The sequence below is a fragment of the Ranitomeya imitator genome, chromosome 2 (genome assembly GCF_032444005.1).
Source record: "Ranitomeya imitator isolate aRanImi1 chromosome 2, aRanImi1.pri, whole genome shotgun sequence".
Lineage (NCBI taxonomy): Eukaryota > Metazoa > Chordata > Amphibia > Anura > Dendrobatidae > Ranitomeya > Ranitomeya imitator.
Genome location: NC_091283.1, coordinates 365,119,941 through 365,181,324, shown reverse-complemented (window position 1 = coordinate 365,181,324; position 61,384 = coordinate 365,119,941). Strand labels below are relative to the sequence as shown.

General features: G+C 44.7%; 1 protein-coding gene across 1 annotated transcript; it reads right to left on the bottom strand.

Moving 5' to 3' along the window:
- Positions 1-20,868: 20,868 nt before the first annotated feature.
- On the bottom strand, positions 20,869-43,981 carry LOC138663889 (oocyte zinc finger protein XlCOF8.4-like). Its single transcript, XM_069750259.1, has 6 exons — positions 40,916-43,981; positions 40,607-40,786; positions 40,401-40,524; positions 40,220-40,317; positions 39,931-40,021; positions 20,869-21,856 (listed from the first exon to the last, which is right to left on the bottom strand). Exons 1-6 carry the CDS (start codon positions 41,006-41,008, stop codon positions 20,907-20,909), a joined length of 1,536 nt encoding a protein of 511 aa, XP_069606360.1. The 5' UTR covers positions 41,009-43,981; the 3' UTR covers positions 20,869-20,906.
- Between the last annotated feature and the right edge of the window lie 17,403 nt (positions 43,982-61,384).

Genomic DNA, 61,384 nt, shown 5'->3' with positions numbered 1-61,384 from the left:
TGGCGGTACTGCCTGAGAGTAAACCTGAGCCTATGCAGTGCGACAGGACTATGACTAAAGTAGAACGGCAAGAACACAGACGTCTGAACAGACTGTGTTTCTATTGTGGTGATTCTACTCATGCTATTTCTAATTGTCCTAAACGCACTAGGCGGTTCGATAGCTCTGCCGTTATTGGTACTGTACAGTCCAAATTCCTTTTGTCCATTACCTTAATGTGCTCTTTGTCATCGTATTCTGTCATGGCGTTTGTGGATTCAGGCGCTGCCCTGAATCTGATGGATTTGGATTATGCTAAACGTTGTGGATTTTTCTTGGAGCCTTTGCGGTGTCCTATTCCGTTGAGAGGAATTGATGCTACACCTTTGGCCAAGAATAAGCCTCAGTACTGGGCCCAGCTGACCATGTGCATGGCTCCTGCACATCAGGAAGTTATTCGCTTTCTGGTACTGCATAATTTGCATGATGTGGTCGTGTTGGGGTTGCCATGGCTACAAACCCATAATCCAGTATTGGATTGGAACTCTATGTCGGTAACCAGCTGGGGTTGTCAGGGAGTACATGGTGATGTTCCATTTTTGTCTATTTCGTCATCCATTCCTTCTGACATCCCAGAGTTCTTGTCGGACTTTCAGGATGTATTTGAAGAGTCCAAGTCTGATGCCCTACCTCCGCATAGGAATTGTGATTGTGCTATCGATTTGATTCCTGGTAGTAAATTCCCTAAGGGTCGTTTATTTAATTTGTCCGTACCTGAACACACCGCTATGCGCAGTTATGTGAAGGAGTCCCTGGAGAAGGGACATATTCGCCCATCGTCGTCACCATTGGGAGCAGGGTTCTTTTTTGTAGCCAAGAAGGATGGTTCGCTAAGACCGTGTATTGATTACCGCCTTCTTAATAAGATCACTGTTAAGTTTCAGTATCCCTTGCCATTGATTTCTGACTTGTTTGCTCGGATTAAGGGGGCTAGTTGGTTTACTAAGATTGATCTTCGTGGTGCGTATAATCTGGTGAGAATCAGGCAGGGAGATGAATGGAAAACGGCATTTAATACGCCCGAGGGTCATTTTGAGTATCTGGTGATGCCGTTCGGACTTGCCAATGCTCCATCTGTTTTTCAGTCTTTTATGCATGACATTTTCCGTGAGTATCTGGATAAATTCTTGATTGTTTACTTGGATGACATTTTGATCTTCTCAGATGATTGGGAGTCTCATGTGAAGCAAGTCAGAATGGTTTTCCAGGTACTGCGTGCTAATTCCTTGTTCGTGAAGGGATCAAAGTGTCTCTTCGGTGTGCAGAAAGTTTCATTTTTGGGGTTCATCTTTTCCCCTTCTACTATCGAGATGGATCCGGTTAAGGTTCAGGCCATCCAGGAATCTTTGGTACCAGGGAGTTGGTTGCTAGATCCTTCTGGTGGCCATCTCTGTCACGGGATGTGCGTGCTTTTGTGCAGTCCTGTGGAATTTGTGCTAGGGCTAAGCCCTGCTGTTCACCTGCCAGTGGGTTGCTTTTGCCCTTGCCGGTCCCGAAGAGGCCTTGGACACATATTTCGATGGATTTCATTTCTGACCTTCCCGTTTCTCAAAAAATGTCGGTCATTTGGGTGGTCTGTGATCGCTTTTCTAAAATGGTCCATCTGGTGCCCTTGGTTAAATTGCCTTCCTCCTCTGATTTGGTGCCTTTGTTCTTCCAGCATGTGGTTCGTTTACATGGCATTCCTGAGAATATTGTTTCTGACAGAGGTTCCCAGTTTGTCTCGAGGTTCTGGCGAGCCTTTTGTGGTAGGATGGGCATTGACCTATCTTTCTCCTCGGCCTTCCATCCTCAGACTAATGGCCAGACCGAACGAACCAATCAGACCTTGGAAACATATCTGAGATGTTTTGTTTCCGCTGACCAGGATGATTGGGTGTCATTTTTGCCGTTGGCTGAGTTCGCCCTTAATAATCGGGCCAGCTCGGCTACCTTGGTCTCTCCATTTTTCTGCAATTCTGGGTTCCATCCTCGTTTCTCTTCAGGACAGGTTGAGTCTTCGGACTGTCCTGGTGTGGATTCTGTGGTGGACAGGTTGCAGCAGATCTGGACTCAGGTAGTGGACAATTTGACCTTGTCCCAGGAGAAGGCTCAGCTTTTCGCTAATCGCAGACGCCGTGTGGGACCCCGACTTCGTGTTGGGGATTTGGTTTGGTTATCTTCTCGTCATATTCCTATGAAGGTTTCCTCTCCTAAATTTAAACCTCGTTTTATTGGTCCGTATAGGATTTCTGAGATTCTCAATCCGGTGTCTTTTCGTCTGACCCTCCCAGACTCCTTTTCCATACATAATGTATTCCATAGGTCGTTGTTGAGGAGATACGTGGCACCTATGGTTCCATCTGTGGAGCCTCCTGCCCCTGTTTTGGTGGAGGGGGAATTGGAGTATATTGTGGAGAAGATTTTGGATTCTCGTGTCTCTAGACGGAAACTCCAGTATCTGGTCAAATGGAAGGGTTATGCTCAGGAAGATAATTCCTGGGTTTTTGCCTCTGATGTCCATGCCCCAGATCTTGTTCGTGCCTTTCATGTGGCTCATCCTGGTCGGCCTGGGGGTTCTGGTGAGGGTTCGGTGACCCCTCCTCAAGGGGGGGGTACTGTTGTGAATTCTGTGGCTGAGTTCACTTCTGTGGTCACAAGTGGTATTGCAGTCTCTGGGCTTCCTCCCTCAGGTGTTTTGGTGAGCTCGTTGGCTGCCTTGCTATTTAGCTCCACCTGAGTCTGTCTTCCTTGCTCCTTGTCAATGTTCCAGTGTTGGATCTGAGCTACTGCATCTTTCCTTGGGCCTGCTGCTCTGCTAGATAAGTGCTTCTAGTTTGTTTTCTGTTTTTTTTCTGTCCAGCTTGCTATTGTCTTTTGCTGGAAGCTCTGAGAAGCAGAGGGGTGCACCGCCGTGCTGTTAGTTCGGCACGGTGGGTCTTTTTGCCCCTTTGCGTGGTTTTCGTTTTAGGGTTTTTTGTAGACTACATAGTTCTCTTTGCTATCCTCGCTCTGTCTAGAATATCGGGCCTCACTTTGCTGAATCTATTTCATTCCTACGTTTGTCTTTTCATCTTGCTAACAGTCATTATATGTGGGGGGCTGCCTATTCCTTTGGGGTATTTCTCTGAGGTAAGTCAGGCTTGTATTTCTATCTTCAGGCTAGTCAGCTCCTCAGGCAGTGCCGAGTTGCATAGGTAGTGATAGGCGCAATCCACTGCTGCTTATAGTTGTGTGAGGATAGATCAGGTACTGCAGTCTACAGAGATTCCACGTCTCAGAGCTCGTCCTATTGTTTTTGGTTATTGCCAGATCTCTGTATGTGCGCTGATTACTGCACGCTGTGTTGCCTGATTGCCAGCCATAACAGAGGGCATCATAACATGCTTCATTCATCTTTCCTTCAACTTTGACTAAGTTTACTGTGCCTATGTAGCTCACACATCCCCAAAACATCAGCAATCCACCTCCATGCTTTACACTAGGAATGGTGTTCCTTTCATCATAGTCCTTGTTGACCTCTCGCCAACTGTAACGTGTATGGTTGTGGCCAAAAAGTTAAATTTCGGTCTCATCACTCCAAATTACCTTGTTCCAGAAGTTTTGAGGCTGGTCTCTGTGCTGTTTTGCATATTGTAAGCGAGATACTTTATGGCATTTGCACAGTAATGGCTTTCTTCTAGCAACTCAGCCATGCAGCCCATTTTTTTTCAAGTGTCTCCTTATTGTGCATCTTGAAACAGCCACACCACTAGTTTTCAGAGAGTCCTGTATTCCAGCTGATGTTATTTGTGGGCTGGACTGTGAAGTTGGAGTAGTGGAGTCGGAGCCCATTTTCGTGGAGTCGGTATCAAATGGACCGACTCCAATAATATATAATATATTGGGTACAGTAATTCAATGCAGTTTGTGGGGAATATTTTTTTCATAAGAATTTTGGAAAGTTATGAAATGTCTATTCCTGATCTAAGGTCTAGACTTTTAGCTGAGCTTAATCTGTGCTGCAGTTTATGTTCATGATAAGTAGTGAAGCTCCTCCTCTACAGATAAGGGAAAAAAATAACAAACACACAGGGAAAGAAAGCTTACATTCATCTCAGAAGTTCTGAAGTAAACAGGAAAGCAGGAATAAGGAAGGCAAGTACTTCTTAAAGCATATCTAAACTTTTAATAAACTGTGCATAAATCAATAGTCCAGTATATGTTATCTCTGTATGCTTGATGTTTTAGTTTGTTTTTCCATTCAGCTCATGTTTGGAGAAATTAGATGCTCTGATTACTTTTATACACTATACATAGAATATAAGGGGAAAAACTGTTTTCTAACATCTCAAATTTGGAAATACAGTAACAGGATCGATGAGGACATACACTGGGGAAAAAAAGTATTTAGTCAGCGACCAATTGTGCAAGTTCTCCCACTTAAAAAAGAAGATAGAGGCTTGTAATTGACATCATAAGTAACCCACAACTATGAGAGTCAAAATGAGAAAACAAATCCAGAAAATCACCTTGTCTGATTTGGCAAGATTTATTTTGCAAATTATGGTGGAAAATAAGTATTTGGTCATTAACAAAATTTCATCTCAATATTTTGTTATATATCCTTTGTTGGCAATGACAGTGGTCAAAATATTTCTGCATGTCTTCACAAGGTTGGCACACACTGTTGGTGGTATGTTCGCCCATTTCTCCATGCAGATCTCCTCTAGAGCAGTGATGTTTTTGGCCTGTCGCTGGGCAACACAGACTTTCAACTCCCTCCAAAGGTTTTCTATGGAGTTGAGATATGGAGACTGGCTAAGCTACTCCAAGACCTTCATATGCTTCTTACAAAGCCACTCCTTAATTTCCCTGGTGGTGTGCTTGGGGTCATGATCATGCTGAAAGATCCATCTATGTTTCATCTTCAATGTTCTTACTGATGGAAGGAGGTTTGCACTCAAAATCTCACGATACATGGCCCCATTCATTCATGTACATGGATCAATCATCCATGTCCCTTTGCAGAGAAACAGCCCCAAAGCACGATGTTTCCACCCCCATGCTTCACAGTAGGTATGGTGTTCTTTGGATGCAACTCAGCATTCTGTCGCCTCCAAACATGATGAGTTTTGTTTCTACAAAACAGTTCTACTTTGGTTTCATCAGATCATATGACATTCTCCCAAAACTCTTCTGGATAATCCAAATGCTCCCTAGCAAACTTAAAATGGGCCCAGACATGAACTGGCTTAAGCAGGGGGACCCGTCTGGCACTGCAGGATCTGACTCCTTGGTGGTGTAGTGTGTTACTGATGGTAGCCTTTGTCACGGTGGTCTCAGCTCTATGCAGGTCATTCACTAGGTCCCTCCGTGTGGTTCTGGGATTTTTGCTCACCATTCTTGTGATCATTTTGACCCCACGGGGTGAGATCTTGCATGGTGCCCCAGATCGAGGGAAATTATCAGTGGTATTGTATGTCTTCCATTTTCTTATTTTGGCTCCCAGAGTTGATTTCACCAAGCTGCTGGCCTACTGAAGATTGTCTTCCCAGCCTGGTGCAGAGCTACAATTTTGTTTCTGACAGCTATTTGGTCTTCACCATAGTGGAGTTTGGAGTGTGAATGTTTGAGGTTGTGGACAGGTGTCTTTTATACTGATAACAAGTTCAAACAGGTGCCATTCCTATAAGTAATGAGTGGAGGACAGAGGAGTCTCTTAAAAAATAAGTTACAGGTCTGTGAGACTAGGAAACCTTGCATGTTTTTAGGTGACCAAATACTTATTTTCCAACATATTTTGCAAATTAAATCTTGTCAAATCTGACAAGGTGATATTCTGGATTTGTTTTCTCATTTTGACTCTCATAGTTGTGGTCTAGTCCCGCTGGAGCCACGCTGCCCAGTGTAAAAATCCATTTGGATTCAGGTCTAGACATCTGTTTGAGATAATCATCACCCCTCCAGTTTCGTGGGACTTTTTGGATCCTGAAAAGATAGGTATCTTTACATGATTTGTTGTGGTGCTGGCTACAGTGGTGGGATAAAAGCTGTCCCTAGTAGCCTTTAGAGGTGTTAGTATAATGTACTTTTATTCTCTTACATAGGTTTCTTTTTGTGCTGCCCACATATATTTTATTAAATGGACATTGTATGACATATGTTACCCCCTGGCATGTGGCATGACATTGCATTCTGTTCTACCTGTGTTGGTAAATGTGCCTTGTGTATTCTTTCCCACTGGCTTTATGCTGCAATTCTGTATGGTATCTGTTTGACTTTTGAAATAAGTCCGTTGCTTAGTTGTTGGGGCTAACAAACTCCCCAAAGTTTGGGCTTTCCAATAGATAAATTTTGGTTGTGGGCATAGGTAATCCCCTATGATTTTATCCTGTTTTAGGATGAGCCAGTGTTTTTGAATAATTCTTTTAAAATTTCCATAGTTGTTGTGGAATTGGGTTATGAATGGTAATTGGCCAATCTGCAAAATTATAGTGGAGGGTGCATTTGTTTTTTTTGTTGTTACGTAGCAGACGGGTCCTAGAGATAGATTCAACTTCTTTTAAGCACTTTTCCAATTTTTCTTCATCATATCCTTTGTCCTTTAACTATTGTTTGACCACTTTTTTTTTTTTACAGAAGACATCCATATCAATGTCTGTACAGTTGCATTGAATGTGCATAAATAGATCCTTAGGGATGTTTGTTAACCGGGCTGAGAGATGACAGCTGTGTACATGAATGTAACTGTTTGAGTCTACCTCCTTATAGTAACACATTGTTGCCGGTGGGTTCTGCTTGACATTGGTTCTGCTATGTGTGGAGGTGAACTTCAAGCCAAACTCTTACTGATTTATGTCTTTCAAAAATTGAGATAGTTTGTATTCTGAGCTATTTCAAATGAAAAGAATATCATCAATCAACCAGCGCTGTAGTTTTAGTCCATTTCGTAAACTGCCTTGCACAAATATATTTGACTCCTCCTACTTCCCTACATATAAGTTTGCATAGCTGCGGGCAAATCGGATTGCTATTGTCGAACCCCACTTTTGTATATGGAATTGCTTTTCATATATGAAGAAGTTGTGGTTGAGGATGAATTTAAAGGGACTCTGTCACCTGAATTTGGCGGGACTGGTTTTGGGTCATATGGGCGGAGTTTTCGGGTGTTTGATTCACCCTTTCCTTACCCGCTGGCTGCATGCTGGCTGCAATATTGGATTGAAGTTCATTCTCTGTCCTCCATAGTACACGCCTGCGCAAGGCAAGATTACCTTGTGCAGGCGTGTACTATGGAGGACAGAGAATGAACTTCAATCCAATATTGCAGCCAGCATGCAGCCAGCGGGTAAGGAAAGGGTGAATCAAACACCTGAAAACTCCGCCCATATGACCCAAAACCAGTCCCGCCAAATTCAGGTGACAGGTTCCCTTTAATGCTTTCCACTATGAAGTGTATTTGGATATCATTATATATTTCTTTGAGTGAGGAAATGGGTGACTGCCTCACATCCTTTATCGTGCTTATTCATTGCATGGAGTGACTTAATAACCAAGGTTCCCAAAATATAGTGAATTTTCCAGGCAGTTGTTTCCAAGATATCTAACCCCTTAACGTCCAATGACGGACATAGTCCGTCAGTGGACGCCTCCCCGTTTGGTTGGGGCTCCGGTGGTGGACCCACACCTTTTTCAGCACAAGGCGGTTGATCTGATCAGCTGACATGTGCCCCTAACAGCCGCGGGTGGAATCGCGATCTACCCGCAGCTGTTAACATGTTAAATGCCGCTGTCAAACTCTGACAGCGGTATTTAACATACGCGCAGGAAGCGCGTCATTAACTCCTCCCATTGGCGCCCATGTCACATGACCGCGGGTCGCCGATGAGTTGGCATGACAACCCGGGGTAAGCAGGAGACCCCTGGGGTTGTCATAGCCGAATAGCTGTGAGCGCCGCCTAGCAGTGAGCATATCTGCTACATAAAGCAGGGCTGCAGCCCTGTGCGATCTGACAACTGTAGCTTGTAGTCTCCCATTGAGACTATTGAAGTAAAAAAAAAATGTTTTTAAGAATATAAAAAAATGCAAAATATAAACGTTCAAATCACCCCCTTTCGCCCCATTCAAAATATAGTAAAATAAATTCAAATATACCCATATTTGGTATCGCCGCGTTCAGAATCGCCCGATCAATATATAAAAAGAATTAATCGGTAAACGGAGTAGCAAGAAAAAAAAATCTAAACTCCAGAATTACGTTTTTTTTTATAGCTGTAACATTGCAATAAAATGCAATAACTGGGGACCAAAAGATCGTATACAAACCAAATTGGTATCAATAAAAACATCAGATTGTTTTGCAAAAAATAAGCCCTCACCCGGCCCCATATCCCAGAAAACGGAGACGCTACAGGTCTAAGAAATTGGCTTTTTTTTTTTTTACAAACTTTGGAATTTTTTTTCAGCACTTAAATAAAAAAGAACCTATGCATGTTTGGTGTCTGTGATCTCATAATTATCAGGAGAATCATAAAGGCAGGTCAGTTTTAGCATTTAATGAACATGGCAAGAACAAATTTAAAAAAACCATTGTGGAACTGCACTTTTTTTGCAATTTCACCGCATTTGCAATTTTTTCCCCTGTTTTCCAGTACATGATATGGCAAAAGCAATGGTGTTGTTCAAAAGTATAACTTGTCCCGCAAAAAAACAAGCGCTCACATGGCCATATTAATGGAAAAATTAAAAAGTTATGGCCGTGGGAAGAAGGGGAGCAAAAAATGGAAACGCAAAAATGAAAATACCCCTGGTCGTTAAGGGGTTATTATATGGCCCGTGTCTTTTATATATGTTGGTAGGGCTGTAATGCATCACTGTAGATGTTTATCTACATATTGCGAAATATTCGTTTTTTGTTTTACCCAGCAGTTATTATAATCTATACGGTGTGGGATTTTGTACTCACTGTACTGCAATTTAAGGTAGTCACGGGAGGCAGTTTCGTGAAAACGTCCAGGCAGGTTTATTAAGACTGCATAAATTTCTTAGGGAACCAGACAAAAGAACAGCCTTTTCGGGCACAAAGTAAAAAGTTCATACAATATTGCGCGTCTGCCTTACTCAGGATAGTGTACGGTTCTTTAGGCTTAGCACAGACCAACACACATGAGATCCAAATATTTCCAGACCCTTATACTGAAAGAGATACTCGGTCTCCATTTTATCTGCCAAACCACGCCCCTGCGGTGGGGATATGTGAGCAGTCATTCCCATCCATCTCTTTTGCTTGTAAAACCTGGCCCTGGAATGGCCTAATAACTCTCTCAGCACTACATGTGCTGGAGTGTGCATGCCGAGCTCACATCACCGAAGCTACAAACCTCGATGATACATATCTCCCCTCAAGGACCTGTCTGGCAGCAATCTTACAACAGACTTGATCATTCAACCAGTGTACATTATTTAGCCTTTATTGTTTTACATGTGAACTACTTTGAAAACACTGTTTTGTGGATACAACCCATTTATTATTAAATAATTTGCACCTTACTTTATTTTGTGTTCACCTAGCATATACTAGACTCCTTTCTAAGGATTTCCCATTAGACTCAACAATTGTTTTCTGTTTGTATATGTGGTATTGCATACATTGTCCTACTATACAGTTTATATTTAATCGCCTTAAAGGGCACACTAGACAGTACACTATACACACAATGGTTATACATATACAATGGTCCAATATGCAAATACAGGTGACGTACAAAAGATAAAAGCAGATGATACAAAACTCAGTTACCAGCTTGATGTTCAGCCGTTGGATACTAGCAACGACATGGGAGGTGAGGGGTCCAGCCATTTTCAGTTTCTTCCCCCGGGGATGGTCCTAGTTTCCCTCTCACTTTCTCTGGCAGCTCAAACTCCAAAAACCAATGATGGATAACTTCTCTATGGAAGGTCATAAGGCGGCAGATTTGGCACCATCAGATCCGGCCGAGTCCCCGTTACCCTTAGAGACCAAACACGGTTTCGCTACCTGGCATTTACTAGCTGTTCTATGTATCTCCCCTACCCCTGGGTGCTAGAACGGGTCAAGACCCCGGCTGGAATGCGGCCTGTTCCTGTGACCTCGAAAATGCAAGCGGTATACAGCTACGATAAGTCAACAACTCCTTATGAAAAGATAGCTCCCATCCAGCTGGGAGAATTCTTTCATCAGTTAATTACCATATATACTCGAGTATAAGCAGAGAATTTCAGCCCATTTCTTTAGGCTGAAATTGCCCCTCTCGGCTTATATTCTAGTCATTTCCAGGGGTCGGCAGGGGAGGGGGAGTGGCAGCTGTCTAATAATACTCACCTGCTCCTGGCGTGGTCCCTGCATGTCCCTGGTTCTCAGGCCGCCGGCAGCTTCTTCCAGCGTTGAGCAGTCACATGGTACCGCTCATTACAGTAATGAATATGGACCCGACTCCACTCCCATAGGGGTGGAGCCACATATTCATTACTGTAATGAGTGGTACAATGTGACTGCTCAACATAGGAAGAAGCTGCCGGAGAACCAGGGACATGCAGGAACCGCGCCAGGAGCAGGTGAGTATAACGGGGGAATTGTGGGATATTCACCTGTCCGCATCCCATCGCCGCTCCGTCTTCAGCGTTCTCTGCAGTGACGTTCAGATCAGAGAGCTCGATGACGCGATTAGTGTGTGCGCCGCCCTCTGCCTGAACAGTCAGTACAGAAGACGCAGCGGCGTCCCGCGGTGGAACGGGGAAAGGTGACTATAGCAAGTGTCGGGGGCCTGAGCGACGAGAGGAGAGTATGTGATTTTTATTTTTTTTTCATCGCAGCAACAGCATATGGGGCAAATGTCTCTATGGAGCATCTTATAGGGCCATAATCAGCATGTGTGCAGCATTATGTGAGGCAAATATCTCTATGGAGCATCTTATGGGGCCATAATCAGCATTTGTGGAGCATTATATGGGGCAAATGTCTCTATGGAGCATCTTATGGAGCCATAATCAGCATGTGTGCAGCATTATATGGGGCAAATGTGTCTATTCAGCATCTTATGGGGCCATAATCAGCATTTGTGGAGCATTATATGGGGCAAATATTTCTACAGAGCATCTTATGGGGCCATAATCAGCATTTGTGCAGCATTATATGGGGCAAATGTCTGTATGGAGCATCTTATGGGGTCATAATCAACATTTGTGAACCATTATATGGGGCAAATATCTCTATGGAGCATCTTATGGGGCCATAATCAGCATGTGTCGCAGCATTATACGGGGAAAATGTGTCTATGGAGCATCTTATGGGGCCATAATCAGCATGTGTGCAGCATTATATGGGGCAAATATCTCTATGGAGCATCTTATGGGGCCATAATCAGCATTTGTGCAGCATTATATGGGGCAAATGTCTGTATTGAGCATCTTATGGAGTCATAATCAACATTTGTGCAGCATTATATGGGGCATATTTTAATATGGAGAATCTTATAGGGCCCATCATGAAGTGTATGGAGCATTATATGGGGCTCCTGATTCAATATGGATATTCAAAAACACTTAAACTACTGATGTCTAAATTAATTTTACTTTTATTGGTGCCTATTTTTATTTTTGAAATTTATTGGTAGCTGCTGCATTTTCCACTCCAGGCTTATACTCGAGTCATTAAGTTTTCCCAGTTTTTGGTGGCAAAATTTTGCGGTCTCGGCTTATACTCGGGTCGGCTTATACTTGAGTATATACGGTAGCTTTACACTCTCAACAGTGATCCATCCTGCCAGGAATGGCTATCTCAGTTATCTGCTGGAGGCGTGCATTTAGCTCAGCCACCTACAGAGAATGGTTTCCTGTCTCAGCTTCACATTTTGTAAAAGGACTACAATTTTGAACCGGATATGATAGTTGATCAGTAAGAAAGTATAGAACCCATATTCTTCACAATAGTGAAAGATCTACCATACTTATCACGGAAAGTGTATTTAACCCCTTTACCCCCAAGGGTGGTTTGCACGTTAATGACCAGGCGAATTTTTACAATTCTGACCACTGTCCCTTTATGAGGTTGTAACTCTGGAATGCTTCAACGGATCCCGGTGATTCTGACATTGTTTTCTCGTGACATATTGTACTTCATGATAGTGGTAAAATTTCTTTGATATTACCTGCGTTTATTTGTGAAAAAAATGGAAATTTGGCAAAAATTTTGAAAATTTCGCAATTTTCCAACTTTGACTTTTTATACCCTTAAATCACAGAGATATGTGGAGCGCCCCCAGACGCAGGGCCGCGGGGTACTCGGTACCGGGTCTGTCTATCTCGGTTCTAGGGATGTCACGGTGGTCCAACCCGGTCCGTGGCCCTGCTAAGGGACGTCCAATTAAAGGTGTAGGTCACAGTAAATAACGAGGACACAGGGTTGCAGTCTCTTTACCTTTTACTGTAGACTTCGGCATCCATAATCCAGAGCACTGCTAACAGGGCTGGCTGAGACCGGCCGGTCCGAAGGCACATCCAGAGTTCCCTTTGCAGGTGGAAATCAGTAGCCTTGCTACCAGCGCCTGTGTGTTGTAGTACCTCCCTGCTGAGCACCACGGGATAGTCCTCACAACTCCGTTATCTGTTTCTGATGTCCTATCTCCGTTCCTCAGATGATATGGATAGGACGCACCCGTATGACGGGGTAGGCCTGGAGTTAGTTTATAGGGACCCTAGAGACGCCCCTCTCCCACAACTTGCCTCCGTTGTCTTCGTAGGTGTAAAGGGTGGACAGCCAACTTGGAATTGGCGGCCCCTGCCGCTATCTGGAGCAATGCGTGTAGTCAGTACTCCCTCGGTGTTCCAGCCACCGGCTACGCGCCTCAGAAGGATGTTGCCACGATCTTAGGGCAGGACTCCTCCTGGTTATATCTCCTAGTGCTGTGATCTCCTTTCTCACTTCTCCACAATATACTTCGCTTCTTGTCCTTTCTTAGGAGACTGCCGCTATGAAGTGCAGGCGCAGCTCTGTAACGATCTTTCTGTGCTAGACCGCTGTCAGGATCCCACAACTGACAGGTCCTCCCTGGAACTCTCCCAGGCTGCTTTCTAACTTCCTATCCAACCCCCAGTTTTACCAGAGTGTGAGGAGTGGCCTAATAGATAGAACCGCTCCCCCTGGTGGCCAGAGTGTGAAGTGTAGTGTGTGACTGTGATACCTGGTCAGGTGAACTCTTAGTACAATCAGACGTACCATCATTCCCCCTGGTGGAGGGGTGACAATACTGCACGACCAGGACTCTGGGGCGCTGCACTCCCCCCCCCCCCCCCCGTTAAATCCAGTACTCCCGGACAACAATACATGTCAGTAAAAGACATACAAAATTTTGAAATGCTGTAAAGTAAATATAACAGTGCTTCCCTTTATGGGAGGTGAGGACACTTTGAACGTTACAAACAGAAACAGATATATATTGTGAACAATAATTTAACTTTTCCTTTAAGGGCGTATACTGAACCCACTAAAGGCATGCCATCAAACTTTAAAGCAAAAGCTCTTATTGTCAAACCAGTAGAGGGTACCTTTAACAAGGCGCAAACTATATACAGCACCAGTTTGTGAATCATTCACCGTCCATGATTCGGTCTTGAGAACAAAAAGTAGAAACTTGAACCAATAGGGATCCCGGGTAAACAAAGGGATCCCTTTTGAAGGTTTTGGAGCAATTCACTGTCCATTACTCCATTGTCCATTTTAAATCTGTAAGGAACACATATATACAAACATTTTTGCAGCACCTGTTAATATTTCCAAGCTTTGTAGCGAATTGGGGTTTGATTCTTGGTGCTACGTGGAGACCTCCGCAGTGCAGGGGTTGCTAGTGACCTAACAGGGCCCGCTGTGCTTGCTACCACTGGTGTAGTGCACTGTCTTCTAGCTACACTTCTAGTGAGTCTGGGTAGCACTGGTATGCTGGAGTTCTCACGACTGCTGCTAATTATGGGCATGGCAGGTTCACCGATAGCAGAGGGGGGGGGGCAACCGGTTCATCTGTTGGCCTGGTATCCTCTGGTGGAATCTGCTGTGGTCGAGGCTCCGGATGATCCTGCATCACATTTGATTCCGGCGGATTCAGCTGACGAAACGTTACAACAGGTACCACGATGGCCTGATTTATTTGAGTCCATGACTGGGGAAAATCGTCAAGGACAGTGTGTATCATCTTCCCCTCTTCTATGGGTGAAGATGTCCCTGGATCTGTTTCCCTATCACTCAACTTCTCGGCATATTTTGAGGTGGTCCCTGGATATTGCTGTTGAAGTTTCTCCCCCATCTTTACTGATGAGACAGACCTTCGTATTATCAAAATCGGATGGCAGGATGGTATATGGTTCCACTTCCCATTGGTCATCAAGCTTGTGTAATCTCCTTGGGCCTCCAACTCTACCCGACCCACTTTAATGGTGACCTCTTTATACCCCACTTGTGGCAATAGCTGACCATTGCTGGCTATTATGGCGAAATCATCATCGGGGCCTCGAGTGAGGTCGGTGTCCTCCCAATAACGTTTATAAAGGATGTAGGGCATAGTTGTCACCTGAGAACCGGTGTCCAACGAAGCGTTCATGGGGATACCTTCGATCACAATGGGGAGAACTGGTCGTCCTCCAATGTATTTGGCTCTCCAATTTTGCGGGCCTGATCGTCCTACTCTTGGGGGTTGGCCCCTTGCCCCAGGGGTTGCTCGTTTAAATGACAGTACCTTGCAACATGGCCCACCTGGTTACAGCGGCGGCAGATGGGTCGTCCATCCTGATGAAAGCGATCGTCTCTGGTCGGTGGGATCTTCCTCTGTCGTCGCCAGGGAACATCCTCCGGTCTGGAAGCCAGCTGGATCTTCTCCTTGGGGGCCTCCTGTAGGGACTGGATGGACCGGGCTAAGGCAGCAACGCTCTTGGTCAGCTCCTGCATCTGGAGGCGTAGTCCTGCAGGGGAGTCGTCTTCTAGGATCTGGGCATCGGCCTCGGCAGAAACTAGCGCATCAGATGCCACCTCCTGGTGGTACGTGAGAGCTTGACGCCTGGGAAGTACTGCACGGCTGGGCTGTCTGTTGTGAACTCTGTTGTCGAGCTCCCTCCTGTGGTTGTGAATGGTACTTCGGTGAGTTCTGTCCGTGGGTTCCCTCTGGTGGCTGTGAGTGGAGCTGCTGCTTCTGAGGTTCCTTACACAGGTGACGTGGTTTATCCTTTGGTTGGCTGCTCTATTTAATTCCACTTAGATCGTTACTCCATGCCAGCTGTCAATGTTTCTGCATTGGTTCAGTTCGCTCTTGGATCTTTCTGGTGACCTGTCTACTCCAGCAGAAGCTAAGTTCCTGATAGTATCTAATTCGTTCATTGTTTTCTTGTCCAGCTGGATATCATGATTTTGTCTTGCTAGCTGGAAGCTCTGGGATGCAGAGTGGCATCTCCGCACCGTTAGTCGGTGCGGAGGTCTTTTTTGCACACTCTGCGTGGTCTTTTGTAGTTTTTTTGTGCTGATTGCAATGTTACCTGTCCTATCCTCTGTCTATTTAGTAAGTCTGGCCTCCCTTTGCTGAAACCTGTTTCATTTCTGCGTTTGTGACTTTCATCTTTACTCACAGTCAATATATGTGGGGGGCTGCCTGTTCCTTTGGGGAATTTCTCTGAGGCAAGATAGGCTTTATTTTCTTTCTCTAGGGCTATCTAGCTCTTAGGCTGTGACGAGGCGCCTAGGGAGCGTCAGGAGCGCTCCACGGCTATTTCTAGTGTGTGTGATAGGATTAGGGATTGCGGTCAGCAGAGCTCCCACATCCCAGAGCTTGTCCTGTGTGAGTTTTAACTATCAGGTCATTCCGGTGCTCCTAACCACCAGGTCATAACAGCTGTCGCTCCTGGAGCATCTGGATGGCTTTGTCTTTAAACTGCGCGAAGGTCAGGATTCTGCATGACCATGAGGTGTAATTGGGCCCTTTGGTGACTGCACAGGAGCCCCTCGATGAACCGCTCTTTTAAGAGTTTATCCTCATCTTGCATGCTGTTTGGGTCATTCTGCTTAATGGCCCGCAATGCCTCCTGGAGATTAAGGGCATAGTCCCGTAAGCTGTCCTGTGACCTCTGCTTGCACCCATAGAACGTCAATTTAATTTCTGTGGCGGTGCGGGTGTAAAAAGTGGTTTTAAGCTTTGCAAAGACCTGCTCCGCAGTTCTCTTATCCGCAGCGGGCCAGGTCTTCACTTCCCTCAGAGCCGCTACAAATAGTTGGCCCATTATCATGTGAACTTTCTGAGGCTCTGTCAGGGGATAAAACTCAAGCAGGCTGCAGATCCCGTCTCTAAAGTCAGTTAATGTATGCGATTCTCCAGAGTATCGCGGGAGCCAGGCGGCTCCGGGTATGTATGGCATGGAAAAGGGCATAATGGCCGCCGTAGCTGAGGCAGTGTCCGGCTGGCTGATAGGAGCAGCAAGCTCCGCAGGACACGGTAGCGGTACCAGGCCCATGGCGGCGCCTACTGCGGGACCCAGAGGGGCTTCTGCATCTGCGGCTGCGACCACCGCTACCTCCCCTCCCGGGTCAGACATGGCCGCTACTCCCTTCCGGCTTCCCAGGCAGCAGTATGGCACCCGCCTTCCCGCTCTTTTCGGCCGGCTCCGCCCACAAAGCTATGGCTCCTCCCCTTGCCCTCCACACGGCGCAGCAATGGCGGATTTTGGCGGCAAATGGCAATACACAGTTCAAGCACAATTCAGACACAGTTCCAAGGCACACATGACCTGATTCTCAGGCTTAAGTAGATCCTGTTCATGACACCAAGTTTGGAGCGCCCCCAGATGCAGGGCCGCGGGGTATTCGGTACCGGGTCTGTCTATCTCGGTTCTAGGGATATCACGGTGGTCCGACCCGGTCCGTGGCCCTGCTAAGGGACGTCCAATTAAAGGTGTTGGTTGCCGTAAATAACGAGGACACAGGGTTAAAGTCTCTTTACCTTTTACTGTAGACTTCAGCATCCACAATCCAGAACACTGCTAACAGGGCTGGCTGAGACCGGCCGGTCCGAAGGCACATCCAGAGTTCCCTTTGCAGGTGGAAATCAGTAGCCTTCCTACCAGCGCCTGTGTGTTGTAGTACCTCCCTGCTGAGCACCACAGGATAGTCCTCACAACTCCGTTATCTGTTTCTGATGTCCTATCTCCGTCCCCCAGATGATATGGATAGGACGCACCCGTATGACAGGGTAGGCCTGGAGTTAGTTTATAAGGACCCTAGAGACTCCCCTCTCCCACAACTTGCCTCCGTTGTCTTCGTAGGTGTAAAGGGTGGACAGTCAACTTGGAATTGGCGGCCCCTGCCGCTATCTGGAGCAATGCGTGTAGTCAGTACTCCCTCGGTGTTCCGGCCATTGGCTACATGCCTCAGAAGGATGTTGCCACGATCTTAGGGCAGGACTCCTCCTGGTTATATCTCCTAGTGCTGTGATCTCCTTTCTCAATTCTCCACAATATACTTCGCTTCTTGTCCTTTCTTAGGAGACTGCCGCTATGCAGTGAAGGCGCAGCTCCGTAACGATCTTTCTGTGCTAGGCCGCTGTCAGGATCCCACACATGACAGGTCCTCCCTGGAACTCTCCCAGGCTGCTTTCTGACTAACTTCCTATCCAACCCCCAGTTTTACCAGAGTGTGAGGAGTGGCCTAATAGATAGAACCGCTCCCCCTGGTGGAGGAGCAACAATACTGCACGACCAGGACTCTGGGGCGCTGCATATGTCACGCAAAATACTTAATAAGTAACATTTCGGACATGTCTACTTTACATCAGCACAATTTTGGAACCAAAATTTTTTTCTGTTAGGGAGTTATAAGGGTTAAAAGTTGACAAGCAATTTCTCATTTTTACACCATTTTTTTTTAAGGGACCACATCTCATTTGAAGTCATTTTGAGGGGTCTATATGATGGAAAATACCCAAGTGTGACACCATTCTAAAAACTGCACCCCTCAAGGTGCTCAAAACCACATTCAAGAAGTTTATTAACCCTTCTGGTGCTTCATAGGAATTTTTGGAATGTTTAAATAAAAATGAACATTTAACTTTTTTTCACACAAAATTTATTTCAGCTCCAATTTATTTTATTTTACCAAGGGTAACAGGAGAAAATGGACCCCAAAAGTTGTTGTACAATTTGTCCCGAGTACGCTGATACCCCATATGTGGGGGTAAACCACTGTTTGGGCGCATGGCAGAGCTCAGAAGTGAAGGAGCGCCATTTGACTTTTCAATGCAAAATTGACTGGAATTGAGATGGGACGCCATGCGTTTGGAGAGCCCCTGATGTGCCTAAACATTGAAACCCCCCACAAGTGACACCATTTTGGAAAGTAGACCCCTTAAGGAACTTATCTAGATGTGTGGTGAGCACTTTGACCCAACAAGTGCTTCACAGAAGATTATAATGCAGAGCCGTAAAAATAAAAAATCATATTTTTTTACAAAAATGATCTGTTCGCCCCCAATTTTTTATTTTCCCAAGGGTAATAGAAGAAATTGTACCCCAAAAGTTGTTGTGCAATTTGTCCTGAGTACGCTGATACCCCATATGTGGGGGTAAACGACTGTTTGGGTGCATGGCAGAGCTCGGAAGGGAAGGAGCGCCGTTTGACTTTTTAATGCAAAATTGACTGGAATTGAGATGGGACACCATGTCGCGTTTGGGAGCCCCTCATGTGCCTAAACATTAAACCCCCCCACAAGTGACACCATTTTGGAAAGTAGACCCCCTAAGGAACTTATCTAGATGTGTTTTGAGAGCTTTGAACCCCCACGTGTTTCACTACAGTTTATAACGCAGAGCCGTGAAAATAATTTTTTTTTTCCACAAAAATGATTTTTTTGCCCCCAGTTTTGTATTTTCACAAGGGTAACAGTATAAATTGGACCCCAAAAGTTGTTGTCCAATTTGTCCTGAGTACGCTGATACCCCGTATGTGAGGGGGAACCACTGTTTGGGCACATGGCAGAGCTCGGAAGGGAAGGAGCGCCATTTGGAATGCAGACTTAGATGGATTGGTCTGCAGGCGTCAAGTTGCATTTGCAGAGCCCCTGATGTACCCAAACACTAGAACCCCCCCACAAGTGACCCCATATTGAAAACTAGACCTCCCAAGGAGCTTATCTAGATGTGTTGTGAGAACTTTGAACCCCCAAGTGTTTCACTACAGTTTATAACGCAGAGCCGTAAAAATAAAAAATCTTTTTTTTCCCACAAAAATGATTTTTAGCCCCCCCAAATTTTTATTTTCCCAAAGATAACAAGAGAACTTGGACCCCAAAAGTTGTTGTCCAATTTGTCCTGAGTAGGCTGATACACCATATGTTGGGGTAAACCCCTGTTTGGACGCACAGGAGAGCTCGGAAGGGAGGGAGGGAGCACTGTTTTACTTTTTCAACGCAGAATTGGCTGGAATTGAGATCAGACGCCATGTCGCGTTTGGAAAGCCCCTGATCTGCCTGAACAGTGGAAACTCCCCAATTCTACCTGAAACCCTAATCCAAACACACCCTTAACCCTAATCCCAACAGTAACCCTAACCACACCCCTAACCCTGACACACCCCTAACTCTAATCCCAACCCTAATCCCAACCGTAAATGTAATCTAAACCCTAACCCTAATTTTAGCCCCAACCCTAACTTTAGCTCCAACCCTAGCCCTAACCCTAATAGGAAAATGGAAATAAATACATTTTTTTTATTTTATTATTTTTCCCTAACTAATTGGGTGATGAAGGGGGGTTTGATTTACTTTTATAGCATTTTTTATAGCGGATTTTTATGATTGGCAGCTGTCACACACTAAAAGACGCTTTTTATAGCAAAAAAGTTTTTGCGTCTCCACATTTTGAGACCTATAATTTTTCCATATTTTGGTCCACAGAGTCATGTGAGGTATTGTTTTTTGCGAGACGAGTTGACGTTTTTATTGGTAAATAATAAAAAAAAACGGCACTCAACTTTGTGGTGTGAAGAAACGAAAGATTTATTATCCCAAATCAGAAAACGTTTCGGTCCCACAGCTGGACCTTCATCAGTAACGTTTACTGGGACAATGTATAGATTCAGGTGGCTATATGGCCTGCCCGGAGGTTGCTACCAATATAGTATTGGATATCCAGAGAGAAAAGTTACAGCCTATATGGGTGCTGTCATCGCGGCGTCCACTGCTATTCGTTAAGGAATTTTTTTTTTTTTACACATGTGGAATTTTTTTAAAAATTTTTTTACTTTGTCCCAGGGGGGACATCACAGATCGCTGATCTGACAGTTTGCACAGCACTCTGTCAGATCGGCGATCTTACTTACATCGCTGCAGGCTTACCAGCGCCTGCACTGGTCCCGGAAGTAGTCCCTGCAGGACCCGGATGCAGCCCCGTGGCCATTTTGGATCCGGGACCTGCATGGATAGGAGGTAAGAGGCCCTCGCAGCAACGCGATCACATCGCGTTGCTCCGGGGGTCTCAGAGAAGCACACAGGGAGCCCCCTCCCTGCGCGATGCTTCCCTATACCGCCGGAACACTGCAATCATGTTTGATCGTGGTGTTCCGGGGGTTAATGTGCCGGGGCGGTCTGTGACCGCTCCTAGCACATAGTGCCGGATGTCAGCTGCAATAGTCAGCTGACACCCGGCCACGCTCCCCCCGTGAGTGCGGCCGATCGCGCTGGACGTACTATCCCGTCGGTGGTCATAAGGGCCCACCCCACCTCGACGGGATAGTATGTCCAATGTCAGAAAGGGGTTAAGAAAAAGAATCCCACCAGATGATTCTACAAAAAAGGAATAGATCGTAGATGTAAATTGAAAATTACAACATGAACATGTTTATTATTTATTAAAGGCATTTGTTCAGACTTGGATTTGAAGAAGTTGCAATGAATGGCAGATCACTAGGATTGGGTGTTAGGGAAAAAGAGGAAGAAATGTTGGGTATCTTTTTGGGATGTGGTTTCTCCCCTGTGTGAGTTCTCAGATGGACAACTACATGTGATTTCTGATTAAAACATTTCCCACATTCTAAACATGAATATGGCTTCTCCCCAGTGTGAGTTCTCTGGTGTCTAACAAGACGTGATTTCACTGGAAAACATTTCCCGCATTCTGAACATGAAAAAAGTTTCTCCCCTGTGTGAGTTCTCTGGTGTAAAAGAAGACTTGATTTTTCGGCAAAACATTTCCCACATTCTGAACATGAAAAAGGCTTCCCCCCTATGTGAGTTCTCTGGTGTAAAACAAGACTTGATTTCTCTGCAAAACATTTCCCACATACTGAGCATGAAAAAGGTTTCACCCCTGTGTGAGTTCTCTGATGACCAACTAAATGTGATTTCTGATTAAAACACTTCCCACATTCTGAACATGGAAATGGCTTCTCCCCTGTGTGAACTCTCTCATGTCTAACAAGTTTTGCTTTCTGGTTAAAATATTTCCCACACTGTGAACAAGAAAATCTTATCTCGTTTGTGTGAAGATTTTTATAAGTAACAAAAGACATTTTGAGGGAAAAATTATTTCTGTTTTCTGCATCTGATAATAGCTTCTTTGCTGTAAAAGCAGTTTGATTTTTATTGCCTCTTTTGTGACTTTTATTTTTCTTAATATTCTGTGATGAGTCAGAGGTTTGGACCGGTTCAAAAGGATCACATGATAGATCTTTGTTGTGCAAAGATAAAGGAATATCTGGAGCAATGGCATACATTTCAGCTATGTCTTGTGTGAGTTCAAGATCTTCTGATTTAAAAAATTCAGATTTCCTTTGTCCTTGTGATCTCCAGGTACAGTCATCTGTCAAGAATAAAGATTATTTTGAATAAAATATCCTTTAAAAATATAGTTGTATAACATTTCTAAAATATACATAGAAGTTGCAAGTTATATAGTAGAGAGGAGCGAGCACTGAGAGGCTCGGATACTCGTTACTCAAACCAAGCAATTCCTAATGTTCGAATGCTCGTTTCGAGTAACGAATATAAAGGTGGTCAATGGGAAATCTGAGCATTTTTCCGTCAGACTCTATATGGCGGTCTGGGGGTCAGTGAAAAAATGTTGAAATGGATGGAATACAGTGGAGGAAATAAGTATTTGATCCATTGCTGATTTTGTAAGCTTGCCCACTGACAAGACATGAACAGTAGGTTAATTTTAACATTGAGAGATAGAATAACAAAACTAAAATCCAGAAAATCACATTGTATAAATTATATAAATTTATTGGCATTTTGCAGTGAGAAATAAGTATTTGATCCCTTTGGCAAATAGACTTAATTCTTGGTGGCAAAACCCTTGTTGGCAAGCACAGCAGTCAGACGAGAGCAGGCGACGGCAAGCCTCCTGCACTGCCTGTCAGATCACTGATCTGACACAGTGCTTTGCAAAGTGTCAGGTCAGCGATCTGACACTATAGGATGATGTCCCAAAGTAAAAAAAGTTTTAAAAAAATATTTACATGTGTGTAAAAAAAAAACCTAAATAAAGAAAAAAAAAATATAGTTCCAATGAATGCATTTCTTTATCTAAATGAAAAAAACACAATAAAAGTACACATATTTAGTATCACCACATCTGTAACGACCCGACCTATAAACCTGTCCCACTAGTTAACCCCTTCAGTGAACACCGTAAAAAAAAGGCAAAAAAAGAACACTTTATTATCATACCGCCGAACAAAAACTGGAATAACACGTGATCAAAAAGACGGATATAAATAAACATGGTACCGCTGAAAACGTCATTTTGTCCAGCAAAACACGAGCTCCCACACAGCATCATCAGCGAAAAAATAAAAAAGTTATAGTCCTCAGAATAAAGCGATGCAAAAATAATTATTTTTTATATAAAAGTTTTTATTGTATAAAAGCGCCAAAATATAAAAAAAGACATAAATGAGGTATCGCTGTAATCGTACTGACCGGAAGAATAAAACTGCTTTATCAATTTTACCAAACGTGGAGCGGTATAAAGCCCTCCCCCCCCCAAAAAAAAAAAAAAAGAAATTCATGAATTGCTGGTTTTTGGTCATTCTGCCTTACAAAAATCGGAATAAAAAGCGATCAAAAAAGGTCACGTGCCCGAAAATGGCACCAATACAAACATCAACTTGTCCAGCAAAAAACAAGACCTCACATCACTCTGTGGAGAAAAATATGGAAAAATTATAGCTCTCAAAATGTGGAGATGCAAAAGCTATTTTTGCAATAAAAAGCATCTTTTAGTGTGTGACAGCTGCCAATCATAAAAATCCACTAATAAACCCGCTATAAAAAGTAAATCAAACCCCCATTCATCACCTCCTTAGTTAGGGAAAATAAAAATTAAAAAAAAATGTAATTATTTCCATTTTCCCATTAGGATTAGGGTTGGGGCTAAGGTTATGGTTGGGGCTAAAGTTAGGGTTAGGGTTGGGGCTAAAGTTAGGGTTTGGACTACATTTACGGTTGGGATTAGGGAGAGGGGTGCGTTAGAGTTAGGGGTATGGTTGGGATTAGGGTTAGGGGTGTGTTGGAGTTACGGGTGTGGTTAGGGTTGGGATTAGGGTTAGGGGCGTGTTCAGATTAGGTTGGAGTTAGAATTGGGGGTTTCCACTGTTTAGGCACATCAGGGGCTCTCCAAACGTGACATGGCATCCAATCTCAATTCCAGCCAATTCTGTGTTGAAAAGTAAAACAGTGCTCCTTCCCTTCCGAGCTCTGCCATGCGCTCAAACAAGGGTTAACCCAACATATGAGGTATCAGCGTATTCAAAACAAATTGGACAACAACTTTTGGGGTCCAATTTCTCTTGGTACCCTTGGAAGAATAATAAATTGGGGGCTAAAAATCATTTTTGTGGGAAAACTGCTAAACTACCAAGTTGGGCATATGGGCCAAGCATGGTACGTGTGTGAGCCAAGCTTCACAGCCACCATCAGGTCATGAACATTATCACACAAGACCATGCCTGGTTGTAGATTCAGGGTCAAGAGCCACAGATCTGTCTGGTCGGTTATTACTTTCCATAACTGTTCTGTGGTATATGATTTCTCTCCTAGATAAATTAGCTTCAGTAGAGCCTGTTGACGCTTCGCTGAGGCAATGCTGCAAAGCTTCCAGCTGATGTGTGCTCTGAGATTGCAGGTTGCCTCAATACTGAGCATGCACATAAAGTACAGCACAGATTCAAATAAACTAAAGCCTACATCAGGAATAGAACAGACATTTATAGTACATTTCATAACTTTCCCAAATTCTTATGAAAAAATTTACAGCGCATAATTCATTGAACTACCATACTCCTGGTAATAAATTACTATTATCATGAACAGCTAAGCAAGTTGAAGATGAAATGATCTCTAAAAGAGCTGAAGTTAAGGATGGCACATTTACCAGATCAACACCTGGTCATCTAATGGTTAGACAAAGACCTGGAGAGGCGTACAAGCCAAAGTGTCTTGCACCCACTGTGAAATTTGGTGGAGGATCGGTGATGATCTGGGGATGCTTTAGCAAGGCTGAAGAACGGCTTACATTTTTGTACCAGGAGTGGCATAAGGTCATCCAAAAGCAGTGTGAAAGACTGGTGGAGAGCATGCCAAGACGCATGAAAGCTGTGATTAAAAATCATGGTTATTCCACAAAATATTGATTTCTGAACTTTTCCTGAGTTAAAACATTAGTATTGTTTCTAAATGATTATGAACTTGCTTTTTTTTTTGCATTATTTGAGGTCTGCAAGCAATGCATTTTTTGTATTTTTGACCAATTCTCATTTCCAGAAAATAAAAATACAAAATCTATTGCTTGGAACTTCGGAGATACAGTGTGTTGTCAGTAGTTTATAGAATAAAGGAACAATTTACACTTTACTCAAAAATATAGTTATAAAGAGAAAAATCAGACAAACTGAAAACTTTGCAGTGTTCTCTTAATTTTTGCCAGAGCTGTATGTATATCATTTTCATCTTTTCCATTTTAAAAATTAAAAAAAGGAAAATGGACCAATGCAAAAGTATACAGTCACAGCTTGTAACTGCTTTCTTGTAGCCAGAGACTTTCAGCTCTTGTTTGAGGAATTTTCACCCATTCTTCCTTAGAAAATTCTTCCAGTTCTGTGAGATTCCTGGGTTGTCTTGTAATGCACTGCTATTTTGAGGTTTAGCCACACATTTTAACTTCAGCTTGTTTACAGATATTTTCATCAAGAATTTGTTGAAATTTCATTGAATTCATTCTTCCCTCTACCCGTGAACTATTCCCTGTGCCATTGACTTTAACACAACCCCAAAGCATGATTGATCTATCCCCATGTTAGATAGTTGGTGAAATGTTCATTTCCAGAAATTCTGTCCTCTTTTTTTTCTCCACACATACCCTTTATCATTGTGGCCAAGGAGTTCTATTTTAACCTCATCAGTCCACAGGATTTGTTCCAAAATTAATCAGGTTGGTTTAGATGTTCTTTTGCATACTTCTGATGCTTTATTTTATGGTGAGGACGCAGGAGAGGTTTTATTCTGATGACTCTTTCATGAAGGCCATATTTGTGCAGGTGTCTCTGAACAATAGAACAATGTACCACAACTTCAGAGTCTGATAAATCTTTCCGAAAAACTTTTGCAGTCAAGTGGAAGTTCCGATTCACCTCTAGCATTCCTATGAGCAGATCTCAATGAAATTTTGCTTGGTCGTGCAGACCTTAAATGCAATTTCTTAACAACATTTTGAAATGAGGAAAGGGCAACTTGAAAACGCTTTTCTACCTTCTTATAGCCTTCTCCTGCTTTGTGGGCCTCCACCATTTTCATTTTCTGAGTGCTGGGCAGCTACTTAGAAGCATGCATTGCTGCTCTTTTTTTGGCAACATGTTAGAGAAGGCTGGGTTTTTATAAAGCTGGGAAATTTGCATCACCTGGCCTAATGATGTTCGCGAACAAGCCCTAACGCTAACAGGTTAATTAAAGTATGAAATATTGGTCTAAGTTACCTGAACACACAAATCTCCAAGGGCTCTCAAACCTTGCTGATGGGATCACCCCATTTCCTTTTTTTTAGTAATTTTTTAAAAATGTAAAAAAAATGACAATATATTATTTTTTTCCCTAAAGTGTGTCAGCTTTAACTTTAGCCCTTTTAGAGATCATTTCATCTTTAATTGGTTAACTGCTCACAATAACTGTAATTTTGACAAGGTTTGCCCAAATTTTTACATTCCACTATATGCATAACGCTAAACATTTAGCAGAAATATGGTAGCTAAATTATACGGCAGAAAGCGGATAAAGAACATCACCCCACTGTTGTACCACAACTCTAATAATGAGCTGCAGTAACGGTGTTAGATGAATTATACTTATAAACACCGCAGCCACAGAATATACATCGAACACCCCTTGCTGAACAGAAAAGGATGGCGGTGTCCACAATAGCTGCAATAAGGACGGATGTAGACCAATAGTAAACACGCATGTGCCTAATAAAACAGGATTGTTCTGTCACCGGCACTCCAACTGAACTAAACCCTGGATACAAACCACCTTAGCATACCACAAGGAGTCCTGCAGGAAAGAGACCCTGAATTGCCGAAAGAATAATCAATTAACCTTTAAGATATGCATAAATGGGCACAGCATTGGGATGTTGATACATTACACACCCCAAAGCCCACTTACGTCTCTTCTAAATCAATAAACACCTGGGCCTGAAATAAGGAGTTGGCCACCATTGAAACTAAAGAAATATACAACCAGAGTCTGGCAGGTATCCATCATCACACCATCTGGTAGAGGCGTGTGGTTCATAAATATTGGAACAGTTCATAAATAAGGAATGTGAAAGTTTTATTGTCCTGTGATTGGGGTCTGGTTCTATGTTGTGATGCCCCCACAATATTCCAGTACTTATGGCCACAAATGTTTATCCCTCTCCCATAATGATAGTTCTGCTTCACATCACCTGTCTTATCTATTGCATTATTTCTGTGCTGTGTTGTGCATAAATATGTGACTCTTCAGATTTTGTATTAGTCTATGCCTGATGAAGAGACCTGAATAGTCTCGAAAGCCTGCTATTTGTTAACAACTTTTCAGTTAGCCATTAAAAGGCATCAACCACTGAGTACTCTCAATTCTAAATATGTTTATAAGGTAAGAAAAATCATGAACTGAATTTGTTATACAGTATCAGTAGCTCTTAATACAGGTCCTCGGTCCAACTGAGGTAGCTCTTCGAAAGAATCTTTCATACAAGAAACAGACTACATCACCTCCGGGCTTGACTATATCCCAAAGACAATGGGGTTAAATTTGCACCAATACAAGAGACTTGTGTGGACATAGGGATTTTTTATTTCTTCGTAAACGGGACAAATTATCAAACTTGGGCACATTCAGCTTGAAAGAACAAAGGCCTATAGGCATTTGCACTACAATGTGTAGTTATATGATGGTACAGCAACAGATCTTCCCAATGAGCTTTTAAAGGTACCGTCACACTGAGCAGCTTTAGAACGATAACGATAGCGATTCGTGACGTTGCAGCGTCCTGGATAGCGATATTGTTGTGTTTGACACGCAGCAGCGAACAGGATCCTGCTGTGACATCGCTGGTCGTCGCTGAAAGTCCAGAACTTTATTTTGTCGCTGGATCACCCGCTGACATTGCTGAATCGGCGTGTGTGATGTGTTCACTTGTAACCAGGGTAAACATCGGGTTACTAAGCGCAGGGCCGCGCTTAGTAACCCGATATTTACCCTGGTTACCATTGTAAATGTAAAAAAAAACAAACACTACATACATTCCGGTGTCTGTCGCGTCCCCCGGCGTCAGCTTCCCTGCACTGTGTCAGCGCCGGCCGGCCGTAAAGCAGATCACAGCGGTGACGTCACCCTCTGCTTTACGGCCGGCGCTTTACACAGTGCAGGGAAGCTGACAAATGCTGACAGCGGCATTTAACCGGCGCTTCCGGCCGCGCGGCCGGAGATGAGCCGACGCATCGCTCACCCCCGATCATGTGACGAGGGTTGGCGATGCGTCGGCATAGCAACCAGAGGTCTCCTTGAGACCTCTATGGTTGCTGATGCCAGATTGCTGTGAGCACCACCCTGTTGTCAGCGTTCATAGCAAGCCTGCAATTCAGCTACATAGCAGCGATCTGATGATCGCTGCTATGTAGGAGAGCCGATTAGGCTATGCCAGCTTCTAGCCTCCCATGGAGGCTATTGAAGCATGGCAAAAGTAAAAAAATAAAAGTTTAAAAAAAAAAGAAAAAACAAAAAAGTTTAAATCACCCCCCTTTCGCCCCATTCAAAATAAAACAATTAAAAAAAAAATGAAAATCAAACCTACACATATTTGTTATCGCCGCGTTCAGAATCGCCCGATCTATCAATGAAAAAAAAGGATTAACCTGATCGCTAAACAGCCTAGTGAGAAAAAAAATTAAAAACGCCAGAATTACGTGACCCCAGATCACGAAAAATGGAGACACTACGAGTATTGGAAAATTGCGCAATTTTTAAAAAATTAGTTTTTAGCAAAGTTCGGAATTTTTTTTGCCACCTAGATAAAACGTAACCTAGACATGTTTGGTGTCTATGAACTCGTAATGACCTGGAGAATCAAAATGGCAGGTCAGTTTTAGCATTTAGTGAACCTAACAAAAAAGCCAAACAAAAAACAAGTGTGGGATTGCACTTTTTTTGCAATTTCACCGCACTTGGAATTTTTTTCCCATTTTCTAGTACACGACATGCTAAAACCAATGAGGTCGTTGAAAAGTGCAACTTGTCCCGCAAAAAACAAGCCCTCATTGACGGAAAAATAAAAAAGTTATGGCTCTGGGAAGGAGGGGAGCGAAAAACGAGAATGCAAAAACGGAAAAGGGCAAGGTCGTGAAGGGGATAAATTGTCTGTCATTCACTTCCATCTGGACGTCCTCGAATTCAACAATCCACCGCGTCGGAAGTACGCTGACCACCATATTGGAATACCCAAGTGATGGGTATTCCAATATGGCAACCGTTGGTGGTACTAGGCCCTTGCGCAGTATCACCAGGGAGTCATCGCCGGACCCCCCGGAGAGAAAGGGACACAGAAGGAGAGCGGGGCTGCGGAGGGATAGAGTGGGATGGCACGTGGAGACCACTCTAGGAGGGGGAGAGAGAGAGCGGGGCTGTGGAGGGAGAGCGGGATGGGGCGCATGAACTGTGGGGCTGGGGAAGGAGAGAGCGTGATGGCGGGTGGAGAGCTGGGCTGCTGAGGGAGAGAGAGGGACGGCCAGTGGAGACGGGCTGTGGAGGGAGACAGCGGGACGGTAGATGGTGAGCGGGGCTGCTGAGGGAGAATTCGGGACGGCAGGTAGAGAGCTGGGCTTCGGAGGGAGAGCGCAGGATGGCGAGTGGAGATCGGGCTGCGGAGGGAGAGAGTGGGATGGCAGTTAGTTACTATGCGCCCGGGCAACGCCAGGCTCTTCAGCTAATTATATATACAGGTCCTTCTCAAAAAATTAGCATATAGTGTTAAATTTCATTATTTACCATAATGTAATGATTACAATTAAACTTTCATATATTATAGATTCATTATCCACCAACTGAAATTTGTCAGGTCTTTTATTGTTTTAATACTGATGATTTTGGCATACAACTCCTGATAACCCAAAAAACCTGTCTCAATAAATTAGCATATCAAGAAAAGGTTCTCTAAACGACCTATTACCCTAATCTTCTGAATCAACTAATTAACTCTAAACACATGCAAAAGATACCTGAGGCTTTTATAAACTCCCTGCCTGGTTCATTACTCAAAACCCCCATCATGGGTAAGACTAGCGACCTGACAGATGTCAAGAAGGCCATCACTGACACCCTCAAGCAAGAGGGTAAGACCCAGAAAGAAATTTCTCAACAAATAGGCTGTTCCCAGAGTGCTGTATCAAGGCACCTCAATGGTAAGTCTGTTGGAAGGAAACAATGTGGCAGAAAACGCTGTACAACGAGAAGAGGAGACCGGACCCTGAGGAAGATTGTGGAGAAGGACCGATTCCAGACCTTGGGGAACCTGAGGAAGCAGTGGACTGAGTCTGGTGTGGAAACATCCAGAGCCATCGTGCACAGGCGTGTGCAGGAAATGGGCTACAGGTGCCGCATTCCCCAGGTAAAGCCACTTTTGAGCTACAGAGAAGCAGCACTGGACTGTTGCTAAGTGGTCCCAAGTACCGTATATACTCGAGTATAAGCCGAGATTTTCAGCCCAAATTTTTGGGCTGAAAGTGCCCCCCTCGGCTTATACTCGAGTCACGGTAGTGGCAGGGTCGGCGGGTGAGGGGCTGAGGGCGCTGGGGTATACTTACCTAGTCCCAGCGATCCTCGCGCTGTCCCTGCCGTCCCACGGGCTTCCGCGCTGCAGCTTCTTCCTCTCTTCAGCGGTCACGTGGGACCGCTCATTAGAGATATGAATAAGCGGCTCCACCTCCCATAGGGGCGGAGCCGCGTATTCATTTCTCTGTCAGCGGTGCCGGTGACCGCTGACAGAGAAAGAAGCTGCGGCACCGAAGACAGGAGGGGACAGCGCGAGGATCGCCAGGACTAGGTGAGTATGTTATATTCACCTGTCCTCGTTCCAGCCGCCGATCCATCTTCCCGGCGTCTATCTGCGCTCTGACTGTTCAGGTCAGAGGGCGCGATGACGCACTAGTGTGCGCGGCGCCCTCTGCCTGATCAGTCAGTGCAGACAGACGCCGGGACCAGACGCTGGGAGCTGCAAGTAGCGAGGTGAGTATGGCTTTTTTTTTTTTTTATTGCAGCAGCAGCGGCCATCGCACAGATTAATGTGGAGCATCTATGGGCCACTATGAACACTGCAGAGCACTGTATTGGGGCATCTATGGGGCCACTATGAACACTGCAGAGCACTGTATTGGGGCATCTATGGGGCCACTATGAACACTGCAGAGCACTGTATTGGGGCATCTATGGGGCCACTATGAACACTGCAGAGCACTGTATTGGGGCATCTATGGGGCCACTATGAACACTGCAGAGCACTGTATTGGGGCATCTATGGGGCCAGTATAAACACTGCAGAGCACTGTATTGGGGCATCTATGGGGCCAGTATAAACACTGCAGAGCACTGTATTGGGGCATCTATGGGGCCAATATAAACAGTGCAGAGCACTGTATTGGGGCATCTATGGGGCCAATATAAACAGTGCAGAGCACTGTATTGGGGCATCTATGGGGCCACTATAAACACTGCAGAGCACTGTATTGGGGCATCTATGGGGCCAGTATAAACACTGCAGAGCACTGTATTGGGGCATCTATGGGGCCAATATAAACAGTGCAGAGCACTGTATTGGGGCATCTATGGGGCCAATATAAACAGTGCAGAGCACTGTATTGGGGCATCTATGGGGCCACTATAAACACTGCAGAGCACTGTATTGGGGCATCTATGGGGCCAGTATAAACACTGCAGAGCACTGTATTGGGGCATCTATGGGGCCAGTATAAACACTGCAGAGCACTGTATTGGGGCATCTATGGGGCCAGTATAAACACTGCAGAGCACTGTATTGGGGCATCTATGGGGCCAGTATAAACACTGCAGAGCACTGTATTGGGGCATCTATGGGGCCAGTATAAACACTGCATTTCCACCCTAGGCTTATACTCGAGTCAATAAGTTTTCCCAGTTTTTTGTGGCAAAATTAGGGGGGTCGGCTTATACTCGGGTCGGCTTATACTCGAGTATATACGGTACTTTTTTCTGATGAAAGCAAATTTTGCATGTCATTCGGAAATCAAGGTGCCAGAGTCTGGAGGAAGACTGGGGAGAAGGAAATGCCAAAATGCCTGAAGTCCAGTGTCAAGTACCCACAGTCAGTGATGGTGTGGGGTGCCATGTCAGCTGCTGGTGTTGGTCCACTGTGTTTCATCAAGGGCAGGGTCAATGCAGCTAGCTATCAGGAGATTTTGGAGCACTTCATGCTTCCATCGGCTGAAATGCTTTATGGAGATGAAGATTTCATTTTTCAGCACGACCTGGCACCTGCTCACAGTGCCAAAACCACTGGTAAATGGTTTACTGACCATGGTATTACTGTGCTCAATTGGCCTGCCAACTCTCCTGACCTGAACCCCATAGAGAATCTGTGGGATATTGTGAAGAGAAAGTTGAGAGACGCAAGACCCAACACTCTGGATGAGCTTAAGGCCGCAATTGAAGCATCCTGGGCCTCCATAACATCTCAGCAGTGTCACAGGCTGATTGCCTCCATGCCACGCCGCATTGAAGCAGTCATTTCTGCCAAAGGATTCCCGACCAAGTATTGAGTGCATAACTGAACATTATTATTTGTTGGTTTTTTTGTTTGTTATTAAAAAACACTTTTATTTGATTGGATGGGTGAAATATGCTAATTTATTGAGACAGGTTTTTTGGGTTATCAGGAGTTGTATGCCAAAATCATCAGTATTAAAACAATAAAAGACCTGACAAATTTCAGTTGGTGGATAATGAATCTATAATATATGAAAGTTTAATTGTAATCATTACATTATGGTAAATAATGAAATTTAACACTATATGCTAATTTTTTGAGAAGGACCTGTATATACTAGATGGTGGCCCGATTCTAACGCATTGGGTATTCTAGAATATGCATGTCCACGTAGTATATTGCCCAGCCACGTAGTATATTGCCCAGTTACGTAGTATATTGCCCAGTTACGTAGTATATTGCCCAGCCACATAGTATATTGCACAGGCCACGTAGTATATTGCCCAGCCACGTAGTATATTGCCCAGCCACGTAGTATATTGCCCAGCCACGTAGTATATTGCCCAGCCACGTAGTATATTGCCCAGTGGTGTAGTATATTGCCCAGCCACGTAGTATATAGCACAAAGCCACGTAGTATACAGCACAGACACGTAGTATATTGCCCAGTCACGTGGTATATTGGCCAGTCATGTAGTATATTGGCCAGCCACGTAGTATATTGGCCAGCCACGTATGTAACAGGTTAAAAAAGACTTAAAATAAAAAATAAACATATACTCACGTTCCGAGGGCGTATTGTAGTCCTGGCGCTTGTGTGCGGTGCACGTGGCAGCTTCCGGTCCCAGGGTTGGTATGAGTGCAGGACCTGTGATGACGTCGCGGTCACATGACCTTGACGTCATGGAAGGTCCTTCTCACATAGCATCCTTGCCACCGGAACCTGCCGCTTGCACTGCAGAGGAGAGGGCGCACGTCGGAGGGTGAGAATAAGCTTTTTTTTTTAATTATTATTATTTGTAACTTTAGATCTTTTTACTATTGATGCTGCATACGCAGCATCAATAGTAAAAAGTTGGTCACACAGGGTTAATAGCTGCGTTAATGGAGTGCGTTACACCGCGGGAGAAACAGCGCTGTGACTACGCCCTTTCGACCAGACCAGCCTGACTGACAGGCGAAAACGGCGACTTTTGTAAGGTATTTCGGCAGCATAGGTGGGGAATCAGGGGACAAAAAATACCCTATTGTAAAGCACAGCTCAGGCCCTATTTAACGGTATTTTTATCTCATACTGAGAAAACGGGGTGACAGGTTCCCTTTAAACTCATCAGTGAGTGTCTGAAGCAGTTGGGCAAAGGCCTGCATTTGAGCCATAGCTCACCAGAAAAAAAATGGGATGGTTGGTTATAATGTCACGGGGCAGAAATAGGAAAACAGAAGATGAGGAATCTGGGCCCCTGAACTGCCCCTCAGGCTAGGGGAAGCCCTGTCTTTCCTTAACTTGGGGGTACCCTTGAAAGTAGGGAGGCCCAAGTCACCGACCTGTACCTGTCTCCCGTTATACCCTGAACTAAACCCCCAACCCCCACCCCAGGGGGTGAACAGTGTAAACAGCACCATAAAGCAAATAAACAATATGAGAGTGAGGGGAACATGATACCAAAAGGTGAATGCACAAACTACAAAGAAACAATAACACCACACTTAGCCTTCTCTGCTGCAATGCACCGCACAGCAGAGCAAGGCACCTGGAATGAGTATTCAGCTGTAGAACCACAGCACGCTCCTATTCCAGCAAGGTTGGTATCCAAAGGACCTGTATAACCAACAGTCAGCTGATGCACCAGGTAACCTTATAAAGGATGGTGGGAGTGGTCACAAACATCAGCTGACCCAGCAGCAATGTAATGCAATAACACCAGCGGCCACCGGGGGGGGTGGGGGAAATGCATTAACCCCCAATGACCAGAAAGGAAACACCGGATTACTTACCGGTAATGCTCTTTTATAGAGCCACGACAGCACCCACTTGAGAGAGGGGATCCACCCCTAGGAACAGGAAACCCTATGGAAAGATAAAAGGGGAGGTCCCCCTCACTCCCACAGTTGGGTTACAGAGATTGCGAGGAACCGCCCACCAGATTTAGTAGGCAATTCGACATCATCATTTATCATTAGTTAACTTAAGTATGGCTAACTACAAGAACCAAACACCCTTAACCGTGCCCCTAAACAAAATAAATCTATTAGTGTGGGAAGCGAAGGGGTGCTGTCGTGGCTCTCTAAAAGAGCATTACCGGTAAATAATCCGGTGTTTTCTCTTCGCCACGACAGCACCCACTTGAGAGATTTTCAGAGATAGTCATTTGGGAGGGATCACCGTGTTAAGAACTGGTCTACCAAAGGACAGGTCAGATGAAGTAGACAAATCCAATCTATAGTGATTATAGAAGGTAGTAGGAGAAGACCAGGTTGCGGCCTTACATATCAGTTCTGTTGGAACCTCCGCTAGTTCAGCCCAGGATGATGCTATCGCCCGGGTGGAATGTGCTTTTACGGTCTCAGGCGGACTCTCCCCTTTGGATGAATAGGCCAGACATATTGCATCCCGAATCCACCGAGATAAAGTACCCTTTGTGATTCCAGCTCCTTTTCTATGACCCTGGAAGGAAACAAAGAAAGCCCTGCTCTTCCTCCAGGCGCTAGTTCTATCTAAATAGGCTATTATGGCTCTCCTCACATCTAATGTGTGGTATTTTTGTTCTTCCTGATTTGTAGGGTTATCATAGAAGGAAGGAAGGAAAATTTCTTGCGATCTGTGAAATTTAGTGCATACTTTGGGTAAGTAGGAAGGGTCCGTCTTTAGGACAACTCTATCTGGAAATATTGACATAAAAGGAGGATCTATCGATAATGCCTGTATGTCACTTACTCTTCTTGCTGATACTAAGGCGACAAGAAGAGCCGTCTTGAGGGAGACGTGTTTTATGTGAGCTGAATGTAGTGGCTCAAAAGGTTGGTCTGTTAGAGCTTCGAGGACTAAATTAACATCCCAAGGTGGTACGTGGGGAATTCGAACTGTCTCTGACCTCTGGCATGCTGCAACAAACCTGGCTACCCACTTGTTACCTGCAATATCGTGACCATATAAAGCACCAAGCGCAGAAATGTGTACTTTTAAAGGTACTGACTGCTAGACCTAAATCGCGCCCTTTTTGAAGAAATTCTAAAATCATAGGAATATGAATTTTGTTTGACAGGGCCGTCCGGTAGAGGTTTAGAAATTTTTTCCACACTCTTACATAGATGGATGTAGTGGATTTTTTTCTACTTAGTAGCAGAGTGTCAATTACTTTGTTTGAAAAGCCCCTCATTTTTAGCAGCTGCCTCTCAAATTCCAGGCTGTCAACCGTAGACCCTTCACATGAGGGTGGTTGAAGGGGCCCTGGAAGAGAAGATCCTGATCCTCCAGGAGAATCCATGGGTCTGAGATTGACATGGCTCTCAGCCAGGAAAACCATGGCCTCTTGGGCCAAAACGGAGCTATTAAGATCACGTTTGCTCTGTCCTCCCTTATCTTCCTGATCACCGTTGGTAGTATCAACGGGGGAAAGGCATACGCTTTCCGGAATGCCTATGGAACTTGTAGGGCGTCGAAGATATCTGGATTGATCGGAACAATGAAGCAAACTTTTTGACTTGTCTGTTGTGTCTTGTCGCAAAAAGGTCTATCTCGGGAGTGCCCCATTTTTTGGCTATCATGAAAAAGATACGACGACTGAGAACCCACTCTCCTTGGTAGAGGGTGTGGTGGCTGAGGAAATCTGCCTTTGGATTGTCGACTCCTCTCACATGCAGTGCTGATAGGGATAGAAGGTGCTCCTCTGCTATGGCTAGAATGTCGCCGGCTATAGACATGAGAGCTTCCGATCTTGTTCCCCCTTGGTGGTTTATATATATGCAACCGCTGTCATGTTGTCTGAAAGAATTCTTGTATGCGTTCCGTGTAGCTGCGGAAGGAATTTAGATAAGGCATGATAGATAGCCTTCAGCTCTTTTTTATTAGAAGAATCATTCGATTCTCTAAGAGACCACAGACCTTGAACTATTTGATCTCCTAAGTGTGCTCCCCAACCACTAGGACTGGCGTCAGTGAAGATAGTTTTTGAAGGTTTAACCACCCAGGGAACCCCACTGGTAAAATGATTCAGATCTAACCACCAGGTAAGAGATTGTAACACGTCTGTTGGTAAAGATAACCGACTATCTAATCGGCCCTGTAATCTTTCTTCCTCTTGTAGTATTGTATACTGTAATTTCCTACTATGGAATTGGGCCCATGGAACAGCTGGAATACATGATGTGAAAGAACCAAGAAGGGACATACCTTCTCTTAGGGAAATTAGGGGGTTGTTAATCACCGATTGTACCTTGTTTATAATTGCTATTTGTTTAGATTCGGGAAGAAAGCACCTTTGATTTATAGAATCTAGAATAAGTCCTAGAAATGTTTGTCGAGTTGTGGGGGACAATCTGGATTTTTCCCAATTTACTAACCACCCTAATTCCTACAGGGACGAAATTGTATCAAATAAACGTTGATGGCATTGAGAAAGGGAGTTCCCCACTATCAAAAGGTCATCTAAATATGATATTATGAGGGTGTCTTAACCTCAAATATGACATTACCTCTGACATTAATTTTGTGAAGACTCGAGGGGCTATTGACAGTCCAAAGGGCATTGCTGTATATTGATAATGCCGTATTTGACCTTTCATCATAACTGCCACCCGTAGATATTGTTGATGTTCAATGAAGATTGGAAGATGATAATATGCATCTTTAAGGTCAAGAACTGCCATAAAGCAATGGGGAAACAGAAGTTTTATAGTTGACCGTATAGATTCCATTTTAAAAGTTTGGTTCTCCAAGAAGACGTTTAGTCTCTTAAGGTTAATTATTGTTCTAAATGATCAGTCTGGTTTCGGAATCAAAAATAAAGGGGAATAAAAACCCCTTCCTTTTTGATGAAAAGGGACTTCCACTAATACTCCTTTGGACAGGAGATTTATTATTTCCCGCTCTAAGGCCTCGTGTTGTGATTGAGACCTTAAGGAAGTCAATAAAAATGAGTCCGGAGGGACTCGGGCAAATTTTAATTTTAGACCCGTAGTTATAAGGCTAGTTGCCCACGGATTGGAAGTTATTGCCAGCCATTGTGTAGAGAAGAAAGACAACCTACCACCAATGGGTAGATCTGTCCTAACGGGGTTTATCCTCAGGTTTGAATGGGCGTTTTCCGAAAAAAGCTCCTGTTTGTTTAAAGTCTTTATTAGCCCAGCGGCCCTGGTTTTTATAGTCTCTTCTTCTATTAAACATGGGCTTTCGGAACGCTCTCCTGTAGGATGGAAGATAAGTGTTATTGGGGAACCCCTTCTTCCTCTCACCTGCTTTGGTAAGTATTTCATCCAACTTAGTACCAAATAGGTACTCACCCTGGCATGGAAGACCACATAATTTAGACTTCGTTTGGGGATCTCCTTTCCACCCCTTTAGCCACAAAGCGCGGCGAGCCGCGTTAGTCAGACCTGCCGATTTGGCTGCTAATCGTATGGAATCAGCTGAAGAATCCGCCAAAAAGGCAGTAGCTCCTCTAATCAATGGTATGGAAGAAATAAGTTTATCCCGGGAAAGGCCACCTTTCAATCCTTCTTCTAAATCATTCAACCAGACTAGCATGGACCTAGCAGTGCATGTAGCCGATATAGCTGGTCTGAAAGCTCCTGTACAGGATTCCCATGCCCTTTTTAAAAGGGAATCAGCTTTCCGGTCAAGCGGGTCTTGCAAAGAACCCGAATCTTCTACGGGCAGTAAAGATTTTCTAGAAGTGGATGCCACTGCCGCATCTACCTTCAGGGCTTTTGACCATGTGGAGAAATCCTCGTCGTTAAAGGGATAGTGTCTTTTTGACGAAGACGGCAACCCTCTTTGTCCCTGGCTTTCCCATTCTTTTTTGACTAGATTTTTTATTGCTGGAATTACTGGAAAAGAAGGTCTTTTTCTTTCAGACAGGCCAGCAAACATCACGTAATGTGGCGTTTTAACGATTTTTGTATCTTCAATGCCCATGGTGTTACATACTGATTTGACTAAATTGTCAACACTGTCTGTGGGAAAGCATGTATCCTGCTCGCCTTCTGAGGAAATAATCTCTTGGGAACCCTCCGAATCTTTATCTTCAATATCGGAAGATTGTTCAGACCTAGGAGAATTATATTTTTTCCTACCCTCAGGAATTATGTCCGAGCTTCGAAAGGCTCGTAATTCTTCTCTAATCATACTCCTTATATCCTCCGACCTTACTGAAGACTCCTCACGTAAGGTGGATTCGATGCATGACTGGGACAGCTTCTTTAAATAACTATCCGGGAGCGGCTGAGAGCATAAAGCACATTGCTTTTGTTTGGACTTCCCTGTTCTTTTTGCCTAGGGAATTAGACAAAGAGGGAAGTATAATCAGCCTAAATAGGGTAGACAGACACTCACCCCAGTGAAGCTGTTGTCACAGTACCGGCTGATGAGGAGGAGACGGAGGCACAGATGGAGGAGCCGACCGGTCCGACCTCCTACCCCTGGTGCTCTTTGAAGAAGATCTGCGGCTGCTGCTTGTCCGGCTACCAGGCGTAATAGCGGTGACTTCAGATGAAGCCAGCGCTGGGTCCTGTGGAGATGCCATGATGGACGCCGGGTATCGGTGCCGGCATCCTTTTGTAATGGGGGCCGCCATCTTCTTCCTGCCATACCCGGAAGTGACCGCTGCATCCGGGTCGCGGCCATGCTGTACGCGCCTGCGCCCTCACCAGCGTTAGCGCAGGTGCCGTCCTCCTCCTGTATCACCCCGGAAGTTGTGGTAATGCTTCCGGGGGACGATATACTGGGCCACACGCTGCCTGCACGCCACCGAAGATGGCGTCACAGGATCTCCTACCGCAGCGATTTGGTCCGCTGGATGGACTCCCTTGAGCCAGGCAACTCCCCAGACCTGGCCTCACGGTACCTGCCAGCAGAGGGGGGGAAGCTGCCACAGGACCCCCCGACGCTGCTTCCAGCTCTGGAGCCCTTGCCGTCCCTTTAAAGGTAAACTGCGCAAGCGGCCTCCAGGCTGGGCATCCTCTTCTCTACAGGGGTCTCCCGTAGGAAACCAACTGTTGGAGCGAGGGGGACCGCTCCTTTTATCTCTCCATAGGGTTTCCTGTTTCTAGGGGTGGATCCCCTCTCTCAAGTGGGTGCTGTCGTGGCGAAGAGAAAAAAAGGTTTAAATCAGAGGGAAACCAGATCTGCCACAGATCCAAACTTGGATCGTGACAGTAGGGGTCAGCATCTTCTAATTTCAGGCACTAGGCTGCATTATCTGGCCAGGACAGGTCTCACTCCAAAAGAAGGACTTCCAATGCCAAAAGTAATGGGGACAGTTTGGGTTTAGCAGAATGGTGACTGCTTGATTGCGATATGGCCAGACTACATCACCGATAAAGCAGCCACAGCCAGTGAATGAGAAGAATCTGTAATTTCTTTACATTTAGTGGTTACTACTCACCTGGGTAGTCATATGTAGGAATCTCCTCTTTACACCACTCATCACCCCACACATATGTCTCTGTAGTATTAATATGGGTCAGATCTTCACCCTGAAACAAATATTGCACAAGTCACAGACAGATGGAGAAGTCACATCTATAATCAGCTCTAATCCTGCCATCTCCACCGTTCTCATTACACAAGTATAAAACATATAATACTGGTGGATAAAACAAGACTGAGCACAAGACCTTCACAGCCGTCTACACATCATAGAGGAGATCTCATGACACCTTCTCTCCATCTACCTTAAAATTCTGAGGAACACTGGAATCTTCTTGTTTACAGTCCTGTAGAAGAAGAGGACGGAGACATCTCTCTGGTGTTGGCCTCTTACTGGATAGGTCTGGAGGAAACACATACAGGGACTGAATTCATTCTTTACATAGAGATAATTATAGGCCGTTTGCGTTTAGTCCGGTCTATTACCTGGTGATGGGAGGGGCTGGGAAACTTCCATTATGACGTCCTTGTACAGATCTTTGTGTTCTTCTAAATACTCCCACTCCTCCATGGACAAATAGACGGTGACATCCTGACACCTTAAAGGAACCTGACACATACAATCATACCATCACCCCATGATCCCTGCATAGGGTTACTGTATAAAGTCCCAGCATTCCCAGCAGTGTCACCTCTCCAGTCAGCAGCTCAATCATCTTGTAGGTGAGTTCTAGGATCTTCTGTTCATTGATGTCCTCATGTATCAGGGGGTGAGGTGGAGGCCCAGTGATTGGGCTCAGGGGTCTTCTCCATCCATGAGGCACAGGAGCCTGACAGCGCTCACTAGAGGTCTTCTTCACTACTGTGTAATCCTGGTTATGGAGAGACACATTAATAAATCTCACTACAGACATTTCCAGAGTCCTCACCTCTCCAGTTCTGTCCACCTGTTATTCCCATAGATAAGAATGATGTAATGTGACGTCATCAGAATCTCTCACCTCTCCTGTAAGCCGGAAGAGAATCTCTAGGGTGAGGTGTAATATCCTCTCCGCCATCTTGTCTCTGTCCATCTTTTCTCTGTGCCTATCCATCCTTGACGGGTCAATCAAGAAAATTCTCTCTTACAGACCTCCACTGAGAGGATCCGATATTGTAGGGACCAGAATGGGAAGAAGATGAGAAAATGTAAAACCATAAAGAATCCCATGCAATTACTGGAGATAATAAGGGGAAACATATGAAATGATATAACGTGTAGTTGCTGTAGTCTTAGATCATACAGTATATGCTGCAACATTAGTTGAATTAGTGACAGCTGGCCCAATTCACTGCCTATTTTCATCACTGCTTCAGTCGCTGATTGGCTGTAGAGATCTTATGTGGCCAGAAAATACAGAGACTCGAAAGTTTCCCAACAGTGGTGCTACAGGTGTTGTGGGGTATGGGGGGAAGCATATATGTGAGTAATAATATTTTTATTATTTTCCAGTATTAATTTTTTTCTTTACTTCTACTAGTAAATCCTAAATGTTTTATAACACACACAAGCATTTTCTGCTACATCTCTATAAACATATCTGGCCAGAGTCCGTCACGGACTCCATCACCACCAGCCGCCTGTATGAATGTTTCCCGTCTTCCCCGGGCTGTAATCTTCTATCATGTTAGATATGTCTGATCCACACACAGAAGCTTGAGAAACTTGGACAGGAGTAAGGCTAGGTTCACATTGCGTTAGGGCAGTCCGCTTAGCGCATAGCGCTACGGACTGCGCTAACGCCATGCCGCAAGCAGCGTTCGAGGTCCGTCACTCAAATAATGACACATCGCTATCGCACACCCAATGTGGGCATGCACCAGCGATGCGTTCGCCATTACAAGTAATGACGGCGTTAACGGACTATGTTACACCGCGTTATGCGTTTAACGGGTTCACATAACGTAATGTGAACCTAGCCTTATTTGAAACATACATGTACAGTGTTGAGGCAATTTGTTTTTGGATACGTGAGCGCAGAAAAGCAGGGTTTTTTTTGCAGGTGTTTTTTTCAGGCTCCACATAGAAGCCAATAAAGAAAAAATGCACCGTGGGAAGAGTTATCGTGAAATCACATCCAATCACATCCACTTTGCTTGGACATTTTGGCTCACATGTAGCATAAAGGCTGCATTTATTCTATTGCTCAGGAAATACTGAAAACCTGACCTGTTGGTGGCTCTTGAGGACCGGACTTGGGGAACACTGCTATAGAGCTTACTGCAAAAGCTGCAGAGGGATCCTGGCTTTCTGGATCGCTCCGGCGGAGCATGATCGTTCAGCTCCACAGCTACATGACGGTCACAAGCATGGAGAGCCTGTGTGTTGTGAATGTTACACAGCCGTGACACATGCAGATATATAGCCGAACAGCTGATCAGCTGGAGCGATCAAGGAAGCCGGGCTCCCTCTGCAGCTTATTCGGTAACCCCAGATACAGTGGTACAGTCCTGATTTGGGTCTACGCCCTGCAGTCTCAAGTGTCTGCTTTATGTCCCTCACAGACACCGCTGCTCTGACATCTCCTCCTTCCAGGGTAGAAATGATAAATAGGTGTGTGGTCAAAATTTGCTAAATGTGCCGTATGACTTAACTTTCTTTCTCTTCGCTAAAAGTTGGGAGGTATGATCTTAGGCCCCAAACCCAAACTAAATTCAGATAAAGCCACTGATTTGAGCAGGATCGGATGCTGCCTAATGTATATGGAGACCTCTTGACAGATGATTAATGAGTTAAGAAACCCCCCACTGTTTTCCTTATAGTGATGTATATTTCTTATAGCTAAAACAATGCACAATGTTGGTGAAATCCGTTATGTTGTGGGTTAAACTTTATAGACATTCAGAACGGGGCTAACCGAGTAATCATTAGCCAGTGGGGTGGGTGGTATCATAGTGTGGGGGTGGGAAATGGAGGTACTGTGGGAACATTATATTATGTGTGGGGGGATGGCGGTACTGTGGGTACATTATACTGTGTGTGGGGGGGATGGTGGTACTGTGGGAACATTATACTGTGTGTGGGGGGATGGTGGTACTGTGGGAACATTATACTGTGTGTTGGGGATGGCGGTACTGTGGGAACATTATACTGTGTGTGGGGGGATGGTGGTACTGTGGGAACATTATACTGTGTGTGGGAGGATGGCGGTACTGTGGGAACATTATACTGTGTGTGGGGGGATGGTGGTACTGTGGGAACATTATACTGTGTGGGGAGATGGCTGTCCTGTGGGAACATTATACTCTGTGTGGGGTGGATGGTGGTACTGTGGGAACATTATACTGTGTGGAGGGATGGCGGTATTGTGGGAACATTATACTGTGTCTGGCAGATAGCGGTACTGTGGGAACATCATACTGTGTGTGGGGGATGGCGATACTGTGGGAACATCATACTGTGTGTGGGGGATGGCGGTACTGTGGGAACATTATACTGTGTGTGGGGGAATGGCAGTATAGTGGGGATATTATACTGTGTGTGAGGGCTGGTGTTACTGTGGGAACATTATTTAGTGTGGGGAATGGCGGTACTGTGGAAACATAATACTGTGTCAGGAAACTGTATTTCAATGTTTTCTGTTTTCCATAGTTGGGTCTTATGTATCTACATACATAGTTACATAGTTAGCAAGGCCGAAAAAGGACAATTGTCCATCCAGTTCAGCCTATATTCCGTCAGAATAAATCCCCAGATCTACGTCCTTCTAAAGAACCTAATAACTGTAAGATACAATATTGTTACACTCCAGGAAGACATCCAGGCCTCTCTTGAACCCCTTTCCACCTTATCCAGATCCATCTGTAGCAGAATACTATCTTCTCTTGTATTAACTGCTTTACATAGTTTCGTTAGTATTGAAAGATAGGAGACAAAAAAAGCGCAAATAGGGTCTTATCCCCAGGATTGTTCTTAATCAATTGTGAGAGAACTGCTCACCTGGTAGTACACAGTACAAGCGTGTAGTTGTCAGCTGCTGCAGATCCACAGGTCGGTGTTGCGACCTCTCAGAACCGTTATAATAAATGAAATGTGGATTACATCTGCGCTGCTGCGACAAATAATAGATCCAGATATACTGTTAGGGTGTTCGGGTGGTTTATTCAACGCGTTTCGAAGCTCAAAGGCTTCTCCTTCAGGAAGTTTCCACACAAAGATACCTATCTTTGTGTGGAAACTTCCTGAAGAAGAAGCCTTTGAGCTTCGAAACGCGTTGAATAAACCACCCGAACACCCTAACAGTATATCTGGATCTATTGTTTGTCGCAGCAGCGCAGATGTAATCCACATTTCATTTATTATAACGGTTACATAGTTTCGTATCATCTGCAAATATCGATATTTTACTGTGTAAACCTTCTACCAGATCATTAATGAATATGTTGAAGAGAACAGGTCCCAATACCGACCCCTGCGGTACCCCACTGGTCACAGCGACCCAGTTAGAGACTATACCATTTATAACCACCCTCTGCTTTCTATCACTAAGCCAGTTACTAACCCATATACACACATTTTCCCCCAGACCAAGCATTCTCATTTTGTGTACCAACCTCTTGTGCGGCACGGTATCAAACGCTTTGGAAAAATCGAGATATACCACGTCCAATGACTCACCGTGGTCCAGCCTATAGCTTACCTCTTCATAAAAACTGATTAGATTGGTTTGACAGGAGCGATTTCTCATAAATCCATGCTGATATGGAGTTAAACAGTTATTCTCATTGAGATAATCCAGAATAACATCCCTCAGAAACCCTTCAAATATTTTACCAACAATAGAGGTTACACTTACTGGCCTATAATTTCCAGGTTCACTTTTAGAGCCCTTTTTGAATATTGGCACCACATTTGCTATGCGCCAGTCCTGCGGAACAGACCCCGTCGCTATAGAGTCCCTAAAAATAAGAAATAATGGTTTACAGTTAGGGCCAGAAATATTTGGACAGTGACACAAGTTTTGTTATTTTAGCTGTTTACAAAAACATGTTTAGAAATACAATTATATATATAATATGGGCTGAAAGTGCACACTCCCAGCTGGAATATGATAGTTTCCACATCCAAATCGGAGAAAGGGTTTAGGAATCATAGCTCTGTAATGCATAGCGTCCTCTTTTTCAAGGGACCAAAAGTAATTGGACAATGGACTCTAAGGGCTGCAATTAACTCTGAAGGCGTCTCCCTCGTTAACCTGTAATCAATTAAGTAGTTAAAAGGTCAGGGGTGGATTCCAGGTGTGTGGTTTTGCATTTGGAAGCTGTTGCTGTGAGCAGACAACATGCGGTCAAAGGAACTCTCAATTGAGGTGAAGCAGAACATCCTGAGGCTGAAAAAAAAGAAAAAATCCATCAGATAGCAGACATGCTTGGAGTAGCAAAATCAACAGTTGGGTACATTCTGAGAAAAAAGGAATTGACTGGTGAGCTTGGGAACTCAAAAAGGCCTGGGCGTCCATGGATGACAACAGTGGTGGATGATCGCCGCATACTTAATTTGGTGAAGAAGAACCCGTTCACAACATCAACTGAAGTCCAGAACACCCTCAGTAAAGTAGGTGTATCTGTCTCTAAGTCAACAGTAAAGAGAAGACTCCATGACAGTAAATACAAAGGGTTCACATCTAGATGCAAACCATTCATCAATACCAAAAATAGACAGGCCAGAGTTAAATTTGCAGAAAAACACCTCAAGAAGCCAGCTCAGTTCTGGAAAAGTATTCTATGGACAGATGAGACAAAGATCAACCTGTACCAGAATGATGGGAAGAAAAAAGTTTGGAGAAGAAAGGGAACGGCACATGATCCAAGGCACACCACATCCTCTGTAAAACATGGTGGAGGCAACGTGATGGCATGGGCATGCATGGCTTTCAATGGCACTGGGTCACTTGTGTTTATTGATGACATAAGAGCAGACAAGAGTAGCCGGATGAATTCTGAAGTGTACCGGGATATACTTTCAGCCCAGATTCAGCCAAATGCTGCAAAGTTGATTGGACGGCGCTTCATAGTACAGATGGACAATGACCCCAAGCATACAGCCAAAGCTACCCAGGAGTTCATGAGTGCCAAAAAGTGGAACATTCTGCAATGGCCAAGTCAACCTCCAGATCTAAACCCAATTCAGCATGCATTTCACTTGCTCAAATCCAGACTTAAGACGGAAAGACCCACAAACAAGCAAGACCTGAAGGCTGCGGCTGTAAAGGCCTGGCAAAGCATTAAGAAGGAGGAAACCCAGCGTTTGGTGATGTCCATGGGTTCCAGACTTAAGGCAGTGATTGCCTCCAAAGGATTTGCAACAAAATATTGAAAATAAAAATATTTTGTTTGGGTTATGTTTATTTGTCCAATTACTTTTGACCTCCTAAAATGTGGAGTGTTTGTAAAGAAATGTGTACAATTCCTACATTTTCTATCAGATATTTTTGTTCAACCCTTCAAATTAAACGTTACAATCTGCACTTGAATTCTGTTGTAGAGGTTTCATTTCAAATCCAATGTGGTGGCATGCAGAGCCCAACTCGCGAAAATTGTGTCACTGTCCAAATATTTCTGGCCCTAACTGTATCTATTACATTACTTAGATAAACCCATGAGTACTAAGAGAACTATCAGAGGATAAGGAACAAAAACATCATGAAGGTGGGAAAAGAAAAGCACCAAAATAGTCTCAGCACTGAAGGGGTTACTGCCCCCGCCCAGTAATGGGGAATCTCCAGCACCTACCTCCACCTGCAGAGCCGCACACCACATATATGGTAGAGGCGAAATCCAAGTGGCTAAAGGACCTCTGCGGATGTCATACCCATGTGATCTTGGAAGGAAATTATGTCATCGGAAAGGGTGGTTGCCTCCTTCATTGCAAACCTGATACCAGGAAGCAGTGTTGGATTTAGCCACAACCCTAGATATATGGCGGTTCTGTGCGCACAGGACCTGTGATGAGGTCACAGGAGGGGAGGAGTCAGGGGTCACATGATCAGGGGCCTCAGTGTATGCAGGACTGTGCTGTGCTGGTTGTCATGGTGCTGGATGAGGGGAAGTTTATGTGTGGGGTCAGGAGGGGTTTACAGTGTGGATGTAGCAGAGCCGTGTGTGTACGAGGTGTACGGAGCAGAGCCGTGTGTACGAGGTGTACAGAGCGGAGCCGTGTGTGTACGAGGTGTACGGAGCGGAGCCGCGTGTGTATGAGGTGTACGGAGCAGAGCTGTGTGTACGAGGTGTACGGAGCAGAGCCGTGTGTACGAGGTGTACAGAGCGGAGCCGTGTGTGTACGAGGTGTACGGAGCGGAGCCGTGTGTGTACGAGGTGTACGGAGCAGAGCCGTGTGTGTACGGATCAGAACGTGTGTACGACGTGTACAGAGCGGAGCCTCGTGTGCTGAGCCGTGTATTTATGGAGCGGAGCCGTGTGTATATTATTGTGTCCCCCCTTGGCACACCCAGTTTTTCCCTTACACCCCCATTTCTCTGTCCTGTTATTTTTTAGGATGTTAATAGTCTTATAAGTTTAGTAACAAATTCCCAGAATGGATGGTTTTTTTTTTGGAGACCAACTCATTTCTGAAGTAAAATTGAGGGGCCTAAAATGTCTCCTATTTTCTCCACTTTACCTGTGAAAGTTTCCATTGTCTCCATCAGGAAGATTGTTAAAGGGAACCTGTCACCCCGTTTTTTCAAGAAGAGCTAAAAATAGCGTTAAATAGGGGCAGAGCTGGGCTTTACATTAGTGTATTTTGGAGCCTTTATTCCCCACCTATGCTGCCGAAATACCTTTGTAAAGTCGCCGTTTTGGGCTGTCACTCACGCTGGTCAGGTCATATGGGCGTGGTGACAGCGCTGTTTCTCCCCCAGATCTCCGTTGGTGGCGTAGTGGTGTGCGCATGTCCAAGTGGCGAATCCACTGCGCAGCTTCAAGGATCAAGCATCTCGGCTGCAGGAAAATGGCCGCCGCGATCTCCATCTGCGCACGCGCGGCATTCTGCAGCCATTTTCCGGAAGCCGAGAAGAACCATCTGCGCACGCGCGGCCTCACAAAGATGGCCGCGCCCACCGATAAACGCCTGAATATCGCAGATCGCGCTATTTTCCTTGAAGCTGCGCAGTGGATTCGCCACTAGGACATGCGCACACCACTACGCCACCAACGGAGGTCTGGGGGAGAAACAGCGCTGTCACCACGCCTATATGACCTGACCAGCGTGAGTGACAGCCCAAAACGGCGACTTTACAAAGGTATTTCGGCAGCATAGGTGGGGAATAAAGGCTCCAAAATACACTAATGTAAAGCCCAGCTCTGCCCCTATTTAACGCTATTTTTAGCTCTTCTTGAAAAAACGGGGTGACAGGTTCCCTTTAAAGCCGGTGTCACACTTGCAACTGCAATGCGAGAAACTTGCCTCAATACCCGGCACTGCCGCCGGCGGTTCAGTCCGGAGCCTTCAGTTGCATAGAAATACATGCAGCCGGTCCTGAGTGCTGGGTATTGAGGCGAGAGATTTGAGCGAGTTTCTCGCAATGCAGTTGCAAGTGTGACACCGGCCTAATGGTGCTGATCTAGGTCCAGCTGAATGATTTACATCTGTTAGCCAGCTTGATTACATGTGGGGATTACCTAGCAACCAGGCAACCCCCACATGTACTTATGATGCTAACAGATGTAAATCATTCAGCTGAGGCGATGAAAACTAAATCTCCGAGAACTAAAACATACTAGGAGGTCTCCTGGGCGTGCCCGAGAAACCTCGAGTAACGAGTATATTCGCTCATCACTAGCAGCAACCTATGGTGTGTAATTTTAAGAAGGATGCTTCATAGGTCACTCCCTGGCATGTCTCACACTTGATGACTTTACTCAGAAACATCTTCGCTCGTTTGTAGGCTCAGGCAGTGATCTCTTCCCTGTCTTGGCTGGTATAGGGTCCTTAGAAGCGCCACAGTCGGTCTAAAGGGGACTTTCACCTGTGTGCAGGCACATGCAGCGGCATCATACTGGTAGTGGTGGCCAGCTTCTGTGCATCTTTATCACTGCACGTGCACGCATGGTTGACAAGCATGCCAGGAGACGTCAAAATGATGCCCACACAGAAGCCATATTACCCAGAACTTCCTGTGAGACCGAAAGTGAACTGGAAGGTTGGGCTGTAGCAGGTCCCGCATTTAGGTGAGGTAGGGCCGCCTGGTTAGCACTTTCCGTGGTCTGGTTGTCCTTCCATAAAGATGGAGCCAGGCACAGAGCAGCAGCAGGTGCCATAGCAGCAACATGGGAAGCCCCAAGAGCAGGTGCAGCGGCGTCGGACCCGTGGCAGTGGCGGTGGGAGCCATGCCGGTGAAAAACGTGCTACTGCGAGGGGTAGCAGGTCCAGTAAGCAGACCTCCAGTAAAGTGAAAGAAATTTCAGGGAATGAAATGTGTGTCAAAATCTAAGCAAAAGGAGTGTGCACATTGTAAAGTGGGGTTGCCAGATTCCTTCCAAAAAAGACTTTGCCAGTCTGTATAGAGCAAACAGTAGCAGAAGGGACCCCTAAGTTTGCCACTGAGCTAAGGTCCATCATTAGAGCAGAAGTTAAAGGTTCCCTGACATCCCTGACCCAGAGAGAGGATCCGTGTAGTAGTTATTTTTAAATGGTTTCAACACTCCAATTAATTAATACTAATTATTGAGATATTGATATGGTTTCAATCAGTTATAATATAAGTATATTAAACTTTCATGGAGTTTGCATAAGGTCATTGAAGTTTAAATTTCCAACCAGATGACCCACCTAGCAGAAGGTCATTTGTTGTTTAGTAAATGACAGGTTATTTGTTATTAGTAAATGTATTTGTTGTTAGTAACTGACCAGCTACTTGTTGTCAGTAACTGACCGGTTTAAGGAGGTTTCTTCCTGGCATTCCAATGACCATCAACGTTTTTTACTGAGATACATTGGACAGTATAAGATATAAAAGAGGACTAACTTTTAGAGGAGACACATGCAACAGAGATGGGAGATACAGAGGCGTGTACTACGGAGGACAGAGAATGAACTTCGATCCAATATTGCGGCCAGCATGCAGCCAGCGGGTCAGGAAAGGGTGAATCAAACACCTGAAAACTCCGCCCATATGACCGAAAACCGGTCCCGCCAAATTCAGGTGACAGGTCAAAACAGCAAACAGCTCAAGCTCAGTGAGGTTTGATGGAGATCGTTTGTGAACAGCAGTTTTCAGCTCTTTCCACAGATTCTCGATTGGATTGAGGTCTGGGCTTTGACTTGGCCTTTCTAACACCTGGATACGTTTATCTGTGAACCATTCCTTTGTAGATTTTGCTTTATGTTTGAGATCATTGTCTTGTTGGAAGACAAATCTCCATCCCAGTCTCAGGTCTTTTGCAGACTCCAACAGGTTTTCTTCAAGAATGGTCCTGTATTTGGCTCCATTCTTCTTCCCATCAATTTTAACCGTCTTCCCTGTCCCTGCTGAGGAAAAGCAGGCCCAAACCAAGATGCTGCCACCACCATGTTTGACAGTGGGGATGGTGTGTTCAGGGTGATGAGCTGTGTTGCCTTTACGCCAAACATATTGTTTGGCATTGTTGCCAAAAAGTTTGATTTTGGTTCCATCTGACCAGAGCACCTTCTTCCACATGTTTGGTGTGTCTCCCTGGTGGCTTGTTGCAAACTTTAACGACACTTTTTATGGATATCTTTGAGAAATGGCTTTCTTCTTGCCACTCTTCCATATAGGACAGATTTGTGCAGTGTACGACTGATTGTTGTCCTATGGACAGACTGTGCCACCTCAGCTGTAGATCTCTGCAGTTCATCCAGAGTGATCATAGGCCTCTTAGCTGCATCTCTGATCAGTCTTCTCCTTGTTTGAGATGAAAGTTTAGAGGGACGGCCAGGTCTTGGTAGATTTGCAGTGTTATGATACTTGTTATGATCTGGTGGCCTTGGAGCAGCATAAGACGGACTCTGGAGAAGGTGGTCCCTGTACTGACCGCAAACCCTGAACCTAGCAGCGCAACTAGAAGTAGCCGTGGGGGGTACCTAACACTCCCTAGACCCCTCGGCACAGCCTAAGATCTAACTACCCCTAAAGACAGAAACAGGAAACCTATCTTGCCTCAGAGAAAATCCCCAAAGGATAGATAGCCCCCCACAAATATTGACTGTGAGAGGAGAGGGAAATAACATACGCAGATATGACATCAGATTTTAGCATAGGAGGCCATACTAGCTAAAAAGAAAGAATAGAACCGAGTACTATGCGGTCAGTATAAAAACACTAGAAAATATCCACCGCAGAAAATACGAATCACCACATCTGACTAAAGACATGGGGGGTATATCTGCAGCTCCAGAGAAATAGCTAGGCTGCAAAAAATCCTTCACAGACTAAGCTGGACAAGACAAAAACATGAAAATGCACAGAACTATAAGGTCCACAGCAGGTGGACAGCAAAAACAAAGCCAGGACTTATCTTTGTAGAAAAACACAGCAAACTGGAGAGACCAGCAGGTAAGTGAATCCTTCAAGAACAATGGACAACTGGCACTGACTAAAGGATCCTGCAAAGCTATATACCCCAGTCAGTTTTGCAATTAGTAGATACACCTGTCCACTCCTGCAGTCCAGGCACAACTGCATTACCCTCTACAACGACCGGAGGGAGCCCAAAAGCTGAATTCACAACAGATACTCATTCCATTTCAATATGATCGCTTGCGCAGTGCTTCTTCGGATGTTTAAAGTTTTGGAAATAATTTTGTATCCAAATCTGTCTTTAAACGTCTCCACAACAGTATCACGGACCTGCCTGCTGTGTTCCTTGGTCTTCATAATGCTCTCTGTGCTTCAAACAGAACCCTGAGACTATCACAGAGCAGGAGCATTAATACGGAGACTTGATTACACATAGGTGGAATATATTTATCATCATTAGGCATTTAGGACAACATTGGATCATTCAGAGATCCACAATAAACTCCTGGAGTGAGTTTGCTGCACTGAAAGTAAAGGGGCCGAATAATATTGCACGCCCCACTTTTCAGTTTTTGAATTTCCACAAAAATTTAAAATAATAGCCAATAAATTTTGTTCAACTTCACAATGGTGTTCCACTTTTTATTGATTCTTCACCAAAAATTTACATTTGGTATCTTTATGTTTTAGGCATGGTATGTGGGAAAAGGTTGAAAAGTTCCAAGGAGCCGAATACTTTCACAAGGCAATGTACATATACTCAAAAATGTCAGTAGATATAATTCCACAGTACAGGATACGGGGTTTATTCATTCCATTTCTATAATGTCATTCAGGTTGTTTTTTATAAAAACAGTATTTCTAGATTATATTTTATGAGACAAAGATTCTTACAAAAACACAAGCAATATTGAATACTCTTTTTAGAAAACACATATAGCAGTGATCCAGAATAGGATTCCACAAATATGTTGCAAGGTAGCAGCCAGTCCAATGAAAGAAGAGACAATGAGACTAATAGAACAGTGTGATAGTAGTAGAAGTCACCTATGGGGTTATGTTTTTAATGTTATGGTAGTGGAAGGTTCCGATAGAATCTCTGTAAGTCCATATTGAGATCAAACAAGTTGTACTTGTATGATAGGCAAAAAGATAAACCCTTCTGTAACAAAAACAATTGAGTCCAGATTTTTGAAGACAAATTCACCACCAGGGGGAGTTAAGTACCTGTGAGCACGTAATCACTTGGATTCTGGATTCCCCGATACCACTGGCCCCCGTGCCTCGTCTTCCATTTCTATGTCCACGTGGATCCCCTAAAAAAGAAGCAGAGGTAGAAGCCTTGCTGCTACCATATCTGCTGTCATCTAACCTTGAGGATTTTTGGGAAGTGTGGCTTAAGGTACCGTCACACTTAGCGACGCTGCAGCGATACCGACAACGATCCGGATCGCTGCAGCATCGCTGTTTGGTCGCTGGAAAGCTGTCACACAGACCGCTCTCCAGCGACCAACGATGCCGGTAACCAGGGTAAACATCGGGTAACTAAGCGCAGGGCCGTGCTTAGTAACCCGATGTTTACCCTGGTTACCATCCTAAAAGTAAAAAAAACAAACACTACATACTTACCTACAGCCGTCTGTCCTCCAGCGCTGTGCTCTGCACTCCTCCTGTACTGTCTGTGTGAGCACAGCGGCCGGAAAGCAGAGCGGTGACGTCACCGCTCTGCTTTCCGGCTGACCGACGCTCACAGCCAGTACAGGAGGAGTGCAGAGCACAGCGCTGGAGGACAGACGGCTGTAGGTAAGTATGTACTGTTTGTTTTTTTTACTTTTAGGATGGTAACCAGGGTAAAAATCGGGTTACTAAGCGCGGCCCTGCGCTTAGTTACCCGATGTTTACCCTGGTTACCAGTGAAGACATCGCTGAATCGGTGTCACACACGCCGATTCAGCGATGTCTGTGGGGAGTCCAGCGACCAAATAAAGTTCTGGACTTTCTTCCCCGACCAGCGACAGCACAGCAGGGGCCTGATCGCTGCTGCCTGTCACACTGGACGATATCGCTAGCGAGGACGCTGCAACGTCACGGATCGCTAGCGATATCGTCTAGTGTGACGGTACCTTTAGTCAGAATGATCTCTGATGTCGCATTTCTGACAGTGCTGCATCCTGGCAGAATATAAGTATACTAGCTGAAGAGCCCGGCGTTGCCTGGGCATAGTAAATATCTGTGGTTAGTTATAGCACCTCACTTCTCTTATTTTCCCATCATGCCTCTCATTTTCCCCATCACATCTTTCATTTTCCCTCTCACATCTCTCATTTTCTCCCTCACACCTCTCATTTTCCCCTCACTCCTCTTATTTTCCCCCTCACTCCTCTCATTCCCCCCTCACACTTGTCATTCCGACCTCACATCTGTCATTTTCCGATCACTCCACTATTTTCCCTCACTCCTCTCATTTTGCACTCACATCTTTTCATTTTCACCTCACACCTCTCATTTCCACCTCAGTATATACATGTTTGTCATCTCCCTTATATATAGTATACACCTGTATGTCATCTCCTGTATATAGTATATACCTGTATGTCATCTCCCCTGTATATAGTATATACCTGCTGTGTATCATTTCCTCTGTATATAGTATATACCTGTATGTCATCTAATCCTATATATAGTATATACCTGTATGTCATCTCCTCCTGTATATAGTATATACCTGTGTGTCATCTCCCCTGTATATAGTATATATCTGTGTGTCATCTCCTCCTGTATATAGTATATACAGTGGGGCAAAAAAGTATTTAGTCAGTCAGCAATAGTGCAAGTTCCACCACTTAAAAAGATGAGAGGCGTCTGTAAAATACATCATAGGTAGACCTCAACTATGGGAGACAAACTGAGAAAAAAAAATCCAGAAAATCACATTGTCTGTTTTTTTAACAATTTATTTGCATATTATGGTGGAAAATAAGTATTTGGTCAGAAACAAAATTTCATCTCAATACTTTGTAATATATCCTTTGTTGGCAATGACAGAGGTCAAACGTTTTCTGTAAGTCTTCACAAGGTTGCCACACACTGTTGTTGGTATGTTGGCCCATTCCTCCATGCAGATCTCCTCTAGAGCAGTGATGTTTTTGGCTTTTCGCTTGGCAACACGGACTTTCAACTCCCTCCAAAGGTTTTCTATAGGGTTGAGATCTGGAGACTGGCTAGGCCACTCCAGGACCTTGAAATGCTTCTTACGAAGCCACTCCTTCGTTGCCATGGTGGTGTGCTTTGGATCATTGTGATGTTGAAAGACCCAGCCATGTTTCATCTTCAATGCCCATGCTGATGGAAGGAGGTTTGCACTCAAAATCTCACGATACATGGCTCCATTCATTCTTTCATGTACCCGGATCAGTCGTCCTGGCCCCTTTGCAGAGAAACAGCCCTAAAGCATGATGTTTCCACCACCATGCTTTACAGTAGGTATGGTGTTTGATGGATGCAACTCAGTATTCTTTTTCCTCCAAACACGACAAGTTGTGTTTCTACCAAACAGTTCCAGTTTGGTTTCATCAGACCATAGGACATTCTCCCAAAACTCCTCTGGATCATCCAAATGCTCTCTAGCAAACTTCAGACGGGCCCGGACATGTACTGGCTTAAGCAGTGGGACACGTCTGGCACTGCAGGATCTAAGTCCATGGTGGCGTAGTGTGTTACTTATGGTAGGCCTTGTTACATTGGTCCCAGCTCTCTGCAGTTCATTCACTAGGTCCCCCCGCGTGGTTCTGGGATTTTTGCTCACCGTTCTTGTGATCATTCTGACCCCACAGGGTGGGATTTTGCGTGGAGCCCCAGATCGAGGGAGATTATCAGTGGTCTTGTATGTCTTCCATTTTCTAATTATTGCTCCCACTGTTGATTTCTTCACTCCAAGCTGGTAGGCTATTGCAGATTCAGTCTTCCCAGCCTGGTGCAGGGCTACAATTTTGTTTCTGGTGTCCTTTGACAGCTCTTTGGTCTTCACCATAGTAGAGTTTGGAGTCAGACTGTTTGAGGGTGTGCACAGGTGTCTTTTTATACTGATAACAAGTTTAAACAGGTGCCATTACTACAGTTAATGAGTGGAGGAAAGAGGAGACTCTTAAAGAAGAAGTTACAGGTCTGTGAGAGCCAGAAATCTTGATTGTTGGTTTCTGACCAAATACTTATTTTCCACTATAATATGCAAATAAATTGTTAAAAAAACAGACAATGTGATTTTATGGATTTTTTTTTCTCAGTTTGTCTCCCATAGTTGAGGTCTACCTATGATGTAAATTACAGACGCCTCTCATCTTTTTAAGTGGTGGAACTTGCACTATTGCTGACTGACTAAATAATATTTTGCCCCACTGTACCTGTATGTCATCTCCTCCTATATATAGCATATACCTGTATGTCATCTCCTCCTGTATATAGTATGTACCTGTATGTCATCTCCTCTATATAGTATACACCTGTATGTCATCTCTCCTGTATATAGTATATACCTGTGTGTTATCTCCCCTGTACATAGTATATATCTGTATGTCATCTCCTCCTGTATTAGACCTCGTTCACACGTTATTTAGTCAGTATTTTTACCTCAGTATTTGTAAGCTAAATTGGCAGCCTGATAAATCCCCAGCCAACAGGAAGCCCTCCCCCTGGCAGTATATATTAGCTCACACATACACATAATAGACAGGTCATTGTTATGATCTGGTGGCCTAGGAGCAGCATGAGACGTACTCTGGAGAAGGTGGTACCTGTACTGACCGCAGACCCTGAACTTAGCACCGCAACTAGAAGTAGCCGTGGGATGTACCTAACACTCCCTAGACACCTCGACACAGCCTAAGGACTAACTTCCCCTAAAGATAGAAACGGGAAGACTATCTTGCCTCAGAGAAAATCCCCAAAGGATAGACAGCCCCCCACAAATATTGACTGTGAGAGGAGAGGGAAATGACATACGCAGACTGAAATCAGGATTTAGCAAAAGGAGGCTTTCTAGCTAAAAAGAAAGAATAGGACAGAGTACTATGCGGTCAGTATTAAAACACTAGAAAATATCCACCACAGAAAATACAAATCTCCACATCTGACTAAAGACATGGAGGGTATATCTGCATCTCCAGAGATACTGCTTGGCTGAAAAAATCCTTACTCAGACCAAGCTGGACAAGACAAAACATGAAAATGCACTGAACTATAAAGTCCACAGCATGTGGACAGCAAAACAAAGCCAGAACTTATCTTTGTTTAAAAGAACAGCAAATCAGGAGAGACCAGGTAGGGATGTGAATCCTCCAAAAACAATGGACAACTGGCACTAACTAAAGGATCAAGCAAGACTATATAGCCCAGTCCAAATTGCAATAAGTGGACACACCTGATAAATGCTGCGATCCAAAGACAGCAGCACTACCACTCATAACCACCGGAGGGAGCCCAAGAGCAGAATTCACAACAGTACCCCCCCTTGAGGAGGGGTCACCGAACCCTCACCAGAGCCCCCAGGCCGATCAGGACGAGCCAAATGAAAGGCACGAACCAAATCGTCAGCATGAACATCGGAGGCAACAACCCAAGAATTATCCTCCTGGCCATAACCCTTCCATTTGACAAGATACTGAAGCTTCCGCCTCGAAAAACGAGAATCCAAAATCTTCTCAACCACATACTCCAACTCCCCATCAATCAACACCGGGGCCGGAGGATCAACAGAGGGAACAACGGGCACCACATACTTCTGCAACAAAGATCTATGGAAAACATTATGAATGGAAAAAGAGGCTGGAAGGGCCAAACGAAAAGACACTGGACTGATAATCTCAGAAATCCTATAAGGACCAATAAACCGAGGCTTGAACTTAGGGGAAGAAACCTTCATAGGAACATGACGGGAAGACAACCAGACCAAATCCCCAACCCGAAGCCGGGAACCAACACACCGACGACAGTTAGCAAAACGCTGAGCCTCCTCCTGAGACAACACCAAATTGTCCACCACATGAGCCCAAAATTGCTGCAGCCTGTCAACCACAGAATCCACACCAGGACAATCAGAAGGCTCAACCTGCCCTGAAGAAAAACGAGGATGAAAACCAAAATTACAAAAAAAAGGTGAAACCAAGGTAGCAGAACTAGCCCGATTATTAAGGGCAAACTCGGCCAATGGCAAGAAAGGCACCCAATCATCCTGATCAGCAGACACAAAGCATCTCAAATAAGTTTCCAAAGTCTGATTAGTTCGCTCGGTTTGGCCATTTGTCTGAGGATGAAATGCGGAAGAAAAAGACAAATCAATGCCCAGCCTAGCACAAAAGGCCCGCCAAAACCTAGAAACAAACTGGGAACCTCTATCGGACACAATATTCTCCGGAATGCCATGCAAACGAACCACATGCTGAAAAAACAACGGAACCAAATCAGAAGAGGAAGGCAATTTAGGCAAAGGTACCAAATGAACCATCTTAGAAAACCGATCACAAACCACCCAGATAACCGATATCCTCTGGGAAACCGGAAGATCTGAAATAAAATCCATAGAAATATGCGTCCAAGGCCTCTCAGGGACCGGCAAAAGCAGAAGCAACCCACTAGCACGGGAACAACAAGGCTTGGCCCGCGCACAAGTCCCACAAAACTGCACAAAAGAACGCACATCCCGCGACAAAGAATGCCACCAAAAGGACCTACCAACCAAATCTCTGGTACCAAAAATGCCAGGATGACCAGCCAACACAGAACAATGAACCTCAGAAATCACTTTACTAGTCCATCTATCAGGAATAAACAGTTTCCCCACTGGACAGCGGTCAGGTTTATCAGCCTGAAATTCCTGAAGAGCCCGTCGTAAATCAGGGGAGATGGCAGAAAGAATCACCCCTTCCTTCAGAAAGCCGACCGGCTCAAGGACCCCAGAAGAATCAGGAAAAAAACTCCTAGAGAGGGCATCAGCCTTAACATTCTTAGAACCCGGAAGATACGAGACCACAAAATCAAAACGGGAGAAAAACAGGGACCATCGAGCCTGTCTAGGGTTCAGTCGTTTGGCAGACTCGAGGTAAATCAGATTCTTATGATCGGTCAGGACCACAATACGGTGCTTGGCCCCCTCAAGCCAATGTTGCCACTCCTCAAATGCCCACTTCATAGCCAACAACTCCCGATTGCCGACATCATAATTGCGTTCCGCAGGCGAAAACTTCCGAAAAAAGAAGGCACACGGTTTCATCAAGGAACTATCAGAATTCCTCTGAGACAAAACGGCCCCTGCCCCAATCTCAGACGCGTCAACCTCAACCTGAAATGAAAGAGAAACATCCGGCTGACGCAACACAGGGGCAGAAGTAAATCGGCGTTTAAGCTCCTGAAAGGCAGAAACAGCCGCGGAGGACCAATTCGTCACATCAGCGCCTTTCTTCGTCAAATCGGTCAGAGGTTTAACCACACTGGAGAAGTTGGCAATGAAACGACGGTAAAAATTAGCAAAGCCCAAGAATTTCTGAAGGCTCTTCACAGATGTGGGCTGAATCCAATCATGAATGGCCTGAACCTTAACCGGATCCATTTCTATAGATGAGGGAGAAAAAATGAAGCCCAATAAAGAAACCTTCTGCACTCCAAAGAGGCACTTTGACCCCTTCACAAATAAAGCATTATCATGGAGGATCTGAAATACCATCCTGACCTGTTTCACATGAGACTCCCAATCATCGGAAAAAATCAAAATATCATCCAAATATACAATCATGAATTTATCCAGATAACTCCGAAAGATATTATGCATGAAAGACTGGAACACAGATGGGGCATTAGAGAGTCCGAATGGCATCACAAGGTATTCAAAATGGCCTTTCGGGCGTATTAAATGCAGTTTTCCATTCGTCACCCTGCTTAATACGAACAAGCTTATATGCCCCTCGAAGGTCAATCTTAGTAAACCAACTAGCCCCCTTAATCCTAGCAAACAAATCAGTAAGCAAAGGGTATTGAAATTTGACCGTGATCTTATTCAAGAGGTGATAATCAATACAGGGTCTCAAGGAGCCATCCTTCTTGGCAACAAAAAAAAAACCTGCTCCCAATGGTGAAGAAGATGGCCGAATATGCCCCTTCTCCAAAGAGTCCTTAATATAGCTCCGCATGGCAGCATGTTCTGGCACAGACAGGTTGAAAAGTCAGCCCTTAGGGAACTTACAACCTGGAATCAAGTCAATAGCACAATCACAGTCCCTATGCGGTGGAAGGGAACTGGATTTGGGCTCATCGAATACATCCTGGAAATCTGACAAAAACTCAGGAATTTCAGAAGAGGGGGAAGAGGAAATTGACATCAAAGGAACGTGACCATGAACCCCCTGACAACCCCAACTAGTCACAGACATAGATTTCCAATCTAACACCGGATTATGTACCTGTAACCATGGAAAACCCAGCACAATAGCATCATGCAAATTATGCAACACCAGAAAACGACAATCTTCCTGATGGGCTGGCGCCATGCACATGGTCAGCTGTGTCCAAAACTGAGGTTTATTTTTAGCCAACGGTGTAGCATCAATGCCCCTTAAAGGAATAGGGTTCTGCAAAGGCTGCAAGGGGAAACCACAACGTCTGGCAAATTCTAAGTCCATTAAGTTCAGAGCGGCGCCTGAATCCACAAATGCCATGACAGAAAATGATGATAATGAGCAGATCAAGGTCACAGATAACAGAAATTTAGGTTGTACAGTACTGATAGCAACAGAACTAGTGATTCCCTTTGTACGCTTAGGGCAATCAGAAATAACATGAGCAGAATCGCCGCAACAAAAACACAACCTATTCTGACGCCTGAATCTTTGTCGTTCAGCTCTAGACAAAATCCTATCACACTGTATAGGCTCAGGGCTCCGCTCGGAGGATAACGCCACAGTGTGCACAACTCTGCGCTCGCGAAAGTGCCAATCAATCTGAATGGCCAGAGACATAGAATCACTCAGACCAGCAGGCGTGGGGAACCCCACCATAACATCTTTAACGGATTCAGACAGACCCTTTCTGAAAATTGCTGCCAAGGCATCCTCATTCCATTTAGTCAGTACAGACCATTTTCTAAATTTCTGGCAATATGATTCTGCCGCTTCTTGACCCTGACACAGGGCCAACAAGGTCTTCTCTGCATGATCCACTGAATTAGGTTCATCATACAATAACCCTAGCGCCTGAAAAAAGGTGTCTACATTAAGCAAAGCAGGATTCCCAGATTCCAGGGAAAATGCCCAATCCTGAGGATCACCACGCAGCAGGGAAATAACAATTTTAACCTGCTGAATGGGATCACCAGAAGAACGGGGTTTCAGAGCAAAAAACAGTTTACAGTTATTTTTAAAGCTCAAAAATTTGGACCTGTCCCCAAAAAACAAATCAGGAGTTGGAATTCTAGGTTCTAAAACCGGAGTCTGAACGATATAATCGGAAATACCCTGTACTCTAGCAGCAAGTTGGTCCACATGAGAAACCAATTCCTGAACCTCCATGCCAGCGCCTAACTCCTGAGCCACCCAGAGAAAAAGAGGGAAGGAAAGACAAAACAGACTACAGAAAAAAAATGGCTCAGCACTTTCCTTCCCTTTCTGAGATGCGTTTAACTCATTTTTGGCCAGTTGTACTGTTATGATCTGGTGGCCTAGGAGCAGCATGAGACGTACTCTGGAGAAGGTGGTACCTGTACTGACCGCAGACCCTGAACTTAGCACCGCAACTAGAAGTAGCCGTGGGATGTACCTAACACTCCCTAGACACCTCAACACAGCCTAAGGACTAACTTCCCCTAAAGATAGAAACGGGAAGACTATCTTGCCTCAGAGAAAATCCCCAAAGGACAGACAGCCCCCCACAAATATTGACTGTGAGAGGAGAGGGAAATGACATACGCAGACT

Coding starts and splice junctions, on each gene's coding strand:
- LOC138663889 (XM_069750259.1), bottom strand. CDS start 41,008: ATGGATAGGCACAGAGAAAAGATGGACAGAGACAAGATGGCGGAGAGG. Junction 40,318..40,400: donor CCAGCCCCTCCCATCACCAG/GTAATAGACCGG, acceptor TGTTTCCTCCAG/ACCTATCCAGTAAGAGGCCA. Junction 40,022..40,219: donor GTGTTCCTCAGAATTTTAAG/GTAGATGGAGAG, acceptor TATTTGTTTCAG/GGTGAAGATCTGACCCATAT.